This window comes from Rattus rattus, chromosome 6 (genome assembly GCF_011064425.1).
Source record: "Rattus rattus isolate New Zealand chromosome 6, Rrattus_CSIRO_v1, whole genome shotgun sequence".
Taxonomy (NCBI): domain Eukaryota; kingdom Metazoa; phylum Chordata; class Mammalia; order Rodentia; family Muridae; genus Rattus; species Rattus rattus.
In genome coordinates this window covers 81,712,827-81,784,915 of record NC_046159.1, presented here as the reverse complement: position 1 = coordinate 81,784,915, position 72,089 = coordinate 81,712,827, and the positions used below count along the sequence as shown (strand labels likewise).

At 39.6% G+C, this 72,089-nt stretch overlaps 1 pseudogene; it reads right to left on the bottom strand.

Moving 5' to 3' along the window:
* Positions 1-18,391: 18,391 nt before the first annotated feature.
* On the bottom strand, positions 18,392-48,327 carry LOC116904359 (annotated as a pseudogene).
* Positions 48,328-72,089: the final 23,762 nt, after the last annotated feature.

Below are 72,089 nucleotides of genomic sequence, written 5' to 3'. Positions count from 1 at the left end.
AGATCTATACATTTATGTTTTTACACATGTGTAAGCATGCTTGTGGATGCCCTAGGTTGGTATTGGGATTCAACCTTGATCACTTTTCCACCTTATTCTTTGAGGCCGAGCTTCTCAAGCAAACCAACAGCTCTAGGATATGACCAGGCCGGCCAGCGTGCTCTGGGGGCTCCTCTGTTACTAGAATTATAAACAAGACAGTCACACCCAACCAGCATCCTGTGGGTTTTGAGAAGCCAACTCTGATCCTCACTCTTGCCCATTAAACTCTTAACTATTAGGCCATCTCCCCAGTCCTCCATGCTTTCTTGAACTAGGGTTCAAGAAAAACAGGATGTTTAGCAATGAAGGTACAGAAGCAGATGTGCAGGTATAAACTTTTTGTAACCAAATTATATTGTGTTCAACCTCTCCTCTAGCCCACCACTCAGTAATAGTTCTTTGGGGGCTAGCTTGATCTTCTTTGGCAGTAGTGCAGTCCCGTAACAAACAACAGATATGACTCAACATCTGTAGACCTGTCCTCTAGGCCAGCAGACAGTACACATGAACTGGCAGCTACAGTCCAGTGCTTTTGGCAGGCAGACAACAGGCACAAACCTGCAGCTGTAGTTCAATCCTGAAGAAACAGCCAGGCTCACCAACCTGCCTGAGGTGAGGCCATGGAAACCGGAAGCTGCTGCAGGAACCTCACATGCAGTTCTTGGGAGAGTTTCTCTCAATGGCAGTGTTACCAGAAGTTGAGTTCAACAACCCTAAGGAGAACAAATCAGTATATATATGTTGTAAATGAAAAATAGTGAAACAGAGCAAACCAAATACCGTAGGTTATATTTATACTCCGTCATCCCAGGTCCTTTCCCACGTTTGCTAAATCAAAGCATCCTTTTATCTGTGTCTGCTTCAGGAAAAGTCATTCACATGTCTGCTCCAGCAAAACATCCTTTCACCAGTGTGCCCCCAGCCAAACATCGTGTGACATAACTGACTTTCCAGAGAAAGTAGAAGTCTCCACTTCCTAGACACATAATGGAAAAGTAGAGGTCTTCAGCGGGAGTGGCAAAGCCCAAAGTGAAAGTGAGGCGTCCCCAGGATTTTAACCAATATTCAAGAAAGAGAAAGTCAGTGTTTAGGATACAAGTAAAAGAGGCACTGCTCCTCACCATCAACTACAGGAAAACTTCCGTGAGAGGTTTAGGAGAATCTCCAGGGAGACCAAACCAGGATTCTCAACTTTAGCACTGAAATTTTCAGAAGGAAAGTTAGCACCATTGGGAATTGTATTAAAGATCTTTTAGTACAGGTTTAATGAAGAGGGTTAGGAGAAGAGGGTGCCTCTGCAGAAAGTAAGATGGGCAGAGGAAAAACCTGAGTGTGTGACATCCATCATGGGTGTGTGCTTTCCAAGAGAATATGCATCTGTGAGACTTTGGTGGAACTTGTGGGCATGATCTCAGGACTGGGGGGTCCTTATCACAGTGATCAGCATCTGGCAAGATTACAGTTAATAAAGGAAGAGTCCACCCCACAGGGATGGAAAGGAAGTGTAAAATTACTGGAAAGAAGGTCAATTTCTTTTGAGAGTCTCACCCAATGTCTGGGGAAAGGAATGAACACTGCATTTGGGAAGGAGCTTTGAGGAAATCTAAGTGCACTATCGCATTAAGGAGACAATTATTCCACCAATCTTCTTTGTGTGTCTTCTCTGAATCACTTTCCCGTGGAATTTCCTAACAAGGTGATTCACAGACAATGTGGAATAATTCTTAAAGAAGGAGACAATAGATGTAATGTTCTAATCTTTGTGGCAGAGCAAAACATCCTGTCTCTACCTAGGGCCAAAGGTGGAACTCAGATTTCATTTTTTTTTTACCATAAAGATGTAGCTTTCTCTTAATAGATCTCAACAAAGCCCAGACACCAACCACCCTTCTACATGATACATTAATCCTAAGGAGAGGTGGTTGGGATATTTTTCTTCTAAGTGTTACTAGGGAAGTGGGAGATGGGAACCACAGCAGACTATGAGGATGAAACTCATCCTCATAGACTTCAAGGCTACTAATCCTTTTCTGGCTACCTGAAAGTAAGACATGGAGATCCACTCCTGTTCCTAAACAGGTAAGTACTAATCTATATGATGGAATAGACTCTGAGATGCTTGATTCCAAAGAATATGCATACACAGGAGGTCTCACTGACTTCAGAAACACGTCAGGTAGGAAGGTGTCATGTCAGTAGCAATGAAGCTAACAATGGTTATTTTTAGAATAACATTTTGAGAATGATATTCTATTCATATTTGAAAAAGAATTTCTGAATATATTCTTATGAGTAAAAATAATGAGAACATTTTTTATACTGCCATCATTTCTCATGAATTAATTTTGATGGTCACTGTATCTCCATTAACTATCTATTAACCTATTAAATACATGTTATCTCTTGCCTTCCTCATTCTGCCCATGAGAAATAGAGGCACATTGAAGCTGAGAGTTTTTTTCAGTATAGCAAAGATGAATGTCTGGACAGAGGATAAACTTTGTACTTTAAATTTCAGTAAGTACTAGCCGGTTGACCTTTAAATATTTCTACCAACCGCAGTCCATTGATATATAAAACGGACCCACATACCCTCATCAAAGCTTACAACTTTTCAAACGAAAACAGTAGTTTCATTTAATAGATGGTAGGTTGTTTCTCTGCCAGTGAAATGAGCCAGTTCAAGCAAGATTAAATATATCAATGGGAGGTTTATTGGAAAGCTATTCTTGGGGCAAGTTCACTAGCCCCAAGGACTGAGAGAAGGGGAATCATCATAGGGAAAGGCAGGAGAAGGGGGAAGGAAAAAAGAGAAAGGGCACCGCATACAAAGAGAGTGAAGAGAAGGAGAGGGAGAGTGGGAGGGAGAGGGAAGGGGAGGAGGAAGGAGACTGAGGTGGTTCTGGATTATATAGGGCGGAGCCTCTGGGGGAAAAAAGCCCACCCTGGGCTGGAAAGTTGGGAGCAGGGTATGCCATAGGGACTGGGGGATGCTTGCTGGGAGAACATGGAGGTCTGGTCAGCTTTGATACGTAAAATATGCACTTCACTCCCTTGTCCCAGGATCTAAAACCAAATGTCACAGCATTTTGTTGATTATAAGTCAATAAGGGATGCTGTAATTGTCTATGGCTACTTCCTGCTGACATTGGGGTGCCATTTTTGGGGGGTTGTGGGCAAAAAACTGGAAATTTGGGAAGAACTGGTTGTTCCACTGCTGTCCACAATCTTTGGGCCATCTGGCGGCTTAGAAATTGCAGGCCCAGTAGAATCCTCTGTGACTGTAGACAGGAGCACCTGTGGGTAGCAGTTTTGGAGTTTTCTGCACACAAGTTCTGAGGGATCACCTGGATTTTAGGGGCAGAAGATAAAGTTAAGGGGCTTAGGGGGAAAAACTTTTTCTTGATTGTACATTTGAAACTTTTAGGCCCAGGGATCTTGGGAGTTGGAGGAGCAGTGGGAGTGGGACGTTCAGAACCAAGGAAATAAAGCCCACTCTCAGAATTAGGTAGGTGGGGAGAGAAACAGGCTGTTTGTTATCTTGAGATAATAATTATCTTGAGTCAATTTTAACCAATGAGAGGTGGATTTGAGTTGATTCCTTGAAGCTTATATCTTTTTAAGTTTACAAAAAGATTAAACCCTTTATAACTTTTATTTATCAACTTCAAAACACCTTCCCAGACCCTTAAACACCTTCCCAGAAGCCTTCATATCCTTAGACCTCATGTAAACTTTTCCTATCCAATTATTGACCGTGAGATACAGGTAGTTGATCACTGGGTTCAAACCCCTCAGAGACCTGAGAAGGATGTATTGTAATCTAAATAGCCTATGTGTCAATTAAAATGACAGACATACCCATTACACAGTCTCCCCACTAGGTTTCTGTGATGGTGATGGCTTCATTGGGGACATTGGTCCCAGGGCAGAATCAATCTTTGGCTGTCCAGCCCAGAAAATTTGAGAGGTCTTCCTGTAGAGGAGAAACTTGGGAGGCTGACCTTGCTTTGTCTTAAGCAACACCAGGCATGTCTGGTGCGCACTTTATCCACAGCTCAGGCTGGGCCTCAGCAGCTGATGAGGCAGTACAGCAGTATTTTTCAGTGACAATTGTACCATAGTCCAGGTGGACTCTTTTCTTGTTGAATCTGTATCTTCTTAGAGATCTTGGGGGTGTCACTGTCAGGCTTCGGGAGTCTCCATCATTTTAAGCATCTTAAGTTTAAGATTTTAAATGCCATGTTCAGCAGGTTTCAGGACCAGTACCCACTAAGCATATCTGGGTTAGACAATCTGCCTTTTCCCATGACAAGTCCCCTGACCTCAATTCCTCAATCTCAAGTCAGTGAACTTGCTGGGAGTAGCTTTCCAATAAAACCCGGCTGATTTCACTGGCTGAGAAATAACCTATCGAGAAACACTTGAAATTTTTCATATGTATCAAAAATTAAAAACATACATCAATACCAGGAATACACATGAATGTTTATATAGCACTTTTATTGGTGGTAGCTCAAAACAATATGTCACTCATGTGTCAAAAAGAGAAGTAGAAAACTATGCATTCATATAGTGGACAAATACCAATTAATGCAAGGACATTATGGCACCTATCCATGATGAAAAAAATGATGTAGAAAACTGCAAACTATCACCAATTCTGCAAGTGGGATTTGTGCACATGGAGGCCCAGGCACACTCAGAGCAGATGGAGGTTATAGGGAAGAGTGTAGGCTAGAGGCTGGACCCAGAAGGCTTCAAGGACCTCTCTCTGACTGCCTATCAATCAGTGGTTTTTATGACCGTTCAGAAGGCAAATTTTTTCTGTAGTCCCTGACTAAAATATTTACCATAGTGCAAATAGAGAGTAAATATACTTTTTCTGTCTACTGGGACTGTCTGTATCTGTGCCAGTAGTGCGATCTTCTGGATTGCAAAGTAAGGACCCAGTTGAGCCATGAGTTTTCTAATTAAATAACTGACATGTATCATTAGCTGGGTTTGAGGTATTTGAAATTTTAATGGTTAACACTAATCTTTGTAGACCTATGTGTGGAATATAAAGTAAGATAACAATGTCACCTAGAGCTAAGAGGTAATACAGCAACCCTAAGTTGTTTGAACTTGCTTGCTTGGGTTTGGAAAGTTGACAAATATTATTTAAGCAACTTTCTGCCATGGTAAAAGTATTCAAACAGTAGAAGAACCCAGCACAAGGTGGAGGGGAGACCTCTTTTGAAGGGATTTTGGGGATCCTGCTTAAAGTTTAATAATAAAGACTCGGAGATATCTACATAGATATCTGTTGGTCTTTTGCCTGGGGCAGTCTGTCAGCTGGCCTCTAACTTAATCTGACTTCTCTGCCTCTGTATCTCTCCATGTGGTTAGCATTGCCTCTCCCCAGCTCAGTCCTATCTTCTTTGTCCCTTTGCCTAAGTCTCTCTCTCCCTGACAGCCACAGCACTGGCTGCCACCAGGTCTTCATTATGCAAAAGGCTACATTCCTTACTCAACTAGTTGGTTTTGGGGTTCACCTTCAGGACAGCAGCTTGCCTTACTTTCAAATGCAGGTGACAAATTGACATTTACATTCCCTGATAGCTCATGCTACTGGCTCCAGTTAATAATTCAAAACACAAGCACACACTTTCACACACTATGAGGGTTGAGTTCTTCTAAGGAGACAGTGGGCTTCTTCCTTCTCCAGCCATGTAGATTCACTCACAGAGAACTCCTCATGCCATTCTGCTCAGCAAGCTCCAGAGAATTTTCCAGATTCTGACTTCTGACACCATTATTTCATCTGTGCTTAATAGATAATATGATGGAGATTAAAAACCATCTATAACAATCTAAAAACAAATACCATGTGAGTCAGTACAAACGTGTATTGAGTTGGTACTCCCAGAGTCGGGAAACTGTTCACCCCAGTCCACTTCCCTCATGTTCCAGAAGAACAAAAGTTAATCTTCTTAAGGACTCCTCTTTCTGTTGTGTCTTTGACCAAATTTATAGTCCAGGGAGTTGAGATTTCATAATCAAAAGCCCTTTTTAGGACTGTAAAGATGGCCTTTCACTAAAGAGCACCTTTTGCTCTTGCAGGGGATCTGGTTCAGTTCCTAAAAGCCACACAATTACCCATATAATCCCTTTCCTAGGTGATCTGGTGTCCTCTTCTGAGGGGTCCTGAATGCACTCTGACACACACACACACAGACACACACACACACACACACACACACACACACACACACATACTTAATTAGTTAATCAAACAAATAAGTGTTTATAACAACCATATGTGCCTAAATATACTTTTTCTCCCACCAATCCAAAGGAGAAACATCTCATTTCCAAAGAATGAGCTTCTTTTATTTGGACATTAACAAATGATTCAAAAATGGCATGCAGACTTTTTTTTTGGTTGGCTATTTAATTTTCTTGGTATTGTGTTGATTATTTTTTCAAAAAATACTAGTCCAGAGAATTCTAATTTGTAATTGTAAATATTCAGTTAAATTATACAAATATATATTTATGTCTTATATACCTCATTTATAAAAATGTCCTTTTATTATACATACATATTAAAATGTATATTTCCTATCATTTATATAACAAATTATCACTCATTTATTATCAATTATTATGAAACTAGTTAAATTATATATGAATATGCAATGTACAAGCTTTTTCATACACTGTCAGCTGAGTGTGAACATAGTAGGAGGCTCCCTTGGCTCCTACAATGAAAACTACTGTTTTATTAGTGTGTCCTTCCTCATGCTAGAAAAATAGTCAGTAGTGTCCTGTCACCATCAAAGCCAATTTCAAATGTAGCAAAACTGTCATCAATCAAAAGCATTTACCTCCCATCTGTTATCATGGGGTACACATGAGACACATTAAAGTGAAATATAGGCCTGCTATGCTGGCATGTGCTATTTAGTCATGTGGCTCTCCTGGGCTTCACACACCGGCTGCATCAGTCCTGGAAAGGTTATTAAGCACCATTCCTCAGTGCCTTTACCACAGCTTATTGAGAATTCTCCATGAACCCTCCTACAATCCAACACGGTAGATTTGCATTCATTTATCTAGGTCGGCATGCCAACTGAATACAAAACTCTGGAAAAAGTCCAAATGTAGGAGGCTTTATGATTTGCATATGAATCCTTTCATAAGTTGTGAAAGCCCAGGTATTTACTTGGGAAATGTTTTGTTGGTGGTAGTTGCAATAGTTTTGTTGCGTTTTAATTTTTGTTTCATATTTGATTTTCCGAGACAGGGCCACAATCCATCTGAGGCTTGCCTCAAACTTGTTACCTCCTACCTCACCCTCCGATGTACAAGAATTATAGGTGTGTGTCACTAAACGGAAACATAAAGCCAAGGTTTGCATAAAACATTTTCCAGATACCAATTGTCTTAGTTTCAGCTGTCCTGAGGAAACACTATTGTCTTCACGGCTTACACAGCATCTATTTCTCCAATTCTAGAAGGTTAGAAGGTGCCTGTACACTTTGGTGCCTGCTAAGAGATGTTCCTTGACCTTCTGAATTCTTTTTAGGATATCTTTCCATGGAAAAGATGTAGATTAAAAAACTTTCTCTTGGGCTGGAGAGATGGCTCAGAGGTTAAGAGCACTGACTGTTCTTCCAGAGGTCCTGAGTTCAAATCCCAGCAACCACATGGTGACTTACAACCATCTGTAATGGGATCTGATGCCCTCTTCTGGTGTGGAAGTGTATATGCAGGCAGAACTCTACACATAATAAATAAATAAATCTTAAAAAAAAAAAAAAAAAAAAAACTTTCTCTTAGAAAGGCTCAGCCCAGCAAGGTGTGATGGTATACACAAGTGAGGATAGCACTTGGGAGACTGACGCAGATGATCTCAAGTTCAAGGCCAGCCTGGGTTGCATAATGAGTTCCAGACCAGTCACACATACACGATGAGACCCTTGTCACACTCTCTCTTGTCATTCTCTCCTAATGAGGGCCATTCTCTCTAATGGAGGCCCCATATGTATGGGCTCCTCTAAATCTAGTTACGTCTTGAAGACTTTACCTCCAATCACATTCTTTTGGAATGAAGTTTGAATACACAAAGTTCTGAGGGGAGCAAGCATGTCATTCACAGGATCAGGTTTCTACTGCAGCAGTAGTAAGAATGGTGCTCTAAAACCCTGTTCTCCTTCGTTGTGAACTGTTTGCATAGACTACACACTGTGTATAACAGAATTCCTCAGTACTTGGATTGACACAGTCCTATGCTGCTTCCACTGAATGTAAGTGACATGGTCTAGGGGTTGGAGTATTTTCACAGTGCAAATTTAATTGTGTTACTGCCATTTCTTTTTGGAGATTTAAAGTAGATTTAAAATATACATCAACTTCACTCAACAGTGAAAAATAAAACACATCATACTATATAACCCAGGAAAATGTGACTTTTGGGGCCTGTTCAACTTTGTTTACTGTTGGAATTTAGAATACCAACAATGACAAATAATTCTTAACTTTTTCTGGTTTTATAATTTATTTTGCGTGTATCCCTCCTGTTAACTTCATTAGAATCAACATCTTAATTGCACACAACATGTATAAAGATCACTGCTTGCCTATTTTGTTATCTATATGAAAATGAAAAACAGTTGGCAGAAAATACATATAGGGAAACATTTCTATTAACTAGCCATCTCTAATGTGATCTGATATATCTAGTGTGAGCTAGATGCATAATTTATGAGAAAAATATTAAACATAGACAAAGCATTTCACATTAATTATACGTGTGTCAAAATCATGTGGCTTTCTTGTCCTAATCTCTTCAATCTATTGCTATAAACCAAGTTTCATGGCTTGTCAGAATATTCTTGCTACAGTGAAAAATGTCTCACAAAGACTTCTATATTGTCTACTGTCCAACTATCTGCTATATCTATTTCTCTGTAGATTTACTATTTAAGTGTTTATAAGCCTTTACTCCTGCTGATGAGCAGTTAAATAGTATGGAAATTATTCTGTAGAAGAAATTCTAAAACCCTCCAGAGATCTCATGCCTTTTTAATGTGACTTTCATTGCCCTTTTCTAAGTCTTGCTATTAAATGCTTAAATCATGATTCTGATTCATAAACTCTAATTCTATTTCCTTTAAATAGTTGGAATACTAATGGATCATTGTTGAATTTTTCCTTGTCTCGGGTTCTCTGCTAAGAGCAAATAGCAACTCTGCTCCACACAACAAAAGTAAGAAGGGTAACTATTGTGTATCTGTATAACTGTGGTTCTTTTTCTTCCCTTGTGATGCACTCTAAGCACATGTGGATGAGAAAGAAAAGCATCATGAACAACATACCCATGTTTACTAAGGGCACCGTAGACATCTAAGGACAAGCTGGCCTTCCGAATTTAAGAGACACAATGTAAATATCTCTTGCTATTTAAAAACTTATTCCATAGTTGGGTCTAAACAGCAATGTGATGTGACCATCATGCCACAGAGCATTACAGATGGTACAGGGGCATGTCAATGAAGTTCTTCATTTTATGGCTAAGGGGAAGACATTGAAATCTCCAACTACACACATAGAAAAGGAAGAGAGTGAGAATAAAGAATAAATATCACAAACCATGAATAAAACGTTTCCTAGGAAAGTTCAATTTATTCACTGCAATGTAAACATGTTTGCATTCACAATGCCTACACCTCCTGATTGTTCTTAATCTATATATGATGTATACATTTCAGCTATTGTGTCGTCCCCTTTAATAGGGATTCAAGGTTGTTGTTTCCTGCTTTCATTTTGCATTCTAACAGTTTCTGTATCTTGCAGCTGGGACCTTATTGTAGTCTTGCAGTTTTGTCACTAAAATGTATTGTGTCAGCCAATGCACACATTGCCTGATAAGTGGCCTGTGAGCAAGCTGTGCTCAAAAGGCAAAGGACTCCAAAATAACTGTTGTGTGTAGCTTTTCAACCCTGCCTAAGCTCCAGAAATGAGCCTAAACCTGCCCTAAACTTCAGCGGCTCAGATCCATCTAGTTCCTGCTAAACACCAATGACCACCCACTATAGGAGCAGCAACAGGCCACTTGATTTTTCTCTCTCCAAAGCAGGTCGAACTCTCCTCCTCTCTTGCATCTGTTTCTTATCTCCCGGAGACCCAGAAGTCCTGCCTATTCCAGCAATTGGCCCATAATTTCTTTACTGACAGATCAAGAACCAATTGGGATACAGGACCTTAGCATCAGAACCTCCCCACACCCACCTACTAATAATGACTCCTTTCCATGTAAATAATTCTGCAGATCTTAATTTTGTCAAACATCGTTGGTGTTATTGTTTTTGTTTCTGCTGTTGTTACCTGGAGATATTAAGCTTTCTTGTACCTGAACAGCAAAAGATGTTCTTGATGCTGCAATCTTAAGACTCCATTTTCCCACCATGACCAGAACATTTACAGAAGGAAAGTAGAGGCAGAGTGGGGGAAAGACAAGAGTGGCCATGGAAAGAAGAAGGAAGGAGGAGAAGAAAAGGCAGTTGTGTTAATCAGTAATCAGATTAAGATTGTGGCCAAATCTGTCCTGAGGTAGTGTGAAAAAGTGAAAATCACTGGAGTAGAAATGCCAGGACCAGTTTGCCAACTTTCCTTCAGCCAAAGGAGAGAGACTAGTGCAGGAAATCTGTGAGAGTCTGCACATATACCATAGTGCATACTGGAGCTCTTTGAAAGCTCCAAACAGCCTCAAACTTTCAGCAATCCTCCTGCTGCAACCTTTAACATACTGAGACAATGTTGTGGTGTGCCACCACACCAGCTGGCAGAGAAAGTTTTAATCACTGGACGCTCATTCCATCTGCCATTTGGCAAATCTGTAACTTTGTCTTGAAACAAGTCTAAGACATTGCCCTTTGGACTTTGGGGGATTGCTACTCTGATTGGCTCAGCGGTGCTGTCATGAAACAGGCGGAAAGTCAGAGGACTGCTTCACCTTCTATGTCACTCCATTCTCATTTATCACTTAAGAAAAAGTGGGCTATCTGTCTAACAAGAGAAAATTTGCTCTTACTATAAAGTTTCTTTTAATGGTTTCCTGCTTTAAAAAAGATTATTGGTTTATTGTTCAGTATATTCATTAGGCTCTGAAATGGAGACCCCTTAAAACAGAAAGCACAGGTGGCTGAAGCTGGAGTAATATCAGTAATAGAGCCAGCCTTGCTGTTGGATATGTGAGGGAAGCTAAGAAAGGACAACTTTCCTGTGTCTCCTGAGTGCTCATAATAAAGATAATGTTATATGATGTCTTAGCTGTCTTGGCTAACAAAAGATTACTGAGAATTGTTTTAAACCAAATCCACACTGACTTTAGCCTGAACACAAAGTACAGTTTCATAAGCCTTAATGAGGAAATAGTCCCAACATAGTCTTCTCACTTTCAAAGAAAATTCTTCGAAAAAGACACAAGGAAACAAATTTCTATCTACTGAAAAATGTATGATCTCAGTGTGCATCTGTTCTTGGAGAGGGTGCGGTGCTCATGGGAAAATGCATGACTAGGTAGATAGCTGGGGAAAGATGCCCAGAAGACAAGACACCTGATCAACCCCATTCTGTGTCAGAGGCCTGCGCTATCCTTCTCTGCCTTCAGCTAAGAGAAGCTCTTACACTTTCTTTCCTAAACAGACTGAGGGACCAGATGAGGAGCCCAGGCTACAGTAATAGCATCTCAGAATAATTTTTTAAGCATTTCAGTGGAAACACAGAAAAACAAAGGGCAATTCTCTTTCCTTTCCCACATCTTTTCTCTCATCTTGCCCTCCATATTCATCAGCTTGTGTTTCTGGGTGACTTCTGGCCTTTGCTGATTGCTTCTCAAACTGCTGGCATTTTCCAGCAATCACAGAGCTAGGAGCCATGAGGCCTAGACACACTACACTTGTAGAGTCTAAGGATCTTCCCCAGGTTTCACTGACAAGAACCTTTTGACTCCTCTCTGACTTTCTCTGACATCAAGCCTAAAAAGGGTGTAGGAAGACCCCTCTCTACTCTGCAGCTTCTCCATTCTCACAACCCTGCCCTCACCTGGAAAGGGAGGTCTAGACCTTCACTTTCTCCGTTCTGTTTCTCTGTAATCCCCACCCCACTTTCTCTTGTCCATCCTCTTCTTCTGTTTGCCTGCTCTCTCCTTTTATTCCTTCCCCTCCTTTCTTCCTTCTACCACTCTGCCCTCCCTTCTTCCTTCCGTCCTCACTCACTGTCATCTCTGTATTGTGCTGGCCTTCTATCTCTTACCTTTCTCAGTCCCACCGCTTCTTACTCACACATGTTTTCATAAGGCTTCCTTCAGAGAGTGCGCAGATTATATAACCCTGTCATACCCTCTCCCCTCTCAAGTTTGGCTCATTTGTTAGTGCCCAATACTAATCCAGAACATATGTAAAAGCAACTAGAATAGCTTTAAAAGTAGTCTCTATTGTATATAATATGGAATGTGTCTAAATTGTGTTTTGTTTATAAGAGTAAGGGACCTGTTTCCTTAATATCAGTAACTATCTAGACAAATTAAATCATTACTTGAGCAGCATTAAAAAAAATTAAAAAAAACAGCAACAGAACTTTTTTTTTTACAGATCTGGTTTTAAAAAGAAATCCAGCTAACAAAGAAGATATTTAATTTTACTAAGGTGAGGTATTTGTTATGTACAAAGATGCAAGAATGACCAAGATTTTTTAAAGGACGGGAAGAAAACTTTTAAGTAGAGTGCACAGCAATAGTGACTTCTACAAAAATGTAATGGAAAATAATACAATTACAATCAGGACATAGAAGTCAGCAGAGCAAATTCCAGTCTTAAAACCTATTTTAAAAGACCATGCTTTTGCTTCCTGTGTTTGATGCCTTTTGAATTTGCAGAGCTCATGATACTGCAAATCAGTCCATTTCAGTTGATGAAGATTCAGCATGATAAACACACAGAGTCTGCGCTGAAATCAATGTGCTGACAGAACATCTGTTACAGCTTCCCTTCTTGTTATTTTATTTTAAATTTACAACTTATGGAAATTAAAATAGCACGATTAAAAAACCACAGATTTTTGAATGAAGGATAATTTATAGACCTCTCTAAATAACAAACCTGCTTTACATATGGCTGAAATTTTAACAAGATTTCTGAACACCTATTTGTTACTTTTCCTTATTAAAAATAGTATTTAATATATTCATAGGACCTATCTGCTATAGAAAAGAAGATTTGCATAATCAGCTATTCAATGAATTATTGGTTATTCAGAAGAAAGTTCACAGACACAAAGCATACTTTAAGCAGTTTACAAGGACCACATAAAGGAAACCATTATTTCATGTTTTTTTCTAACTGAAGATTTAACTTAGAAGATAAAGATATGAATAAAGTTCTAGAGATCTGCTTACAGTTTGTACAACCAAGGCACATTACAGAGAAAGAAACATGTTACTTTAAGCAGAATTGTCCAGAAAAAATTCCATAGCTTAGATTATAACACAGAAATAACAGTTAACAATGTTATTATATGCCAATAGAATATTCCCTAGGACTGAGAAATACCTTGTCATTTCCTGTTTATAAACCAATTTAATTAAATCTGTAATTCTGGATACTTATAAAGTTAGATATACCTTTTATCTTGGGGAACAGTGGCCGACTCAAGGCTGGCACAGGAACCAAAGGAACAGGAACATGCAGCAGGTAATGTGTATTGAGTTTTGAGTCCTATATTAATTCTTTTTGTTTTTTATATGAAACAAATCCTATAGGAGTGTAAAAGGGGGAGGGAGGCTCAAACACAAAAGGTATTAAAATACTGTTGCTAGGCTGGGTGTGTAGCTCAGTGGTAGAGTGCTTGCCAACGTGATTTTAATTCCCAGTATGACAAAAGTGAACAGAAATGTCACTGCCAAAAGTTAAAAGAAATTCTTGCATAAAAATTTAACCCCTACATAGTGAGTTTCAGGAAAGTCAAAGCTACCTGAAAGCAACTCAGTTAAAAAGCATTTTATTAGAGCGGGAGATGTGGCTCAGTGATTAAGAGCACTGATTTTTCTTCCAGAGGTCCTGAGTTCAAATCCCAGCAACCACATGGTGGCTCAGAACCATCTGTAATGAGATCTGATGCCCTCTTCTGGTGTGTCTGAAGACAGCTACAGTGTACTCATATATAATAAATGAATCTTTTTTTTTTTTTAAAAAAAAGCATCTTCTCTGTTTTTCTGCCTCCTCAAGTTCTACTGTACTCGCAGTCTCTTTATGTAACATAGGAACCGCAAATGTTACAATGAAGAGATGAGGTCAGCAGACCACGCAAGCAGCAGTGCAGCCCTAAGCTGTCAATAAGAAGTCATTTTAGACCCATAGTTAGTTCAGTCTGAAGATGCTTCAGGAACGTTTCTTGATTCATTTCTCTCACTGGAGAATTTTTAGATGTCGCCCTGAAAACATCCTCTCTCTTTCTCAACAACACTTGACTGTTCTCCCAGCATTCAAGCTTAGACAAGAATATTGGCAGCTCAAGACTGTCCAAGCTCCAGAGCAAGAGCTTGTCTCATAACATAAAAATTCCCTCCTCACTCAGGCAAACTGGAAAAGAATTCATTAAACTCATTCCTAAATTAATTAAACTGTTTGAAGTAGAACATATAGTGTTTCAAACAAGACTGTTGAGTCCACCCCTGGCTCTGCCTTAACCTGCTGTGTGACCTGTGCTTATTTTTTTCATCCCAGCCAATGCTTCGTTTCCTATCAAATGAATAATAATTAAATGTGTCTAACTCAAGGCTTTGCAGGATTAAATTAATCAGTAAGCACACAGCATTTGCTTGGCACACTGACAACACTTTTCATGTATTTGGTTTGGTTTTTTTTTTTTTTTTTTGGTATTTCTGGAAAGCTTTACTTAGCAATGATGGCAACAGATATTTTAAACAATCTCAGAATGTTTATGTACATACATAATACAGTGTCTCTGAGTTTCAGGACATGGCATCTCAGAACTATAAATTCCAATGTATTATCTAATAGGATTTTTTTTCTAAAGAAATTATATTTGAAATAAAATTGTTGCCATATTCACTTGATGCAAATATAAGGAGCATAGCAGGAAGAATTTTATTTAGGATCTCTTGAGCAAGATGATATGAAACAAACTATAAGACACTAAAATAATTCTCATTTGTGTTTTTAGCAAGCTACTGAAGCTTTTTTTAAATATAAGCCTGTGGTCTGCTTAAATCACAGAGTATTAAAGTCCATCCACATGAATGTCTGCATAGTGGCTTTAGTTGAAAGTCACATATGCCAACCCACTAATAATCAATATATTTGAGAAGAGTAAAATGGAAATGGGAGTAAGTTGAAGCTACTTTAGTTGTGATACAGATGATGATTTTAACAATAGCAATAATAATTAATCATAATAAAGAGACAAAACAAGATAAATATTAATAAAGAAATTAACAAAAGATGCCATGTGCCTTTTATCCTCAGCATGTTCTTATACAAATATACACTACTTCTGAGACCTTGAAATTTAAAATCTCTATAGTAAAAACCAGATATTTACATAGGATTTCTCAGCTACTTTTGCACTTAAAAGGTATTATTAATCTTAACTAAAAGAAACTGAAGGAAAAAATATTATCATTTGAGAATTAAGAATTCTGCTTATTTTTTCATATTGAATAAATGTAGCATTTTATGTAGAATTGCAAGAATAAACAAAAACTATAACATAAATATTAGATTTCAAATATTAAAAATATATAGAAAAAATTCAATTTTTAGAAATCATGTTAATATTTTAAGATATAATATTCATCATAATTGTGACAAAATTTTAGAAAGAAATGAACTTAGTGTATTACTGAGGAAGATCCATGTCATTTCAATGCAGGTGTCTCTCAGACATAGTATGTAGACTACTCTAGCCTTGAATTTACAGAGATTTTCTTCCCTCTACCTCCTGAGTGCTGGGAATAAAGATATGTGCCACCATACCTGCCCTAATTCTTTAATTTTATCTTTGGCACCCAAGAAAACTCTAATACCCAACTCGTGTTCCTTATAAACTAATAAGATACTGTAAAATAGTGTCTCCCAGTTCCTCCTCTTAGAAAGAGGTAGAAGTTTGGAAATTACTCATCAAAATCCGTTTTTGTGTGATGAGAGGCTAGTGCAGATCCTAAGCCATCAATGGCAATGAATTCTGGGAAAGCAGAGATATAAGAAGTGACCATTCAGAGACTGCCCAACCTGGGGATCCAACATACACACACACACACACACACACACACAGAGTCAGAATGTCTAAGATCAAAAACTCAAGTGACAGCAGATGCTGGTGAGGATGTGGAGAAAGAGAAACACTCTTACATTGCTGGTGGTATTTTCAGCTAGTACAATCACTGTGGAAATCAATCTAGCAGTTCCTCAGAAAATTGGACATAGTACTTGTTGGTATCAGGAGTTAGTTTCTCCTCCAGCAGCAACAACACCTGGTCACTGTTGCCATGGTTTAAAGTCCACTAAACAGTAAGGATGTCATTCCTGGTCCCAGATACCTAGCCAACTACTCGGGGATAATAAGTACATGTATTTACCAAGCCAGCAAATTTCCAAATTTCCTAAATTACCTGGCCAGGTATGATGATGCAGACTTAAACTATAGTGCTCCCGAGGCAGAAGTGGGTAGATCTCTGTGAGTTCCCAATGAGCCTGTCCTACATAATGAGTTCTAGTTCACCAAGGGCCACAGTGAGATCCTCTATTAAAATATTAATTAATGATAAGTGACAATTGCTATTTGCATTCTAAATATTTATTCTTTAAAGGGAATTGATGATCTCACCCCTCATCAAAACATGTCTCTTTGCAATAAATGATGACCATTACAAGAAACAACTAACTGTGCTATTAGTGCTAAGCCCCAGTAGAAACTCTTAGCTCTTACAGCTAAGCCTCAGGGAAAGATCCTAAAAGAGATGGACCAAAGATTTTAGGAGTCAGAGAATCAGCAAGCCTGCTGTAGAAGTGTGTCTCCAATAAATTACAGGAAAACTTCACCTGAGATACTTTTAACAATGTGACCGAGTAAATAAGATCTGAAAAGTAACAATAACAGCATTAACAACAGCAGCAAAATAAAAGTAAATCATCAATGGGCATGCTAACATGAAAGGGGTAATCTCTCAGGGACCTGCCCTTAAAGAACTACAGACAACTAAGGAATGGTGAGAGCAGGAGAAATAGTCTTTCCCAGGGATGAGCTCCAAAACTCATTATCCAATATCAAGTTGTCAGCCTTGAAATCAAATACATCAGCCAACACTACATGAACTCAGCAGTTGTATCTACATATTTGCCTATTTATATGTATGTGTGTTTGTAAAAACAACAGTAATAATAATAATAATAATAATAATAATAATAATAATAATAATAACAATGAGCCATGAATTTGAGAGGGAGCTGGAATGATGGACATGGAAGAAGTAGGAGGGATAAAGGAGAGGAGGAGAAATGATGGAATCATATTTGAATTTTAAAATATAAACAAATAATAATCACATACAAATTCATGATACAAGTGATTAAAAAAAAAATCCTGGTCTTCTAAACAAAGGGAAATCCATCAACCTAGTCCTCTGCTAAAATTGTACTTTTTGGCTGTAAGAGGTACAAGATTTATGAAAGCTAACAGCTTTTTTAAAATGTAGCAATAGAGAGAGGCCATTTAACTACAACAGAAGTACACAGGGTGGGATGCGTTTGCGCTTTAAATGTGTGACTTACGCAGGGAATGAGGAATTTGGAGCTGCCACCGCAGATGTGCAGACATGGCAGACAGATCAATGTGTGCGAAGGTTACTTGAAAAGAACAAGTGCAGAAAGAGCCATCAGAACTGTGCTGTCTACACATAGCAAGCTAGAAAGACGCCAATGAGAAAGCTGCCCCCCTTGTACCCAGGTGGAAAAGCAATTCTTCTCACCAGTAACTGAGACTTGGTGCCATGCTGGAGACATACAGAGCATCCTTCTAAAGTAGCCCTTACCTCCCTGCATTCTCCTCCTAGTGATCCTCCTGCAATTGGCTGCAGGTCACGGAGTTCATCATTTCTTCACACGTTTATCATCCTTTGACCGAATCGGATAGAAACTTTGCTTCTTTCCCTGGTTTTTGCTCTATTAGAAGTCCCCACAGGCATTTAAAATTAGCACGTGAATGATTTCTGCTTTTTTTTAAAAAAAGTGTAAGTTCAAATTCAACCCTTGGTGTGGGCCATACTCCAATCTAACTGCTGTTCTTATACTGAGATGGGCATGACAGCCGACGTGCCAGCCCAGGACAGAGACTTCAGAAAAGCTTCAACCTGGAAAACAACCTGATCCTGGAGTTTTAGCCCACAGAACAGCATGAGTGTAAATTTCTGTTGATTAAGCATCCAGGCTGTGGTATTTTGTTTGTCAGCTGTAGCAAACTAATTAATGCTCACACGTTAAATACACGTGTGTAAAATAATTGAGTCATATCTTCTCTTATCTACGTGTCTGTTTCCTCAGTGCCGTGAATTCCCCCGCAAGAGATGGTATCGCTTACTTATGTCAGCATAAAAAGGTTCACTATAGAGAGAGAACACATACATTTGATCTCATGGACAGCTTATAGAGGTGGCGTTATGGTTCCGCGTTTCCATGAAGCAATTTCCTTCTCTAGCTAAGAGCATTTGAAAGGGTGCTGACCACAGCATTTATACAATTGCCTTTGGTCCAACAGCCTTAATGAGAAACTGATGTCTGTGTTTTCACCTCCCCACCGTGGCGTCTGCCTCTTTGAGCGTATTGCAGCAATCATTTGCGTGTGTGCACTGGTAACAGCATGCTCTGACAATCCCACTGCTGAGCAGGCTATTACATTTGCTTTCTCATAGTCTTCCTACTCTTTATAAATAAGACGTTTTTAATTCTCAGAGAATCTCATACAAGCATACAATGTATTTTAATCATATTCATACCTCACTGCTTCTCCTTATGCCCACCCCCCCAAGTTCTATCTTCTCCTGACAACTTCAGGTCTTTTTAATTTTTTTATACCCCACTGATTACAATTTTTGTATAGGGCCATACACTGGAGCATAGTCCACCTGCCTGCCACAAGCCTCACCCTCAGTGAAAACCCACTCTTCCTCCCCAGAAGCCATCAACTTGCTAAGAGCTCCTCAGCTGTCTGTGGGGACTTGGGACACCCTGTCTGAGATTGGCTTGATCATGTATGTGCATGTCTTGCCCATGAAAGCATGGTAACTGTGTGTTCTGAAGACCAATAGTCATATCATGTCCAGAAAAAAGTATGCAATTCCAAGGAAGTGGAATAGCAACCTCTGGAGCCTCTATGCCATCTGAAAGAACATTGCTTGCTCTTAGCCACTGAGCATCTCACCAGCCCTCCTTTCATATACAGATACACTTGACCTTTAGGTAAATTTATTTTATATTCTTTGAAAACATCATTCAGCAAAGGACAATGATGTTTACAGCTGGGCCAAGTGCACATAACTCATGCATCTGAAGTTCATTCTGTCCCCTGGACAACTTTGCTGCAGACATTTCTTAAACATTACCAAACTAAAACTGAAGGCTGAATGATACATGAGGAAGAATATTTTGGTTAATTGCTCATTGACTTTTAAAAAGGAAAATACTTCTGTCTTTCGGGACTAGGAACTATACAAGAGCTTACGTGAAACAATGTGAGAATTAAGATTTTTCTTCTGGAGATTATTAAAATGAGTCTTCTCACACGTTTATAAAGTGGGATAGGTGAATGATGAAATTCATAGAAAAACATGGCTATTGAAATGTAACAAACAATAAATTTAGACAATTTAATCTTATTAAAGCAAGAGGCAGCATTTCAGCCACAAAATGCCCAATAAAAAGTATATTGTAGAGGGTGAGAAAAGAAAGTTTGTGTAAAAGAGGGCAAAAACATGGGCCAGTGGGATGGCAGATGACTCCATGGAAATATAGGATCATAACTCTGGGAAAAATAACATGTACTGACCCTGGAACTGCCCTGAATAACTTTGTTCTCTCATATTGACTTCTAGAAGACCAAGGTAGAATCAATGTTTTCTGTAGTGAGAAGCAGACCTCACTGTGACTAGATCCTTGTCACATAGAAAATTACAGTCTTCATGTACAAGCTCATGAGCTCTGAAGATGAATTTTAAACAGTTGAAATGAACAAACTCATTAGCAACTTTGGTTTCAAAAAGCTACCCTCCACCTTTGGAACTGATTGCCAAGGTGTCTCTACATCTTCAGGTACTGATCATGCCAGGTCAAAAGCTCCTTAGTGGGAAAGAGATTTCCTGATTTGTTCAATGATTTGAATTTGATCCAGTGTTTTGATACAAGGAGATAAACGCTATGAACATACAAAATCTGGTCATCGAGTAATGCTGCTACTGTGAGCATGTCAAAAACTTTAGTACAGTATCTCCAGGCATGAGCATTTCCATATTTGGTTTGGCACGCATCACAAAACCCACACACCTAAATTATCAATCCACTCTCATAATTTCCTCTTAAAAATGTAGTACAACCAGGCCATTTAGGCTTTATTGCAAGAAGATGAGTGAAGGACTCCAAACTATAGTAACCTCTGTCTACACACTAACCCATAAATGTGCAGTTCGTGTCAGGAATCTTAACTCCAGTTCTGAATACTTGCCATGAGCATAAACTGTCCTGAATGTTCCCCACACTGTTGCTGGCATTCTTGGCTAGATAGCGAGCTCTTCCAAGAGCAGATTGCAAAATCACCTGACTGCTTGAGGTGTTTCTCAGGAAGGTACCTCCTCTGGCATGCCAACTCAAGGTATGTGTCCAGATCCGGAAGTTCCAGTTTAGGAAGAATAAGCTGCAGTAGCACTAGGTAGGTATGGACTGAGAGATGCTTGCTGGGAGAACCAGGTCAGCTTTAATATGTAAAATATGCACCTTAGTCTCTTGTCCCAGGGTCTAAACCAAACACCCCAGCATTTTGTTGATTATAAATCAATAAGGGATGCCGCAATTGTCTATGACTACTTCCTGCTGACAATGGGGTGCCATTTTGGGGGTGTGGGTAAAAACCTGGAATGTTGGAAAGAGGCATTGGGGACTGAAGCCTGAACTCTCCTTTCACATTCTTAATTAACATCTGTTGCTATAGGCCAGATGGGAAAGTTACAGGCTCCCCCATACATAAAAGGTCAAATTAGAATTTTTATTATCAGGCAACAGATAACAGGCCACAGGCCCAAAGGATTCTCCACCCTAAAGCTGGGGCTTCTTAAAAATGAAAAGCACAGTGCCATCTTTGTCAAATGGAAGTCAAGGGAACCTTGAAGCATTTGTGTTACAGAAAGATCAGATTTGGTTATATATCTGGGCTGACAAAAAGTGGAGTCAGGGAACAATAGGGACAAGAGCATTATCTCATTTACTTCTGTGTTTTAAGTATTATGTATTGTTTTCAGTAGAGCCCATACATATTATATAATATATGTGTGTATATGTGTGTGTGTGCTTATGTATGTCACTGCATTGCTAATATTGTCAAGTATTTTCCCATTTTCCATTGAAACTTACAAGACTGAATGGTATAGTGATGCATATCTTTTCTCCTAGCTCTCAAGAGGCAGAGGCAGATGGCTTTCTGTGAGATCTGGGCTACATGAAGCCTGGTCTATATAGTGAATATATATCTGGTTATATATCTGAACAACCTGAACTATGTAGAAAGACCTGGTCTCCTAATATAAAACATAAAATGAAACAAAATACCACTTACAGGGTTTAATTCTAGAATAAAGGTAGCTCTGGGGTCTTTGAATCTGAAATTTGTTTTCCTTATAAAAACAAGTCACTCTGAAGTGTACTTTCATTTGTCTTTGTTGTGTTGATTATATCTCTTTGTGTTTTCATCTCTCTGAAAGTACTTAAGCCTTAAGTACTCCAACTGTCTTGTTTAAAGTAGAACTGTGACCCTCCATCATCCTGTGTAAAGTAGGATTGCGAGCTTCCGCCTACCATGTAGAAGAGTGAGGAACAATTCATATGAACTCTTTGATTCCAAATCTCTAGTGATATTTTGATGAGTTCAGAGTGGGGAGGGGGCAGGAGGAAAGGAGAGGGAGAGGGAGGGGAGGAGGGAGAGGGAGAGGGAGAGAGGGAGGGAGAGGGAGATTTCACAGGGCTTTTGCTTAAACCATTTTGGTTCTTCATTTCCTTAAATGCTTTTAACACCTGGGAATAGCATCATATTAAGCCGTCTTATAAATAAAGATAGTTTAAGAGCCTACCAAGTATGTATTATTATCAGGCTTAACCAAGAGATTCAACAAAGATTTTCCACTAATTAGAACTAGATGTCAGAGGAATATAAATCATGTCTGAGGCCAAACTCCATTCTTCCTTACGATGTTATACTGACACAAACTGGTTCATATAATTGGGAATGAATTCTAAATCTCCAATGAATTATACAAAGATTGCTTTTAGTCAATGAACCAGATGTTTTGAAATTGTTATTTAAATTCATACAGAGTCTTGACAGAAGAGAATATTGGCATGAACACAGAGCACGTAAAGAAGTTCACAGCCTTACAGATGCAAGCTAGAAGGACTGGAACACATGAGCCTCCATCACAAAACTGCTACAAATGAGGTGCCTGAAAATAATAAGCATTGGGAAGAATGTAAAGAGATTGAATTAAAAATTTTTCTCAGTGCAAAAGTAAGAGACCATTGTCTGTGAAAGATCATCCATTAGTCAGGGATGGTAGACTGAACTCAGTGACTTTCAGAAAGGTTTTTAGGGTGGTTCACACAAAGAGTGCCAAACTGTATCCAGCATGCCCTGATTGTGCTCAAGATACACTAACATTACCCTATCCTTCTCTAGCATCACTTAAAGTGACTGTGGAGTAATCAACTAAAATTGAAATGCTTTTCCCCAGTGTTTTATGATATTTTCTATGTAACATTGATGTGGTACCATTGTAGAAATTGGTCCTATGAGCCAATCAGTTGCTGTCTCCACCAAATCAGCTATGCTTGCAAGGGACCATCATTAGCATGCCTGTTACTATGGACACGCTTCTAGAAAAGAGTAGACAGGGATAGACATTGGACTCCCCAAGCTTCTAGAAGCTCTCACAGGGTCCTTCCAACTCTTTTATGCAGCGCAGTTCTTTCCTAACACGTGAACTCTGGGTCTAGCTGGTGACATGTAAGGCTCAGGAAAGTTAGCTGTGAGGGTAGAAGGCTCCATTTATACAGCAAAGGAGAGGCAATCGTCCACACCAAGGGAAGGCATTCTCATGAACTTTGAAAGAGTTTTACTCTGGTTTGGGGATGTATGCAGAGACAAGAGACATTGTCTCTCCAGGAAAGGAATTAGTTATCACAATAGGCACTAAGGAGAGTTTGAAATCATGATTGACAGCAGCAGTTTTACCAAAGCACCGTCTACTGTGGTTTCCTCTGACCATCCAAAGCAGTGTCTTCAACTATTTCCCCTTGGACTAGCACTCATGTGTGGAGCATAAATAAAATGGAAGAGGCTCTTGGGATGTGATTGCAGAAATGATTTGCCGGGGATGTAAACCCCTCTGGTCTCTACGCTCTCAACAGGGAGGATCTTGATCACAAGGAGTTAATTCTAAGTGGCTTGAGGAGAAAAGCTTTAAGGACTGGGGCGCTAATTATACCTGCGACTCTCTTCTTCCTTCCTCTCCTTCTTTCTTCCCCCTTCCTTTCTTTTCCCTTCCTCTCTTCCTTTTCCCCTGCCCTCTCTTTGTCCCCTCTTTCCTTCTTTTCTCTCTCCCTCATTTCTTTTCTTCCTTCCTCTGAACAGAGAGCAGAGTCCAACTTTAGAGCTAGAAAATAACTAGAAAACCACACTTTAAACAGGAGCCTGCACATCGCATCAATAATTTCATGTTCCAAAACTGAAGCTTCAGCATAGCAGCAACCGGGGGGGGGGTGGAACCCCTCCTTCAATATTTACCACTGCTCACAGGATTTCCCGGGCTTTGCCTTATGTTCACTATGACTTTCTTCTTCTGCTCCATGACTCTGGTCACCTAGGTCATCTGGGTTACTCTAATGTAGCCATCTGTCAGTTAGTATGTTTCTTCCCAAACTGTGATCAGTCGCATGCCACCTGTCAGGCACTATGATTAAAGCCAAGTAGACTACTTTGAGAAGCTTCTCCCAGAAACCCTGACACTGCACTTTGTACTAGGCCATAGCTCTGCAGGAATAGAAACCAACATCAAACATGAAAGGGGGGATTTAAAGCAAGGCGTGGAGGCAAACACCTTTGATCCCAGGCAGGTTTCAAGGAGCTCAAGGACAACTAAAGCTTCAGAGTAAAACCCTGAGTTTTTTTTTTTGTTTGTTTTGTTTTGTTTTAAAGTAGGGTAAATGGGAGGGGGTGTTACTAGATTAAGCAAAGGATTAAAACTTTAAGAATTGGAAGCATTGGAAGATTAGTTGGTTTTTTTTTTTTCTAATTAAGACAGAAAAGAAACTGATTTTAAAAATTGCCTTCAGAATTAGGGGAAAAAAAGCATTAAAAAGACTGCACTACATGATACAAACTGAGATAAGAGTCCAAACATTTTAAAGTGTAAAACATATAGTGTGCAGCAACCTTGGTCAAATAATCTGGAAGAATAGAAGATTTGACACCCAGTCAGTTGAAAATAAGCAAGGAATGACACTCTCTTCTCTCTCTCTCTCTCTCTCTCTCTCTCTCTCTCTCTCTCTCTCTCTCACACACACACACACACACACACACACATAAATGATAAGGTTAATTGCTCTAACTTATACTTTCTGTCTGAAGAAATTTCAGTCACAGCCTTAGTCATTGGACAGAATGAAGGAAACAGATTTGCTATTTCTACAACAGTTAAAAACACCAAAAGAACATATTTTATCAAATATTAGCATGTATAAAAACAAAATGAGAAAGACCTGTTTTTTTTCTTCTAGCCAGTGAAAACATGTTAGTTTGTATTTATTATATCTCAAATGTATCTTCTGAGACACATCTGTCTTGTCCCACGATATGCTTAGCAGTGTATGAAAGCTTGTAAGCCTTGAATATAACCAAAAGGCCATGTCTTTGAAGACTCCTTTCCAGAGATATGAGCTGGACTTCAGACACAGGATGGAAGGGCCCAGAGGTTTACTTCTACAATGCTCTGAGTGTTGATGAAGGATCGTTCCCAGAGTGGACAAAGGAGTCATTCCATCAGCACCCAGAGCTACTTGGGAAAAGAGGGTGGAGATTGAGGATGACCTTGAACAAACAGTTTTTTATTATACTTGGTTCATCTTTCCTATCTCAGCAACGGATGAGTTTGAAAGTGTAATCTTCTCCTAAATTTGTTAGTACTCCATCACTTAAATACTTTAAATCTACTATTCTGTGACAGCAAGTATAACCTGATGTGTCATTATCCTTGAAATTTATTCATTCTGCAGCTATGAATAAAAATATTTGCTTAAATTAGTGGAAGTTCTCAGTTTCATCTATCCATTTGATCTCAAGCCTATACCAATTCTCCAAAATTGAACTATTTATACAAAATACATGTGTAAAGTATACCTAGTGATACTCATCAGCAAAGGCTCTGGAGGTAAGGGAGGTAAACATGAAGTAGTATCAATAGGCTGCTTGATCCATGGGCTTTCCCATATAAAGAGAATTCCTGAAAAAAAAAAAAGTTGTGTCTTCAAAGACTGATTTGAACTGTAACGAGGTGGAGAGTTTGGGATGGTGCTGGTTCAGAGTACAATAAATTACCTTATTCTAACCTACTTTTTTAGCTCCTGACTAGCCACAACTTGACCTCCTTGGAGTTGGAACTAACGTTATATGACTCATTATTAAAAATATTTTGAAACCTACCATCTTGTTAGACTTCTAACACCAACTCAGAAGCCAACAAAATCATCAGATAACATCTGAACCCTAGGGAGAGATTCCTCTGCTTTGCTGTAACCTACCTCTGATGTTCTCAGCATAATAGTTTTTAAATGTTTGATGTATGACTTTATTCTGCCATTACACAACTAGCTTCATGTTTCCTGGGCCAAGGTCACTCAATTTAGCTCCAGAATAATCTGTCTTTTATTGTCTTTGAGGAGAGAGTTGCATCTTCTGCATCAACAGTTAGTATACCATGATTGTGAGTGTGTGTGTGTGTGTGTGTGTGTGTGTGTGTGTGTGTGTGTTTTCAAGAATTCCTCCACTTTACACAGGAAGAATTGCCTGAATGAAAATGAGTTATCTGCATGGACGTATTGAATCCAGGTCCATCTTACTTTAGGTGGGTTGTGGGTATTCTTTCCTGATTCCAGACTTCTCTCTGTTTTGGTCAACAGTCTATTTGTTTGTTCTTTGCTAGCTCATCAAGAATCTTAATTTTATAAATATATTTTGAATATGTTTTCAAATTATTTGATTTAAGATATCTAATTTGCTTGCTTACTTGCTTTGAAAAGATTCTGTTCTCAAACTTTGTGTTTGGTTTGCTCTCAAGTTTCTAAATTGTGACTTTAGAATATTTTTAGTATTTTTTTTTTTTTGGTTCTTTTTTTCGGAGCTGGGGACTGAACCTGGGGCCTTGCGCTTCTAGGCAAGTGCTCTACCACTGAGCTAAATCCCAACCTATTTTCTTCACTTCTAGACCTCTGGAAGCAGTTTGGTTTCTGTTGTTGTTTGTCTTGGTTTTCTTTGCCTTTGAAACACTTTCATTTTTACCATTTGGCCATTGTCTCCTGACTCATAGTGTCCTGAGACATAGTCACTCAAATTCATCCTTACAATAGATTGTCCCTTACTCCTTTTTATGGGATCTGACACATCATTCTGCAATGTCCATCCTTCATACACAGTCCTGCTCACTTCTATTCTCTTCTTTTTCTTCTCCCCTCCAACTAGAATTCAGTCCCTTGAGTTATTTTTCTTTTCTTTCCTACCAATAGCGCTGATATATGCTTTAATATAGTACAATCTAAAGCCCTTAGTCAACAAGAACCATTAAACTGCTGTGGAAATTACTGATCTATCCTTCTGTGCAAAAGGTACACATTTAACTAGTTCATTCTTTGCAGTGAACACTGTATCAAGACACCAATATCCAGGAAGATTGTGTGTCACCCTCCCAGGGTCATTATAACTTTCCTACTTACCTTCAAGTGTCAGCCTTCTTCAGCACTGGTTCAAGAAGAGAGTTCTCTTAACAATAATGCTAAAGGTCATGCTGCCATTCAGTGGGCAGTTCCCATCTCATGAATGTTTGAAGACTAAGGTTCTTTACTATAATTCAGAAGTTCTGTTGCTCCATCTAGGCCGATAGTTGCCTATGAAATCAGGAGTTGATAGTCTTGTGGCTATGTTAGAGCTGAGCTCTTATATCTACAGAATCTGCCTGTATCTATGGACTAAATCTTGTGTTATACCCAAACCCATCTATTAACATTCTTTTTTTTAAAAAAAAAACATTTATTTATTATGTATACATCATACAGCTTTCAATCTGCATGTATGCACCTACAGGCCAGAAGAGGGCACCAGACCTGATTATAGATGGTTGTGAGCCACCATGTGGTTGCTGGGAATTGAACTCAGGACCTCTGGAAGAGCAGACAGTGCTCTTAACCACTGAACCATCTCTCTAGCCCTGTATTAACATTTCTACAGAAAGAAAAGGCTCTCACTAAATGAATAAGAGACATAGTTTGTTCTGGAGCAAAATATGAATGGCCATGGTATGGAAACACAGATTTACGTGTCCTAAAATACAGTGCTACGATGTGGAAGAAGTTTCATGTTATCGTTATAACAGAACAAAGAAAGTTATAAATCAAAGCATTTAAAAAGTATATATTGGTAGAAACATTCCCTGTGGGGGGGATGCCACCCTATCTCATCTACGGGCCTCAGAGACCATCTGATAGTATTCTTGGTCCTTCTATTTGTGGATAATAGACTTTTGCCAAGTTAATAGCCTTCAAATGTTTTTTTTTTTTTTTTTTATCTGTTTATCAGGTTTAGCACAGAGGTGGGCATAAAAAATGGCTCTTTGAGGGACTAAAGAGAGACTAAGAAAAATGGTAAATAGGTTCTAAGACCTATAACATTAGAAAATCTCCACAGTCATTGACATTTTAATAAGTCACCCTTTGTAGGCACAGCTCTTTTCCGGAAACTCTTCTATAGGCAGAAAGTGCTTCTGGTTGGTGATTTTTCTCAACTCTCTGCTTTCATTATAAAGGATGCTGGAGAATTGCTTCACCAGGTGAAGACAGTAAAACATTGCCATCAGTGGATCAGGAAGCAGCTCTTCTCAGACCTAGCAAATGACCTTGGACTTCTAGCTTCCAGAGCTATGGAAAATAAAGTTCGGTTGTTTGTAACCGATGGTGTAGGATGTTCTGTTTCAGTTGCCCAAATGAACTGAAATACTCACTCAGGTCTTTTCTATTTGATTATTAATCTAGAAACTTAGGCTGCTTGCTATTAAAATTAAACAGCAGTTTGTTCATTTTAAATTAAATATAATAAGCAACATAAAGTAATGGTACTTGAAAGGTAAGTGGGAAAGATGACTAATGCAGAGACACCTCAAAAAATTCACATAAGAGTTGTGTGGAAGCCGGATGGTGGCGGCCCACAACTTTAATGCCAGCACCAAGGAGGCAGATTCAGGAAGACCTCTGTGAGTTCTGGTATAGCCTGGTCTAGAGAACTAGTTCTAGGAGAGTCAAGACTACACAAAGAAACTGTCTCAAAAAAAAAAAAAGTATGGAGAAAAGTAACCAATCTGTGGGAGACGAGGCCCATGCGAGGCATTCCTCCACATTGAGGGAGTCTAGTATGTAAGAGTTTATTTAGGGGCACAGGAAGGGGGATTGAGAAGGGAGGAGAGACAGAGAAAGAGAGGTTGACTGAGGAGGACAGAAAGGGAGTGAGAAGGAGGGAAGGGGAGGAAGGGAGAGAGAGAGAGAGAGAGAGAGAGAGAGAGAGAGAGAGAGAGAGAGAGAGAGAGAGAGGGGCTGGGAACACTTGGAGATGGGGGAGGGGAAGGAGAGAGAAGGAAAGGCAGGTCAGAAAGAGCAGGGAAGAGAGGTCAGTCTTTTTACAGTAAGCCAGGCCTACCTGGCTGTTGCTAAGTAACTGTTGGGCGGAGTCTAGAAGGAATCCTAACACAAAGGATCTTAATACTTGAGAATGGAATGTTATTTGGAATAGATATGCAGTCTCCACCTAGACTGGAAACTTGTTCCTGCAACTGAAGAATACAAAATTGTTGAGAAAGAGGGTTTTCCAAGTAGAAAAACATTTCTAGAATATCTGTGCAGAATAGAATTTAAATTCATTGTTGAGTGTCTAGTAGAGGAGAAGTTTATTTTGTTACATTGTGTTATGGTCTAGAAGTTTTGATGGGGTGTGCTATCTCTGCCAGCTATTGAATTAAAAGGTGAGAAAAATCTTGAGCTTGACAGGTAGCAGCATTGAGCACAGCAGACAGAAGTTTAAAGCAGCAGACAGCAGCAGCTGAAGAAGGTGAGGAAACACATGCATACAACAAGCACATGGACAAAAATACCAAGCACTGAAGAGACTTAAGGAAACAAACAAACAAACAAACAAACAAAGAGTCCGGCCTCATTTAGAGCACTGCACTGGGTTTTTCTTTTAAATCTCTGAAAGATCTGACTCCCAAAGTTTAGTCAGTTTGAAGAAAGTTCTGCAGGTTGATTGACACACAATTGCTGTGTATGCATATCCTAATCAGGCCTGGAACTTGTTGAACTAGTCCACAACAGGAAGTGGTTGGTGGTAGGGAGCTAGTTATAGGAGACTCCAGTTTCTTTCTTTCTTTCTTTCTTTCTTTCTTTCTTTCTTTCTTTCTTTCTTTCTTTCTTTCTTTCTTTCTTTCTTTTTTTCAAATTGGCTATGTTTCTTTATTTGCATTTCAAAAGTTATTCCCTTTTTCGGTCCGGTTTCCTGTCCATAAGCCCCCATCCCCTCCCACTCCCCTTCTTTTATAAGGGTGTTCCCCTCCCCATCCAGCACCCCCTTACTGACCCTCCCACTGACATTTCTTGCACTGGGGATCCAACCTTGGAAGGACCAAAGGCTTCTCCTTCCGCTGGTGCCCACCAAAGCCATCCTCTGCCACATATGCAGTTGGAGTCCTGGATCAGTTCATGTATAGTCTTTGGGTAGTGGTTTAGTTCCTGGAAGCTCTGGTTGGTTGGCATTGTTGTTCTTATGGGGTTGCAAACCCCTTCAGCTCTTTCAATCCTTTCTCTAATTCCTCCCACAGGGGTTCCCTTCTCAGTTCAGTGGTTTGCTGCTAGCATTCACCTATTTGACATGCTCTGGGTGTGTCTCTCAGAGAGCTCTATATCTGGTTCCTGTCAGCATGCACTTACCTTTTTTTGGCAGCTGTATATATATGGGCCACATGTGGGACAGGCTCTGAATGGCCATTCCTCAGTCTCTGCTTTGAAAGTTGCCTCAATATCCCCTCTTATGGATATTTTTGTTCCTATTTTAAGAAGGAATGAAGTATCCACATTTTCTTGAGCTTCCTGTGATCTGTGGATTGCATCTTGGGTAATTTGAGCTTTTAGGCTAATATCCATTTATCAATGAGTGCATAGCATGTGTGTTTTTCTGTGATTGGGTTACCTCACTCGGGATAATATTATCTAGATCAATCCAATTGCCTATTAATTTCATGAAGGCATTGTTTATGATAGCTGAGTAGTACTCCATTGTGTAGATGTACCACATTTTTTGAATCCATTCTTCTGTTGAAGGGCATCTGGGTTCTTTCCAGCTTCTGGCTATTATAAATAAGGCTGCTATGAACATAGTGGAGCATGTGTCTTTGTTGTATGTTGGAGCATCTTTTGGGTATATGCCCAGAAGAAGTATAGCTGGGTCCTCAGATAGTGGAATGTCCAGTTTTCTGAGGAACCTCCAGACTGATTCCAGAGTGGTTGTATCAGTTTGCAATCCCGCCAACAATGACGGAGTGCTCCTCTTTCTCCACATCCTCACCAGCATCTGCTGTCGCCTGCAATTTTTATCTGAGCCATTCTGATTGGTGTGAGGTGGAATCTCAAGATTGTTTTGATTTGCATTTCTCTGATGACTAAGGATGTTGAACATTTCTTTAGGTGCATCTCAGTTATTCAATATTCCTCAGTTGAGAATTCTTTGCTTAGCTCTGTACACCATTTTTGTAATAGGATTATTCGGCTCTCTGTAGTCTAACTTCTTGAATTCTTTGTATATTTTGGATATAAGACCTCTATCAGTTGTAGAATCGGTAAAGATCTTTTCCCAGTCTGTTGGTTGCTGTTTTTGTCCTAATGACAGTGCCCATTGCCTTACAGAAGCTTTGCAATTTTATGAGATCCCATTTGTCAATTCTTGATCTTAGAGCAAAAGCCATTGGTGTTTTGTTCAGGAAATTTTCTCCAGTGCCCATGTGTTTGAGATTCTTCCCCATTTTTTCTTCTATTACTTTGAGTGTATCTGGTTTGATGTGGAGGTCCTTGATCCACGTGGACGTAAGCTTTGTACAGGGCAATAAGAATGGATTGATTTGCATTCTTCATCATGATGACCTCCAGTTGAACCAGCACCATTTGTTGAAAATGTTATCTTTTTTCTATTGGTTTTAGTACCTTTATCAAAAATCAAATGACCATAAGTGTGTCGGTTCATTTCTGGGTCTGAAATTCTATTCCACTGATCTCTCTGCCTGTATCTGTACCAATACCACACAGTTTTTGTCACTATTGCTCTGTAATACTGCTTGAGGTCAGGGATGGTGATTCCCCTAGAAGTTCTTTTATTGTTAAGTATAGTTTTTGCTATCCTGGGATTTTTGTTATTTCAAATGAATTTGTATATCACTCTTACTATCTCTGAAGAATTGACTTGGAATTTTAATGGGGATTGCACTGAATCTGTAGATTGCTTTTGGCAAAATTACTATTTTTACTATATTAATCCTGCCAATCCATGAGTAAGGGAGATCTTTCCTTCTTCTGAGAACTTCTTCAATTTCTTTTTTCAGAGACCTGAAGTTCTTATCATACAGATCTTTCACTTCCTTGGTTAAAGTCACACCGAGGTATTTTATATTATTTGGGACAATTGTGAAGGGTGTTATTTCCCTGATTTATTTCTCAGTCTGTTTATCCTTTGAGTAGAGGATAACTACTGATTTGTTTGAGTAAATCTTGTACCCAGACACTTTGCTGAAGTTGTTTATCAGGTTTAGTAGTTCTCTGGTGGAACTTTTAGAGTCATTTAAGTATACTATCATATCATCTGTAAATAGTGATATTTTGACTTTTTCCTTTCCAATCTGTTTCCCTTTGACCTCCTTTCATTGTCTGATTACTCTGGCTAAGACTTTGAAAACTATATTGAATAAGTAGGGAGAGTGGGCAGCCTTGTCTAGTCCCTGATTTTAGTGGGATTGCTTCAAGTTTCTCTCCATTTAGTTTGATGTAAGCTACTGGTTTGCTGTATTTAGGTATGGGCCTTAAATTCCTGATTTTCCAGGTCTTTTATCATGAAAGGGTATTGGATTCTGTCAAATGCTTTCCCAGCATCTGATGAAATGATCATGTGGTTTTTATCTTTGAGTTTGTTTAAATAGTGGATTAGGTTGATGGATTTCCCTATATTGAACCATCCCTGTATAGCTGGAATGAAGCCTACTTGATGATGACGGATGATCGTTTTGATGTATTCTTGGATTCGGTTTGCAAGAATTTTATTCAGTATTTTTGTATCGAGATTCATAAGGGAAATTGATCTGAAGTTTTCTTTCTTTGTTGGGTCTTTGCGTGGTGTAGGTATAAGAGTAATTGTGGCTTCATAGAAGAAATTCGGTAGTGCTCCGTCTGTTTCTATTTTGTGGAATAGTTTGGACAGTATTGGTATGAAGTCTTCTATGAAGGTCTGATAGAATTCTGCACTAAACCCATCTGGTCCTGGGCTCTTTTTGGTCGAGAGACTTTTAATAACTGCTTCTATTTCTTTAGAAGTCATGAGGTTCCTCAGATGGTTTATCTCCTCTTGATCTAACTTTGGTACCTGATATTTGTCTAGAAAATTGTCCATTTCCACCAGATTTTCCAATTTTGTTGACTATAGGCTTTCATAGTTGGATCTGATGATTTTTTGAATTTCCTCGGATTCTGCTGTTATGTCTCCCTTTTCATTTCTGATTTTGTTAATTTGGTCACACTCTCTGTGTCCTCTCGTTAGTCTGGCTAAAGGTTTATCTATCTCGTTGATTTTCACAAAGAACCAGCTCCTGGTTTTTTCGATTCTTTGTATCGTCCTTTTTGTTTCTACTTGGTTGATTTCAGCCCTGGGTTTAATTATTTTCTGCCTTCAACAACTCCAGAGTTTATTTGGTTCTTTTTGTTCCAGAGCTTTTACGTGTGCTGTTAAGCTGCTGACATATGCTCTCTCCTGTCCCTTTTGGCAGGCACTCAGAGCTATGAGTTTCCCTCTTAGCACTGCTATCATTGTGTCCCATAAGTTTGGGTATATTGTATCTTCATTTTCATTAAATTCTAAGAAGTCTTTTATTTCTTTCTTTATTTCCTCCTTGAGCAAGTTATCATTGAGTAGTGCGTCGTTCAACTTCCATGTATATGTAGGCATTTTGTCATTATTTTTGTTATTGAAGACCAGCCTTAGTCTGTGGTGATGTGATAAGGATGCATGCGATTATTTCTATATCCTTGTATCTATTGAGGCCTTTTTTGTGACCCACTATATGGTCAATTTTGGAGAAGGTACCATGGGGTGCTCAGAAGAAGGTATATTTTTTTGTTTTAGGATGAAATGTTCTATAAATATCTGTTAAAACCAATTGGTTCATAACTTCTGTTAGTTTCTTTGTGTCTCTGTTTAGTTTCTGTTTCGATGATCTGTCCATTGATGAGACTGGGGTGCTAAAGGCTCCCACTATTATTGTGTGAACAGCAATGTGTGCTTTGAGCTTTAGTAAGCTTTCTTTTATGAATACAGGTGCCCTTGCATTTGGAGCATATATATTCAGGATTGAGAGTTCATCATTTTGGATTTTTCCTTCGATGAATATGAAGTGTCCTTCCTTATCTTTTTCAATAGGTTTTGGTTGAAAGTCAATTTTATTCAATATTAGAATGGCTACTCCAGCTTCTTTGCAGGGTTCATTTGCTTGGAGATTTTTTCCCAGCCTTTTAATCTGAGAAAGTGTCTGCTTTCTTCATTGAATTGTGTTTCCTTTATGCAGCAAAACGCTGAGTATTGTTTATGTATCCAATCTGTTAGTCTATGTCTTTTTATGGGGGAATTGAGTTCATTGATGTTGAGAGATATTAAGGAATAGTGATTGTTGCTTCCTGTTATTTTCATATGTAGAAGTGAAGTTATGTTTGTGTCTATCCCTTCTTTTGGTTTCATTGCAAAGAAATTACTTTCTTGCTTTTTCTATGGTGTTGTTTTCCTCCTTGTGTTCGAGTTTTTCATCTATTATCCTTTGTAGAGCTGAATCTGTAGAAAGATATTGTGTAAATTTGTTTTCTCACAGATTATCTTGGTTTCTCCATATATGTTTATTGAGAGTTTTGCTGGATATAGTAGCCTGGGCTGGCATTTGTGTTCTCTTGGGGTCTGTATGACATCTGTCCAGGATCTTCTGGCTTCTGAAGTCTCTGGTGAGAAGTCTGGTATAATTCTTTAGGTCTGCCTTTATAATTCACTTGACCTTTTTCCCTTACTGCTTTTAATATTCTTTCTTTGTTTTGTGCATTTGGTGTTTTAACTATTAAGTGACAGGAGGAATTTCTCTTCTGTTCCAATCTATTTGGAGTTCTGTAGTCTTCTTGTACGTTTATGGCAATGTATCCTGTGGTCTCAGGATGGTCCACATTTCTGGGTGTTCAGCTCTCTCCCCCAAGGGATAAGCGACTCTAGTTTCTTTTAGAAACTATAGGAGACAAATTTTACTTCATTGGTTACAAGTCCCATAATTTCGCATTTCCTGTTTACTGACTAGGGAAAAGAAGATAAATGCCTGCTTATAAAGGTTAGGAACACTCTAACAGACTACTTGAAAAATGATTCCCAGAGGACACTGGCCTTGAAAGAATTTCTTCTGTTTTTTTTTTTTTTTTTTTTTCATAGCTGGTTCACATCTGGCATTTGGTCAATCGCTCATTAAATATTAATTAGTATTATTTATTACAATGCTTTTACCATTTTAATGAAGAAATCAAAGGCAAGGGGATCTTCTAGATTCTGTGAGGTTCTCACACTGATTAAGGATTACATTGTCTACTCACTTCATTCCTTCTTCCCTTTTGATTTAAGCTTGAGATGCAGACAGTGAATGTAGTATGAAACATAGAAACTGTGCTTCTTAGCATCAAATTTTCTCCTAATTACAGACATGGATAATTTCTATTAGTGTGTAAAAAAAGTTTGCATGACTTAACAATTCTTAGTCCATAATTTTAAGTTTCTAAAGATAAATGTTTTCAATTAATATAACCCGAGAGTAAGTGGTTTTTACGAGTGACAGATTAAGAATGTTTGTTAACATATAAGTGTTGCATACAGGTGGGAGATCCAGGGAATGAATAATTTTGCAAGAGGCAGTTTTAAATTCCAGTTTGTTTGGCATCTTCAAGAATAAGTTTGTAGAGGCTCAGAAGACAAAGAGAAGAGATTTTGAATTTATAGAGCTGCAGCTTGATAGAAAATGAGTAACTGACAGATGTTGGTCTTAAATAGTTTGTTAATGCAGTTTCCTGGGGACATTTCCAGGCCCATAGGGGTATAAAGTCTCTTGACTGGTGACTGTACATTAGGGGAAATGTATATGCATGTCTTTGTGAATTCCTGTCCTATTTAGAGGAAAAGAAACAAACAGAGAGCTCCACTGAATCTTCTTTTCTTTTTTGGGTAACTATTCTTGGTTTGTCACAGAGGGAGATGAGTAGGAGCATGTATAAAAAGGATGCTACAGATTAGATTCATAGGATGTCTTGTTTATGTAATGCTGTCTGGTAATCTCTTTTAAAAATTATCATTTTACAGATGTTCATTGTTGAAGTCGTACATGTGTACAATATATACTGATAGCAGCCAGTATATACTCTTTTTCTTCCTATTCCCAGCCAACCTCTTCCCTATTCTTACAAAGTCCATAGCCCACTTTCATGTGTGGTTTTTTTGTGTGTGTGTGTGCTTTTGGACCCACTTGGTTTAACCAGGACCACTGGGTGTCAGTGGGAAGCTATCTCCTGCAGCAGGAGCATCTCACTCATCGCTGCATCACTAAAGATAAAGACCTTCCCCTCCAACAGGTCTCAACTGCCATTCTGTCCCCTGGATGAGAATCATTAGCCCTACGCCTGTCTATGACTGAATGTGTACTAGCTCAATCTTGAACAAGCCCTTTGCAGTCAATGGAGCTACTATAAATTTATAGATGCCATGATTAGGTTGTGCCCACAAGGTAGCATTGCATGGTCTTCCTCCGCATCATTCAGCTCTTCCATTCGCTCTGCTGATCTTGCATGAGGTTCCCAGTGATGTGGGAAGAGGGGGAATGACATGAACCCCCTTCTTTAGTGCTAAGCACTCAATAAGCACTTATTTTCAGCACCTTGTCCAACATAAGTGCAGAGACTGCTCACTGCAAAGGAAGCTTCTTTGATCAGGCTAAGGATAGCATTAGTCGCCAGTCTCTGGGTATAAGCATACATTTCTAGCAGGCAGTTTTGTCATATCTGTTTACCAAAACAACAGTAATAGGTGTCAGGTCCTAAAGAAAGCCAGGACAAATGGCTAACTGTGGTGCCTATTAACATATAGTAGCATACTGAAGTGCAGGATGGCCCCTAGCCTCTCCTAGCAGTTCAGTTACCTGTGGCTCCTCCCTCTTTTTCTCACCTCTAGCCCAACTCTAAGCTTCTCCAGCCCTGGCTCCCTTACCTTCCCCCAGCTTCTCTTTGCTATATACAGTTGTCAGTCCAGTCTTGTATTCTCTTGGCTCCTCTTTTGGCTCACTCTTGATTTCTTTGCTTCTTTTGGTTTTCATGGTCCATTTGCTCCTTGTTCCCCCAACCCTCATCCTTCTTCTTTTTCAGTCTGGACGTATCTGGATGACTCTTTGGCTGTATTTTCCCTCCTATCCACAATAAAAACTTTCTCCTCAACCACACTCTGGAGTGCTCATGTCCTCATTTTCATCCAATACGTTCAATTCTGTGCCTTTGACCAAGTCCACAGTACTGCCTGCTATAGAGCGGGTCTGAGATCTGATCAGAAATCAGTTGGTTACCCCCAGAAGAGTTGTGCCACAATTACACAAGAAAACATCTCCTGTTTAGAAAGTTGCTCTTGAAACCTGCAAGACTAAAGCTGAGGAAGGCCATTGCTGAACTTTCTCCCCAAATTGCTTGCATAGCAACTTCCAGGACTGAATCAATGATAATGGTCATAGCCTAAACAGTCATGGGGAGCTCTGGGGACCTTCTGGTGAACAATTCCTAGGAAAGTGTCTCACAAATAGCACTGGATTCTTTTTAATAATCTATGACTTCTGGGATTGTTACTAAATTCTTTATTTTCAATTATGACTTAAATTCATTTATAAAATAGTAGATTTGTATATGACATCTTCATATGTCCTCATTATTTGTTAGTTCCCCCCCGCCCTGTGCCTCATCTTATCCCATCCTATTCCCGTTTATACACTAATACCTCTAATATTCTCTCCCCTTATTTTCATAGCATATGTATTCTACCATCTCTACTTCATGTAAGATCTATCTGTGTCTTCCCCATCATGTCATGGCCCCTCATGTCTTCTCAAGTATCTGTAGGCATTACAATTAAAAGAAACATATCTAAAGATCCATACAACAGAGCGAATATGTGGTATCTCTCTTTCTGGGCCTGGATTACCTTGCTTGGTGTAATTTATCCAATTTCATCCATTTACTTGCAAATTTTATAATTTCATTTTTTTTACAGCTGAATAAATTTTTTTGTGTTTATATACCACATTTTCATTGTCTATTCAACAGCTAAGGGATATGTCAGCTGATTCCACTTCCTGGCTCATGTGACTAGAGTAGCAATGAGAACGGGTAGGCAAGCATCTCTGTAGTTAGACTAGAATGCTTGGGCTTATTCTCAGAATAAAATAGCTAGGTCATATGTTAACTCTATTTTTACATTTTAGAGTAACATATGCCTACCAACAGTGTCTAAGTTCCTCCTTCCCCATATCTATGCATAACAATTGTAGTTTGTATTTCTGAAAATGGGGATTCTGACTGTGGTAAGGTGGGATCATAAAGTAGTTTTAATTGAATGGGATGGTTCCGATGGTTCTCTAATTGGTTCTTGATTTGTCAGTAAAGAAACCTGAGACCAATCATCAGGTGGGACTTCCAGATCCCAGGAGGAAATGGCAGACACAAGAAAGGAGAGAAGAGTTTCTGCCATTCTTTGGAGGGAGACGAACACAGCAACCATGTGAGGTCTTGTGGTGAGCTGGGGCCTGGTTACTACTACAGGTGGGTGGTCAGAGATGTTTGCCACTGAAGTTTAGGGCAGGTAGAGAGACGGAGAGAATAAATTGGTAAAGGCAGACTTTTGTAGGCTGGAGATATCAGAGCCCAGCAATTGTGCCAAAAAGGCAAAATCTAAAAGAACAAACAGTGTATATGTCTTTTATCCATGGATTCCAGGGAAGCTGAGAAGGGGCTGGTAGCACAGTCACTTCCCATAGCTAAAGGAGGATAGAACAAAAGGGAAGCTGAGTGGGTCCCAGAGCAAAGGCATTATTGTAAAACTACATACAACACTTAATCTGCATTTGTTGATGGCTAAAGATACTAATTATTTTTAAAAATATTTACTAGCTACTTGTATTTATTCTTTTGAGAAGTCTGTATAGTTATATCTTAGTGATATATGCTGTCTCAGTTAGGGTTTCATTGCTGTGAAGAGAAACCATGACCTAGGCAACTGTTATAAAGGACAATATTTAATTAAGGCTGGCTTACAGGTTCAAAGGTTCAGTCACATCAAGGTAGGAGCTTGGAAGCACCAAGGCAGAAATGGGGCTGGAAGAGCTGAGAGTTCTGCAAATTCATCTAAAGGCAGAGTAGAAAAGACTGACTTCCAGGCAGTTAGGATGAGGGTCTTAAAGCCCATGCCCTCAAAGTCACACTTCCTCCAATAAGGCCACTTACTCCAATGAGCCCACACCTCCAAATTGTGCCATTCCCTGGGCCAAGCATATTCAAACCACAACACATATTTTCTTATTAAGATTGCTTTCATTACATATATAAATATATATATGTAATTTCATTCCATTCTAAGGGTTTTATAAAATGTCCTTACTGATTTCTTAAGTGACCTATTTATCACTAAGTAATATATTCTTTAGTTTCTATGAGTTTGTAGACTTTTAGTCATTTTTCTTTCTATTATCTAGCATTATTTCATTGTGGTCAGATAGGACACAAGATACTATTTCCTACTTTTGAGACTTGTTTTATGTCCTAATATGTATTATGTTCTGGAGAAAGTTCTGTAGGCAACTAAGTAGAATGTATATTCTTATTGATTGGATGGAATGTTATATAGATGTGTGTTCTAAAGTTATTTAATGTCAATGTTTCTCTGTTTAACTTTTGTCTGGTTGATCTGTCTACTGGGGAGAGTAGGAGTAATTGAAATCACCTACTATTGCTGTGCTGAAGTTAATTTGTGGCTTTTTTTTTTTAAACTGGATATTTTCTTTATTTACATTTTAAATGTTATCCCCTTTCCCAGTTTCCCCTCTGAAAACCCTTTACCCCATCACCCTTTCCCCTGTTTCTATGAGGGTACTCCCCCTCCCACCCATTCCCTCCCACCTCCCTGCCCTGGCATTCCCCTACACTAGGTCATCAAGCCTTTACAGGACCAATGACTTCCCTTCCCATTGGTGCCCAACAAGGCCATTCTCTGCTACATATGCAGCTGGAGCCATGGGTCCCTCCATGAATACTCTTTGGTTGGTGGCTCATTCCCTGGGAGCTCTGGGGAGTCAAGAATGCGTTATTTCTTGATGCCTTGGGTGAGAATCCTTTTTCTCACCTCTTGTAGCTTTAGGGGCTACCTGCTTTCTTTGGCTTCACTCCCTTCCTCCATTTCAATTTGTGGCTTTTTAAAACTAGTAGTATTTGTTTTATGAAATTGGGTGTTGTTTTATTTGATGCATAAATGTTTAGAATTGTAATATAATTTCTCTCTTTCTAAAAAATATAGTATCTCTTACTGTATTGTTACTTTAATGAGAATGAACTGGACTTTCTTATCTTCCTGAGAGGTTTTGGGTTGAAGTCTATTTTGCCAGATATTCCAAGAATTATATCTGATTGTTTCCAATCCCATTAGTTTGGAATACTGGTTCCATCCTGTTATCCTGAAATGATGTTTATCTTTAATAATGAGATGTGTTTATTGAAGGAAGCAAAAAGGTGGCTCCTTTTTATTAATCCAGCTTGTTAATCTGTGTCTTTTTATAGAAGAGTTGAGACCATTAATATTTGGAGTTATTGAAAGATACTCCGTTCATCTTGTCACCTTTATGGTTTTTTCTTAGACCTGTTCTGTTTGCTGTCCTGGTGTTGCTTACATCTCCTGCGAGTTTTTAGGTGTGGCTGTCATTCTCCTCAGTTCTCTTGGTCCATTTGCCCCTTCCTACTCTCACAGAGAAAACTTTTAAGTTATACAGTATATTTCTATAGTTTCTACACTTATCACCAATAAGGTCTCTATCATCAGGTCCTTCCACATGTACCTGACTGGTAACCCAAACCCTCTCCTAGCTCATAAAGCAGCCTTTTCATAGAGATACCCCAGTGGGACTCAATATCCACCTTCTTACCACAGCCTTCGATTTCATGATGTCCTCATACTGCCATGGATGTCAGATGTCACATACAAGGATTGCCCGTGACTGCCGTTAGGTAGGGAATCCGCACAAAAATACAGAAGGTTCTTCTCCTCTCTAGCATCTTATCCTATCATTTAGATGTAAACATCTCCTGTTTATCTAAATCCCTTAACCTACATTGTTATTTCTACCCTTGAAAGGGGCCAGCCCTAACTGACTGTCCTTTGGTATGAGAAAACTGAACCCTCCATTAAAACATTAAACTTTCAGGCTACATTTCTCCTCCTTCTGCCCATTTATTCAGACATAACTTTTTTTTCCTGTGGCACTTCAAGCCTACCTCTGCCCTCCCACTACTTTGGAGTGGTGAGACATGAGTTCTAAAGATTTTTTCTATCCCCTTTGAAGAAGGTGTAGCTTTATTGGAGCAGGTGTTTAACTGGGACTTAGCTTTGAAATTTTAAAACTCTCTCTCTCTCTCTCTCTCTCTCTCTCTCTCTCTCTCTCTCTCTCTCTCTCTGTGTGTGTGTGTGTATGTGTGTGTGTATGTGTATGTGTGTGTGCAAAATTACAACCTAACCCTCTGAAGGTGTAAGTAAGTCACCAATTAAATGCTTTCTTTTGCATGAGTTGCCTTGTCTCTTCCCAGCAATAGAATAGTAACTAAGACACCCCCAATGTAGTCACAGCAACAATAAGTATTACTGTCCATTACTCTTAATTACACACACACACACACACACACACACACACACACACACACACACAGAGAGAGAGAGAGAGAGAGAGAGAGAGAGAGAGAGAGAGAGAAATTCATACAATTGTCTTGTAGACTTAGGGATAATGGCAGTCATTGACAAGAATAACTTAAATTTATAAGGGTTTAGGCACATCAGTAATTGCCTTAATTAGAGTTTCTATTGCTGTGAAAATATATCATGTCCAAGGTAACTCTTATAAAGGGAAACATTTAATTGGGACTGGCTTACAATTTCAGAGGTTTAGTCCATTATCATCATAGAAGAAGCATTGTTGTATGTATGTGGACATGGTGCTGGAGAAGGAGCCGAGAGTTTTGTATATATTGGTCTGAAGGCAGAAGAAAGAGACTGTGTGCCACATTGGGCGTAGCTTAAGAATAGGAGACATCTACGTATGTGCCAACAGTGGCAACTTCCTCCAACGGGATCACATATCCTAATAGTGTCACTCCTCATGGCCCAGTATTCAAACACGTGAATCTATGGGAAGCATTCCTTTTGAAACCACCACAGTAATATCCTGTCATTCCTGCTTGTCTCAAGGCATACAAAAAAGTCTTGGTGAAATTTCTCAAACCCAGACAAGAATCCAGCATCACGAAGACTTCTTGGCAGCAGTCACACTGCAAATTAGTAGATTTCCTGACAGCTGAAACAAGTACCTTTGTCTCTGGGGAATGTATGCTGCTTTTATGTAAATCAGTTTGGCCTGGTCTGAAATACAGAAGAAAAAAAAAAAAGAAGAAAGAAAGAAAAAGAAAAAGAGTTTGCTGCTCATGCTTCAAAAATGAGATAAAATAACATCAAAATCATAGGATCATTCTGAGGCAATATGATTCATACTCATGGTTACCACCTTAATGATGATTGTTGTTTTTATATCAACTTGGGCCAGTCTCAAGTCTATCTCCTGAACTTATTTCCAAATCATTGCCCAACAAACTACATGGACTGGTGTAGGAATCCTCCCATTCATGGATATGAATATAGACTGAGCTAAGGACGACCATTTGACTACCTGACATAAGATGGGAAACCTAAATTTCATTTAGGAACCTGGAAAAAGAAACTAAAACAGAGATCAGGGAGAAATGTTACTCACTGGCTTGTTCCCCATGGCTTGTTGAACTTTCTCTCGTGTACAACCCAGGACACCAACCCATGAGTGGCATCACCAATAGTGAAATGGGTCCTTCATACAAACCATCAATGAAGAAAATATTTATAGACAGGTCTGATGAAGTTAATTTCACAACTGAGGCTCCTATTTCCCCAGTGACAATAATTTGTGTCAAGCTGACTAAAAACCAGTATAGGCATCTCATGTTTTTAAGCCATAGAAAATATTTTCAAAGAAAAATGCTGAGAGGTTGCTAAAGAATGACTTAAACTGACCTTCAACATTCAGTTACTTGAAATGTAGCAGTCCCCAAGGGTCTGTGGCACAGTAGGTGCTAAATAGGACTTACAGTCAATAAATGTGTCTTAAAGAAGGTTTTATGAATTGGAATACTTATAGTCAACGTTGGCATGTCTTTTTCCAGAGACACTGTTAGCATGTAGTTCATTAAGACTTCCTGAAGTTTTGCATACATGTGCCTTTGCCATATGATTCTTTTCAAAGAACTCTACAGAGACCTGCTAGCCATGTCTGAGGGTTGTACTAGTTCTGGTCCCACTCTGATGTCACTTCAGGAAAGAGTGGGCATTTCCTTTTTGTCAGTGTGTTCAGCAGCTTTGTGTTACACCTGATGGAACTCTATCTATGATAGGTCTTTTTCATGCAGGACTAAGGAAGCCAGGAGAGAAACTCAGGTAGACACCCTCCTGCAATGCAGAGGCTTTTGAAAAAGACCTGAGTATAGGGGAAATACAAGGTTATGTATCCAAAGATGCTTCCTAGGAAGGGAGATAACCAGAAGGCAAGAAGCGGGAAAGATGTTTAAAGAATTGTTTTTGTTTTGTTTGTGTCTTAGTTAGGGTTCTAATGCTGTAAAGAGACACCATGACTATGGAAACTCTAATAAAGGAAAATATTTCATTGGGGCTGGCTTAAAGTCCAGAGGTTTAATCCATTATTGTCATGGCAGGAAACATGGTATCACAAAGGCAGACACAGTAATAGAAAGTAACTGAGAGTTCTACATCTAGATGCAGAGGCATCAGGAAGAGAAATCCACTAGGTCTAACTTAAGCTTCAGAAACCTCAAAGCCCATTCCCCAATGGCACAATTCCTCCAACAAAGCTACAACTACTCCAACAAGGCCAAACCTCCTGACCTTAGATCTATGAAGGACATTTTCATTCAGAACGCCACAGCTTGACTGACAGAATAGAAAGTGTAAAGAGAAGGAAAAGCACTGACTGCCATGAATGATCCATCTGAGGAGATCAGGATTTCAGAGAATAACAGGAGCCCCATTCATTCAGATTTTACATTTACCGTGTATGTTGACAGGTCCTGCAGGAAGTTCTCATCTAGTCCTGTGAGCTGAGCAATTCCTTGGAATGCAGAATGGCACAGTATGATTTCCTCCATCTTGCAGCTCTTGCTTGACAAACTGTTGGTCAGAACCAACCTTATACTTGTTTAAATTATTATATATATTATTATTTTTATTATTATTGCTACTATATTAATTATTATTGTGTGTGTGGTCACAACAGAGCACATGTACAGGAGTCAGAGAAAATTTTTGTACAGTTGTTGTCTCCTTCCTCCTTTGATGCAGTAATTTGTTGATACACTCTAAACTCCCCAGTAGGTAAGTGCACACTCCTCACTACTTGCCCAAATGTTTTCGACTCAAGAATTTCACACATAGACACACACACACACACACACACACACACACACACACACAGAGAGAGAGAGAGAGAGAGAGAGAGAGAGAGAGAGAGAGAGAGAGATAGCCTTATTTTTAATATACACTAAGTAGCTCAATGGTTAGGCCACTCTCTAACACCTCGTGCTAACACACCCTCCCTCCAATATTTCTGAGTTAGTCTTTACTAAATCTATATTTCATCTTTGTTGCCCTGGACTCGGCTAGGCAGCCCTCCTTAGGCCACTTTCTGCTTGTGCCTACATGTTGGCTGTCTCTCCTTCCTACACCTTTCTAGTGTGGTCCATCTCCTATGCCCTCATCATAGCATCATGGCAGAATTCTCTCTTTCTCTTTCCTAGGTTCCTTCCCAGGAAATCCTAAAAGTCCCACCTCTGTCTCCCTTCCCAGCCATTGCCCAGTGGTAACTTTATTGACCAGTCAAAAACTAACTGGGGACAGGCTTCATTTAGTCCTATGTATGGGACACTGCAAACAGGTGTTTGGGTCACATGATTAGTATGAGAACACAAGCCTATTCACTCCTTTATATGGATAAGGGACTCAAACTCAGATTGTCAGACAAGCTCTTATCCATTGAGTACTATTGGTAGCATTCTGTCTAAGCTTCAACCCCAGTTACCAGGCAACAGCCAGGTATGCCTAACACTAAAAATGGGGGCTGCTTGCCCCCTCCTCACTCTCTTGTTCTTACTTCCACTCTCACTTTTCCCCTTTTCCCCTTTGTCCTTTCTCTCCGTATTCCCCTCCTTTCTTCCCTTCGCGTGCTCATGGCTGGACTCTACTCTTCTCCTCTCTCTCTCATCCCTCTCCCTTGTCTCGTCCTTACATTAAACCTTTCCACGTGGAACCATGTTGGCCTGGTGTGATTTGTCCGGATATGAGCTGAGAGATTTCTACCCCAACATTGGTGGCCCGTCCAGGGAGACTTGATCTCCTTCTGACTGTGCCTGACCTGGTGCCCTGACACTGTGCAGTGGCCACAGGGGTAGCTGACAGCAGAGAAGACAACAGCCCTTTCCTTCCCACTGTGTGCCTCTGCCACTGCAGTGCCACCTGAATTCGATCGCCGCTGCATAACCCAGTCTGCCTCTGCCTCCACATCTGCCGAGCCTTCTAGGCCTCCTCTGTGCCATTTGACCACCACCACTTGCTATGGGATTCACGACTTCCGCCATGTGAGTTGCTGCTGCAGCTGGCACATACAGACCTCTGGGTAAGCCACTGTCCTCCATGGTTCACCACATGGTGCCACTCTTGCCACGCGGGTCCCTTAGACAGGCTCTTACCAACGATACGTTTTTCACTTTTCTTGCTACCAGACCGCAGCTAAAATTCCCACATAAACACCGGCAGATTGGTAGGTTTATTCCTCCAGTTGGAAAGGAGGACCCCCGATTTCCCAGATAGAGCCTGGCCAGCCTTTATGGGATAAAGGGGCCTCCTAGCTGAAATATGAGATAAGAGGGTGGAGATTCCCCCGAAGGACATTCCTTGCTTCCCTCCCCCTCCAGGATCTCACAGCTGATTAGAAATTTCCAGGCCTGGGTAGGAACACTTTCTAGAGGATCCAGGACCTGCCGTGTATGGCCTCCAGGAATCTAAGTGTCGACTCAGACTCCTGGCCTGACAGAGTGCTGTTATTGAATTACCCACTGGGACACCAGTACAGATAATTCAATAACTTTCCCTAATAGGAAATTCAATATCTCTGAATGTACCGCCAGACTCCCCATTGGGATGTTTCCTGGAAAATTTCAAAACTCTAAAAATAATGATCACCTGAGGACATCAAAACTGATACACCTTTGCAATAATGTCTGGACTCAGTGCTCACTAGACAATGGTTCAAAATGGCCACATAATGGCTAGATTCCTCAATTTTATGGGATCTTCATACTCACTGCCAGTGGTCTAGTAAATGGAAAGAGATCCTTTATGTTCAAGCTTTTATCTACCTTCACTCCAACCTCTCTCTGTGTTCCACTTCCTGTGACATCCCACTGAGATAACCTGTGGCCTAGGTACTGGCTAGTCGGTCCAGCAGGTCTGCCCCATCACCATGATGCCCTGCTTGTAGCTGCCGGTCAAGGAGAGCACCCTCTTCAAGCACATGCTGGTGAGTGGTGGCCTACTCCACCTCTGTGTGCTTTCTTTGCCTCAGAGCTTGACTTTCCATGATGTACATATGGTCCTTACTAATTATTTACTTCCTGAGGAACGCTGGTGACTTTGGTAGCAGGTGAGAATATATGCAGACGAGATCCATCAAACAGATGGAACATATCCAGTTGGATCTGAGGCAGTACCTGACCAAGATCCCCGATGGAATTATAATTCCACAGTGATATTTTAGCCAGAGATAAATTCATAACCTGCCTCCTGGCTGGTCTTTGCAGGGCAGCCTTAAAACCAGTGAATTTTGAAAAACTGCAAGAGGTCATTTAGGAAAATCAGGAAAGCCCATCCCAATTTTTAGAACGACTTACAAAGGCTTTATTACAATACACTAATCTGGACCCTGAAAACCCAGAAGGTAAACAACTTCTGATGGCCAATCTCCTTTCCCAGAGCTACCCCAACATAAAAGACAAACTTAAAACACTAGAGAGGGAGCCCCTAACTCCAGAAGGCAGAAGTTTTGGCACTGGCCTTTAAAGTGTACCATGGAAGGGATTGAAGGACCAGGAAAAAATTCAGACCCCCTAGCAAACAGAGTAGAGCCAAAAATGTAGGTTAGCCAGTTCAGTGACTCTGTTCCAGGAACTTGACTGACCATGGAACTGCACTTACACCAGCAGGTTCAGCAGCTCTCTCCCAAGAACTAGTTGACCCTAAAGTTAGATTAAAATCTTAAAGAACAATCTTGAGAAACAGGAAGCTTCTCCTTGTGATTTTTCACTGGTATTCTCGACATTTTCCAATGACACCATCCATACCCCCTTGGGTTGTGGCTTCTTCCTTTAAATACCCCTTCTCTCAGCTACTCGGGTCAAACTCCTCTACCCCTGCGTGGAATAAGAGTCTCAACCCCAGTGCACTGGTTCCTATCAATAAACCTTATGTGATTACAGCAAGGACGGTCTTGGGGGGTTGTGTCATCCCGAGACTTGAGTGAGGGTCTCCCCACTCTGGGGGACTTTCATTATGAGAAGGCTCAAAGACAAAAATACTGTATGCTGGCCAAAGCTGTCCAACCAGCCCCAGCCACTGCCCTGGACTTCTGGTGTTCTAAGGCTAAGAGACCACCAGGTTCCTGCTACAGATATGGTCAACAAGGTCACTTGGTGAGGGCTTGACTTAACTTTGGCAAGGAAGAGGGCCATGTCCTTGGTGCCATCAGGAGGGACATTGGGCTGTCGATTGCCCTTATGTTTCACAGGACAGGGGGACATAACTCTTGGATAACTTTCCAGCTGATCTTCTAGGCTTAGCTATGGATGACTGAAGTGGCCCAAGATCCCTGGACCTGACCACTGCCATCACCAGCAGGGAGTCCCAGGTAATCATCATGGTGTACGGGCGGCCCATCTCCTTCCTCTTGGACACTGGGGCCATTTACTCCATCTTAACGGAGTTTTGGGGATCCACTACTTTATCCCATTCCCTTATTGTCAGGGTAGGAGGGAAACCTTATCTACCACTTAGTTACATTTTTAGGGGTGTAACTCTCACCCATTCCTTTTTAATAATGCCAACATGCCTAGTTCCCTTATTGGGATGGGATCTTCTAGCTAAAGTTGAGATTCTCTATTTCTTTTGCTCCCCCTATTTGCCTAAACCAGCAGCCCCTCTGCTCCTCCTTCTAGACAGCCAACCTACTAACACAGACATGTTGCCCCTTTACCAGCTTCTCAGGTAGACCCCTGAGTCTGGGAAGTTCAGAACCCCTCTGCTGCTAAGCAAACAGTCTTTCCAAATAGGATCTGGAAACTGCTTTCTCTATCTTTTGGCATGGCAAACTGTTTTAAGACCTCCCGAACATGTTCTGTAGAAATGCTAGGCTCCCTAGACTGCAATTGAACCACAACCCTTGATACCTCATCTCTGCCAAAGCATGTCAATTCTTTGTGGAACTCAGGTATATCATAATCTACTTTCTAGTTGGTCAGGAGTTTTTATGTTGGTGTTGGTATTCCTTTTCCCTGAACTAGGAGTAATCCAGGGAAATGAGCCCCTGACAATCCCAGTTGGAAGGGAGGACCCCCAATTTCCCAAGTAGGGCCTGGGCAGCCTTTATGGGAAAAGGGGGCTTCTTAGCTAACATTGCAAATAAGACTTTGACCCGTGGGCGAGTATTCCCTCAAAAGTGACTCTCCATCTCCTCCCCCTTCTGGGCTCTTGCAGCTGTAGAAACTCCCAGGCCTGGGTAGAGACGCTTTCTGGTGAGTCCAAGACTCACTGTACATGACCTCCAGAGGGTCTGAGTGATGACTTAGACATCTAGCCTCACAGAAATTTTGGGTGTTGAGATTATTCTTAGGATGCTGTTATGAATAATTCAATACCTCCCCCCATGGGTAACTCATTGTCTTCTAACTTGATTTCTCTTAGCTATGAGGTACACGCGAGATGACAGTACAACCCTCGATCTAGCTAGTGAACTTTCTCAGATAGAAAGCCGACTGAGTTCTTAAACTTCTAAAGATTTTCAGTATATTACTCAATCTTATAGCTTGATTTCCACAATTAGTTAAATGCTCATTTCCTCTTCTTGCTAAACTCAATACTAAATGATTCAACTGTAATCACAAATTCTTGTTCCTTCTGCTCCACAAAAAGCTTATCTTAAAGAATGTTCACATTGCTAACTCATGGTGTTATCTCTTTTGTAAACTTATAAGCTATAGGAAACCCACTCAGACCTACCTCTCATGGACCAAATAGACTCCACCCTAAAGTACATCTGCCTAAAGTTCCCACTTACTACTTATTCCAAAGGGTGGGATTCCTCTGGCTTTCAAATGTACATCGAAGATAAATTTTTCTTTTCTCCCAAATGCACTTAATCTTATCTCTACCTTTAATAAATATGTATGTGTGTTTTAGTATCTTGTCAAGTCCAGGCACTTACTACACCCATGATAGCTCCAAAGAAGCGACTAACAGATGTTCAATCTTCTCTCACAGACACAGACACTTCTATTGGATTTGTTCCTTTTGACCTATCCTCAGATGGTCTCACAGACCCTGGACAACAAGAAAACAACCAAGTCTCCTAGGACTGGATAAATATCCCATACCCACTTTTCTAGGTTCCCTGGAGATGCTTGCACCAACACAAGCATGAAGCAGTCAGAGATCACAATGCCCCTATTCCTGCTCCACCAATGCCTCTAATTTTTCTTTTTTAATTAAACTAAAATGGGGGAATATTAGCTTTCTGTCTAAGCTGCATCCCCACAGTTACCTGGCAAAAGCCAGGTATGCCTGACACTATAAAAGGGGCTACTTGCCCCCTCCTCACTCTCTTGCTTTTGCTCTCCCTCTTCTTCTCTTCCCCTTTGTGCCTTCTCTCCCCATTCCTCTCCCCCCTTACCTCCACATGCTCATGGCTGGCCTCTACTCCTTTTCTCTTCTCCTCTTCTTCTCTCTCTCATTCCTCTCCCTTGTCTTGTCCTTACATTAAACCTTCCTACGTGGAACCCTGTTGGCCAAGTGTGGTTTGTCCAGATGCAAGCCAAGAGATTTCTACCCCAGGAACTATCACCAGCCTCTTCTTCTGCCTTGACACTTTCCAGCTTATAGGCAGGCCCAGGTGGACCAAATGATGCCTGTGCTGCTTTTAAAGGGAGAAACAAAAATAAAATCCCTCTATGAGGTCTGTGGCTTCATTCTCTGCTTGAAATCACAGGTTCAGCTTCAATCTGTAACTGTACAATGGAAATAGGGTCACTAGCTAATATTTGTACCAACTGATGTCAAGTATTGAGAAAAGCTTCTTGGATATCCTTTCAGTTTTCTTCATAATTTATTGCTAAAACGACAGATGTTAAATTTGTTCACTCTCTTTCCTGATGCACATTTGGATTTTGTTCAGCAAGGAATAAGAATATTCTATCTTTTATATGTTTACAATTTGAAGATTATTTATTACAGATTTTTAAAGTTACACAGGATCCATACCCTAAACTGACTATGGTATGGTAGAGATTAGCAACCTTATAGATTGCACGATATCTGATGAAAGACAAGGCCTATAATTTAGGTCGTTTGCAATTCAACTATGCAGCCTCATGTCTAAGATCTTATCAAATCCATGTCTCTGGGTTTCATTCTTCACACAGATGCTCTGGATACCTTTTTATTAAATCAGGTCAAATGAAACTTTTGGCCAAGAAATGTTTGTGAACCCCACAAAGGCCACTGAGCAGCTGATTCTGGTGCAGTCGTATTAGGGTCTCTTTATTTAAGTTCAAGGTTGGGTTACAGGAGAATGGGAGGGGGGCCTCAACACAGTTTTAGGCAAACATTTATAGAGGCAGGAAAAGGGTATCTAGCCTGGTACACATCTGATTGGAGGGGGTGGTATTATAGCCTTTAACATAATTTGCTGGTGCTGAGAGCCAAACTTAACTTCTGTTTTCCTTTTGATTGGTGGTTGTAAGGAAGTGAAATGTCAGGGACAGGACTGTAACCTGGAGATGCAGATATGGTGGGGAATAACTTATAGACTGGTGCTAGATGCAAGTATTGTTAGGGGTTATCTGAAAATTGGTGCTAGGTACTGGCCTGTTAGTTAACTTGAGTTCAACCTTAGGTCAGGTTCTGTAAGATGAAGTCTGAACCCAAAAGATTTGGTCTCTCAAAACTAAAGGTTATTATTTTTAGTTCTATTCCTCTTTCCTGATGATCTAGCCCCCAAATGAAATGAATTTAAAGTATCAAACGACTAATAGACGCTCAGAGTGGGATCGCATCGGCTCTGGTGCATTATGCAGCCACAGGGTTTCGACTGTTCTGGAACTCCCACGTATTTGTTGCGAGTATTTTATTAAGAAGGAAATAAGGCCGGATGGGGAAGGCCTGCAGTAATGCCTACAGGTAATGTTCCAGTGGCTCCCAGATTCCAAAGCCTGATGTGACCACCATCATCTCCCTTCCTTCCTTCCTTCCTTCCTTCCTTCCTTCCTTCCTTCCTTCCTTCCCTCCTTCTTTCTTTCCTTCCTTCTTTTCTTTCTTTTGAAACAAGGTCTCAGTATGTAGCTCAGAATAGGGTGGCTTTGAACTCAAAGAGATCCTTCTGTCTCTTTCTTCCGAGCCCTGGAATTAAAGGCATGTGCCACCAAAGCAATCAAACAAACAAACAAAAAAGAACCACAACAAAAAGGTAATACAATTACATGCATAGCGTTCCTTAAGTGCCTTTATGCTTTGAATGATATGCAAATCTGAGGTTTTGGTCTCATTAGCCTTGGTTGCAAAGGAAACTGTGCTTTCCTGGCACAGTAGAGTGAATAAAGAATGTAAGACTGGCTGGTCGTGTGCAAACCATCACGGGTGGCAGAGTCTCGAATATCATTTACGCAGCACTAGTGTCAACAGAGCAAGTACCACACAAAACAAAACAAAGAATGAAATTTCTTCTTCTGTCCTCCTCCCTTCCTTCTCCATCTCTCCTATCCTCTCTCACTCTCTGACTCGTTTAATCTCTCTCTTTTCCTTCCACCACTCTGTTATTTATGTGTCACCATCCAATGGAAAATTCAAAAGAAAAGTAAAATCCCTTTGCTTGTATCTCCCTGATTGTCTTAATGGACTTGTTAATGGAGTTTCCCAACATGTTTAGTGCTGAATACATTAATGAAAATCACAACAGACATCTCCCGTTAGCCTAAAACACAGCCACTTAATCCTCTGAAGCGGCATCTACAATCTTCCAGTTTAGAGCCCTCTACTAACATTTAGGAGGAAATCTTAAGATCTCCTGATTGTTTAATTCCTATTGTAAAATAAAAAGCTCAGTTTAAATGGCTTAGCATTTGCATTTACTTGCACTCAGCTAAAAAAAGAAAAAGAGAAAAGAAAAGAAAAAACTGCTTCCTGTTTGTAAAAGTGCTCCTTGACATGTAAATCACAGCAAAGGACAATGTGACATGTGTGGAATCAAATGGAAAAACAGCAGTAAAAATAAGACCACGTCTCCTCCATCCAGCAATTTGTCTTCCTATAGCATGAGTAAAGCTAAAGTCAGATACAATTAAATGAACTAAAGCTCTCACAGTGACTTTTGAACCACTTGAATTAACAAAATCAATCCTTATAAATTAAGCTATCAGTGACCTACAGTACAATTAGTTTCCATCATCCGAAACGCTGTGGAGGGAGCAGTGTGGGTTAGGCTGAGCCCGCAGTCTAAATGCTACTGCCTGGCCCTTCCTGCATAGCTGTGTAAAACTCCATCTGGCACACGAGACAGCACATTATGAAACATGGTATCTTTTCTATTCTTCAATTTCGGCTGACATCTGGTGGTCCAGGGGAGCAGAGGAGTAATGCTTCCTGCGGAAGCCAAAGTGTGAGTGCTGCGTTTTTCAGGTTTTCCTTTGTCTTTCTGAAGTGCTTGAAATTGCCACCAAACCAGTTAATTGCATGGAAATTCATAGTGAATGGCAATTTAAACAGCAGAATAATACGGGTGAAGAAAGTGACCCTCACGTGATAAATTATATACATGTAAGTACACTGAACTCTGTGTTGACTAGAAAGCGTCAATAGAAAGCCCCCATATATAGGCCAATTAGACCCACTCCAAAAGGGGACTATTTAATGGCACCACACTGGGGATCAGAATGGGAAATTGCTAGGCATAAGATTTCTTTCTTTTCTTCTCCTTGCCAGGTTATTTAGAGAAGGAAAATGAAGGGAATAGGGGGTGGGATGCAAGACCTACTGCACACCCAGAGAAATTGGTTTAAACAGGCGTAAGAAATATCAAGGAGCATTTATCTTGTTTTCCCTTTTGGGAAGAAGGGGGCACTACCATTTAGCAGCAGTCCAGATGGCAATGCACAATAGCAGAACAAACTGACAGCCTTGTGCCTGTAATATTAAGAAAAAAAAATAACCTCCAAATATCTCCAATTAATTTACTATGGCGTGTTCCACTAATCACCAAATCATGGAAGAAGAGAAAACCCCCTCATCAGCCTCATGATTGTGGAGTGGCTTGTACAATTTATCGGGGCAGTAAATGAAAACACACCCCTGTAGGCTTGACAAAGCCAGCTTGTGCATGCCATCCTGTAGTGTTCTGATGATGAACGATGTCAAAGTGATATTTGTGCATTCAGACTGATTTTTTTTTCTCATATCATTTGATTGTAAATCGCAGGGGAAATAAATGCACCATGTGGGCTTTTTGCTGTGTGACCATAATCATGCACTATTGTGGATGGACAGATTAGGAGCAAAGCTCTCTGTTATGAAAAACAATCACAAAATAAAATGAAAGGAACAAAGACGTGAAGAAAAGCTTTAATGGAGCCAGGAACGTGTACACTGAACACTTGCATTGGCTTCTGCTTCCACTTAACCTTATGACTCAGAAAAGGCTATTTTAAAGAAGTACCAATTACCCCATGCTTTTGATGCCTGGCCAGGTCCTGCAGGAGGCAGGCTTGAGTAGAGGATGTTTAGTCTCTTAAAGGTCACTGGAAAGTTCAAAAGGAAATTGCTTTCAATTGGAACAAAACACATCTAGGCTGATGTGGGATGGTGACAGGAAAAGGTTTGTGTCCACCCTTTTGCCATCTTGAATGAGAAGATGGCACTTCTTTATAAGACAGACACCCTAAGGAAGCAGTAGTGGCATGTGTATCTTGGTCATAATTAACTCTAATTGAATGTAAGACCTGCTCCACCAAGGGGGAGTCATGCCTGGAATGGGAAACATACCACTTAATAAGGCTTGCGGAACCACGACTTTTTAAAATCAGCATAGTCCCTGATACATTCTAAATATTTGTCTTTACACCTACAGATGTAATTTTCATCCTTCATCAAGGAAACTTCTCCTTGCAATGGACACCATTACAGAAATTCATAACTAATAAAGATGCAGAGCTGTATAGCCCAGATTCAACTGATGTATATGAAACAAAATTCATGCACCTAAGACTGAATGATCATTGCAGAAGAGGTAAGCAGAAAGATTGTAAGAGTTAGAGGAACAGTAAATTTGCTGTGAGATTGTTTCCTAGAAATGTCGGAAACTATGCCCCTAAGTTCTCCCTAACATGACTGCCTAAGCATGAGTTGAACAAGGCCAGCAATTATAGGCATGTCAAAGTACACAGAGGAAAGATAACAAGGCCTCAAAGTACTACAGGCAACTGAAAAATCCTGAAAGCATGAGAAATCATCCTTCCTAGGGCAGGGCACTACAAATGGACAGCCAAACACCAAATGGTCAGCTTTGAAAACATATATACATGTAGTATTATACAGGCTAAAGAGGTTGTATTTATGTATCAAAGACTCTCTTAGCTGGGTGATAGTGGCTCAAGCCTTTAGTCCCAGCACTTGGGAGGCAAAAGCAAGTAGATCTTCGAGTTTTAGGCTAGTGTGGTCTACAGAGTGACAGGAAAGCCAGGGCTGTTATACAGAGAAACCCTGTCTCAAAAAACAAATAAAAATAAAACAAAAATAAAATCTCTCTCTACCCGTGTGTGTGTGTGTGTGTGTGTGTGTGTGTGTGTGTGTGTGTGTGTGTGTGTGTGTAAATAATTAAAGGAAGAAAGGGCAACAAATTTGAAAGAAAGCAAAGAGACCGTCTATAGGAGGGTTGGCAAGAAAAAAGGGAAGAGAGAAAAGATACAATTATTATATTATATTTTAAAATAAATAAATTTTTAAAAATCAATGGATACAATTTTACTACATTTACATGCTAACAAGAAAAAAATGGTATACATTCCAGAAAAGCATGTGGCACACACTCATGAGAGGTTTCTTGAAAAACCTCACTACATAAGGAATGTCGGAGAGCAAGCTCAGCTTATGGAAACTTACAGTTGTTTATATCCTGCTTTATAGTGAAAAAGTAAAAGCTTCCTCATTAAATAACACTCATAGCAAAGATGTTACTTGTACCAGTTCTTTCAGTGTTGTATTCAATAATAGCCAATGCACTAAGACAGGAACAAAGAAAGGAAATAAAAAGAGTACATATTCAGAAGAAAAAATAAAACTGCCTTACTTTCCAGATGACACAATCATCAGTGTAGAAAAACCTGAAAAATAGACACAGTCTCTTCAGGGCTGAGGCAATGACAAGAAGGCTGACAGATATGTTAGCACACTGAGCACTTTCCTGTGGTGGTCAGGAAATATCTGAGGCAAGTTGAGGCTAACAACTCATTTTGTCTTATGACTTTGCCATCCTTGGTTGCATTGTGTCTATGTCCTAAGTGGTAATCGTGAGAGCATAGAGAAGAGTGCTTTCCATGGAAGCAGAACACATATAAGAGACAAGAGTAGAAGAGGAAACAGATCCCCAGGTGCCTATCCATAGCCAGTAACCCACTACCTCTATTAGTTGTACCTCCAAAAATTTCAAGAACCTCCAAAAAAGTACCACCAATTGGAATCTAAGTTTCTGACACATGGGCTTCATTGGAGACACTGAGAAGACAACCAAATCAACAACTTTAATATACAAAAGTCAATTATTTTCTTATATAAGAACAATTAGCCTTTGGTTTCCACCTGCACCCAAAGCTGACCCTGTGACACAGCTCTTTGTACCGAGATTCTGTGGGGAGAGAGCTGGATTCTCAGAAGTGTGGACAATCTGAGAACATAGGTGAGACCAACACTTCAGCTCACATTCCTGGCCCAAGAGGAACCTGCCTGGAGCACTCTGGACACAGGAATCAAGGAGCAGTCTGGGACAGGATCCTTGCAGTTTCTGCCTGTGCCCAGAGCTGACCCTTGAAATAGCAATCTGTACTTAGATCCCGAGGGGAGAGAGCTGGATACTCAGAAGTACAGACATACAAGCTTACAGAAGGGTCAGCCACTGTCAGAGGCAGCAACACCAGCTAAAATCAGAGATAAGCAGATGGTGAGAGACAAGGTCAAAAACTGAAGCAACAGAAACCAAGGCCACCTGGCATCATCAGAACCCAGTTCCCCACCACAGCAAGCCCTGGATAAACCAACACTGGAAAAGCAAGACTTTGATTTAAAAGCACAATGCATGATGATGTTAGAAAATTTTAAGAAGGACATAAATACTCCCTTAAAGAAATACACTGCAGCAGAGGCAAATAAGTAGAGGTCCTTAAAGAAGAAACACAAAAATCCCTTAAAGAATTACAGGAAAACACAAACAGGTGACAGAATAGAACAAAAACATCAAGGATCTAAAAATGGGAATAGAAACAATAAAGAATACACAAAGAGAGACAACCCTGGACATAAAAAAAGAACCTAGGAAAGAGATCAAGAGTCATAGAGTCAAGCATCACCAACAAAATACAAGAGATAGATGAGTAAAATCTCAAGGACAGACGATACCATAGAAAACATTGACACAACCATCAAAGAAAATGCAAAACACAAAAAGCTCCTAACAAAACATCCAGGAAATCCAGGACACAGTGAGAAGATCAAACCTCAGGACAGTAGGTATAGAAGAGAGTGAAGATTCCCAACTTGAAGGGCTACTAAATATCTTTAACAAAATTGTAGAAGAAAATTTCCCTAACCTAAAGAAAGATATGCCTCTAAACATACAAGAAGCCTACAGAACTACAAATAGATTGGACCAGAAAAAACATGTTTCCCATCACATGATAGTCAAAGCACCAAATGCACAAAACAAGGAAAGAATATTAAAAGCAGTAAGGGGAAAAAGGTCAAGTGACTTATAAAGGCAGACCTATAAGAATTATACCAGACTTCTCACCAGAAACTATGAAAGCCAGAAGATCCTGGACAGATGTCAGACAGACCCTAAACGAACACAAATGCCAGCCCAGCCTACTATATCCAGGAAAACTCTCAATTAACATAAATGGAGAAACCAAGATATCCCATGACAAAACCAAATTTTACACAATATCTTTCCACAAAACCAGTATTACAATAGATGGAAAACTCCAACACAAAGAGGGAAACTTCACCCTAGACAAAGCAAGAAAGTAATCTAATTTCAACTAACCCAAAAGAAGATAACCACACAAATGTCTCTCAATGTTAATGAACTCAATTCCCTAATAAAAAGAAATGGACTAACAGACTGGATACATAAACAGTATCCAGAATTTTATGCATAAAGGAAACACACCTCAGGGACAAAGGCAAACATTTTCTCAGAGTAAAAGACTGGGAACAAATTTCCAAGCAAATGAACCCTGCAAAGAAGCTGGAGTAGCCATTCTAATATTGAATAAAATTAACTTTCAGCCAAAAGCTATCAAAAAAGATAAGGAAGGATACTTCATATTCAAAAGACAAAGACAAACTCTCAGTCCTGAATATCTATGCTCCAAAAGCAAGGGCACCTATATACATAAAAGAAACCTTACTAAAGCTCAAAGCACACATTGCTCTTCATACAATAGTAGTAGGAGACTTTAATACCCCAATCTCATCAATGGACAGATCATGGAAACAGAAACTAAACAGAGACACAGAGAAACTAACAGAAGTTATGAACCAAATAGATTTAACAGATATCTGTAGAACATTTCATCCCAAAACAGAAGAATATTCCTTCTTCTGAGCACATCATGGTACCTTGAACATTGTAACATGGTACCATGGAACATTGATAACATCCTGTAAATACACAGAGCAGAACCTTAACATTACCTGCCATGGCTTCTCCCCTCTCTCTCCTCTGTCTCTCCTCTCGGTCCTAGTCTCCTCCTCTTCCTTCAAACTTCTCTCCCGCCCATCCTTCCTTCTCCTCCAATGACAAGCCTCCTTCTATCCTGTACCTGCCCCTCACCTGTACTTTACAAATTCAATGGAGAGGTGGTTCTGGTGAAGTCACCTGAGTTCTGAGTCCTTGACTAGGCAGCTGTCCTTGGGGCAGTGGAATTAGCATCAAAATACAGATAACTTCAGGGCAAACCACAACAATGCATCCTATCAGATCACCTTGGACTAAAGCCCTTCTTCAATAACAACAAAAATGCCAGAAAGCCCACATCCACACGGAAGTTGAACAACACTCTACTCAATGATAACTTGGTCAAGGAAGAAATAAAGAAAGAAATTAAAGACTTTTTAGAATTTAATGGAAATGAAGATACAACATACCCAAACACAATGATAGCAGCGCTAAGAGGAAAACTAGTTGCTCTGAGTGCCTCCAAACAGAAACTAGAGAGAACATACACTAACAGCATGACTGCAAACTTCAATGATTAGAACGAAAAGAAGCAAATATATCCAAGAGGAGTACACAGCAGGAAATAATCAAATTCAGGGCTGAAATCAGCCAAGTAGAAACAAAAAGAAGTATGCAAAGAGTCAACAAAACCCGGCCTTGTTCTTTGAGAAAATCAAGAAGATAGAAAAAGCCTTGGCAGACTAACCTGAGGGCACAGAGATAGAATCCAAATTAGGAAAATCAGAGCTGAAAACGGAAACATAGCAACAGAACTAAGGAAATTCAAAAAATCATCAAATCCTACTACAAAAACCTATATTCAACAAAGCTGGAAATCTGGATGAAATGGACAAGTTTTTAGATAGATATCAGATAACAAAATTAAATCAGGAACAGATAGACCATTTGAACAACCCTATAACTCCTAAAGAAATAGAAGTAGTTATTAAAGACTTCCCAACTGGGGTTGGGGATTTAGCTCTGGCCCTGAGTTCGGTCCTCAGCTCCCAAAAAGAAAAAAAGCCTCCCAATGAACAAAAGCCCAGGACCAGATGTGTTTAGTGGAGAATTAGTCAGACCTTCATAGAAGACCTCATACCAATACTGTCCAAACTATTCCACAAAGTAGAAACAGATGGAGCACTACCCAATTGCTTCTTTGAAGCCACAATTATGCTTATATCTAAACCACACAAAGACCAACAAAGAAAGAGAACTTCAGACCAATTTTCCTTATGAATATCGATGCCAAAATACTCAATAAAATTCTGGCAAACCGAATCCAAAAACACATCAAAATAATCATCCATCGTGATCAAGTTGGCTTAATCCCAGGGATGCAGGGATGCAGGGATGGTTCAATATATGGAAATCCATCAAAGTAATATACTATGTAAACAATCTCAAAGAAGAAAAACCACATGATCATCTCATTAGATGCTGAGAAAGCATTTGACAATATTCAACCCCCGTTCATGTAAAAGTCTTGGAAAGATCAGGAATTCAAGGCCCATACCTAAACATAGTAAAAGCCATATACAGCAAACTAGTAGCCAATATCAAACTAAATGGAAAGAAACTTGAAGCAATCCCACTAAAATTAGGGACTAGACAAAGTTCCCCACTCTCTCCCTACCTACGAAATATAGTACTTAAAGTCCTAGCCAGAACAATCAGACAACAAAAGGAGGTGAAAAGGATATAAATTGGAAAGAAGAAGTCAAAGTTTCACTATTTATAGATGATATGGCAGTATATTTAAGTGACCCCAAAAATTCCACCAGAGAACTCCTTAACCTAATAAAACACTTCAACAAAGTTGCTAGATATAAAATTAACTCAAACAAATCAGTAGCTTTCCTCTACTCAAAGGATTAAACAGGTTCAACATATATAGGAATATTTGTTTCTTTTTTTTCTCCATTTTTATTAACTTGGGTATTTCTTATTTACATTTCAATTGTTATTCCCTTTCCCAGTTTCCAGGCCAAGAAAGAAATTAGGGAAATGATACCCTTCACAATAGTCACAAATAATATAACATACATTGGTATGACTCTAACCAAGCAAGTGAAAGATCTGTATGATAAGAACTTCAAGTTTCTGAAGAAATTGAAGATCTCAGAAGATGGAAGGATCTCCCATGCTCATGGATTGGCAGGGTTAGTATTGTAAAAATGGCCATTTTGCCAAAAGCAATCCACAGATTCAATGCAATCCCCATCAAAGTTCCAACTCAATTCTTCATGGATTTAGAAAGAGCGATTTGCAAATTCATTTGAAATAACAAAAAACCCAGGATAACGAAAACTATCCTCAACAATAAAAGAACTTCTGGGGGAATCACCATCCTTGACCTCAACTTGTATTACCAAGCAACAGTGATAATAACTGCATAGTATTGGTACAGAGACAGGCAGGTAGATCCATGGAATGGAATTGAAGACCCAGAAATGTACCCACACACTTATGGTCACTTGATCTTTGACAAAGGAACTAAAACTCTCCAGTGGAAAGAAGATAGCATTTTCAACAAATGGTGCTGGTTCACCTGGAGGTCAGCATGTAGAAGAATGCAAATCGATCCATTCTTATTGCCTTCTAAAACTCAAGTCAAGCAGACCAATGCAGCCAGCCATTGAACTGAGAACAGGTTCTCTATTGGAGTTGTTAAAGGATTGAAGGAGCTGAAGGGGTTTGCAACCCTATAAGAACAATACCAACCAACCAGAGCTCCAAGTGATTAAACTACCATCCAAAGAATGCACATGGACAGACCTGTGGATCCAGATGCATATGTAGCAGAGGATGGCCTTGTTGGGGCCAAAAGGAGGAGAAACCCTTGGTCCTGCCAAGGCTGGCTCCCCAGTGTAGGGAAATGTCAGGGCAGGGTAGTGAGAAGGGGTGGGTGGATAGGTGGGGTAACACCCTCATAGAAGAAGGGGGAGGGGAAATGGGATAGGGGATTTATGGATGCGAAACCCAAAAGGGTATAACATTTGAAATATAAATTAATAAAAAAGAATCATTTTTTTAAAAAAGAATAATTAATGAGTAGAATTTACAATTAAAAATTTTCTATATAGTTCAACCCATCCTCCCAAAGGAAAAACTTAAGTAAAAATCTAGGCATTGTCAGCATTTCAAACCTGAGTGTGAGGTACTGTAGCTACTGGTGATGAAGCCCCACTAACATAGAAACATCACCTGAAAGCCACAATTGAATACACCAGCAGTCATGTCACTCTTGATACTGTGCAGAGGTGTATCTGAAATGCTTGTAATTTCCACTCAATTTCACTGTCAAACTAATGCTGATTTTAAAATGAACATTTAAAAACCTCTTTTTAAAAATGTATTCTATTTAGTTGTGTGCAGGTGTGGGGGATGGATTAGGGAATAATTTAGGGATCTCTCCTTCAACACATTAGATTTAGAGGCAAGTGCTTTTACCTTCACTGAACCATCTCTCAGTCCCCTGAAGTTTTAATAATAATGAAAAACTTAGTTTATTCATTTCCCACCTCAGCTTTCTGGACATGCCATGATCTAGTGTGTGTTCTCCTTCACACAGATCCAGTTACAAAGGTCAGTTGGAGAACCTACTATTGTGCTAGTGAGGATTGAGACACAGAGGAGTGGCTTTCCTACCATTCCTGGTCCATCTACACTTTTGTATGTACTTCCTCTGGCGAGATGACCTAACTAATCTCACTGCCCTAAAAGATACTCTTGGAGAGCAATTCTATAATAGATTTTGATTGTTGTTGTTTGTGAGGACTCAATCAAACCCCTATTACATGTTAGTCCAATTCTCCCACTGATCTATACTAACAAGTTCTCCTAGGTTAATAAAGCTTTATAAATATACCTTTATAAACAGGTAGTCACAAATAACATTGGGTTCAATATATATAGGAATATTTGTTTCTTTTTTTTCTCCATCTTTATTAACTTGGGTATTTCTTATTTACATTTCAATTTTTATTCCCTTTCCCAGTTTCCGGGCCAACATCCCCCTAACCCATCTCCCTCCCCTTCTATATGGGTGTTGCCCTCTCCATCCTTCCCCATTACTGCCCTACCCCCAACAATCACGTTCACTGGGGGTTTAGTCTTGTCAGGACCAAGGGCTTTCCCTTCCACTGGTGCTCTTACTAGGCTATTCATTGCTACCTTTGAGGTTGGAGCCCAGGGTTAGTCCATGTATAGTCTTTGGGTAGTGGCTTAGTCCCTGGAAGCTCTGGTTGGTTGACATTGTTGTTCATATGGGGTCTCAAGTCCCTTCAAGCTCTTTCAGTCCTTCCTCTGATTCCTTCAACGGGAGTCCCGTTCTCAGTTCAGTGGTTTGCTGCTGGCATTCGCCTATGTATTTACCTTATTCCAGCTGTGTCTCTCAGGAGAAATCTACATCCGGTTTCTGTCAGCCTGCACTTCTTTGCTTCATTCATCTTACCTAGTTTGGTGGCTGTATATGGATGGGCCACATGTGGGGCAGGCTCTGAATGGGTGTTCCTTCAGTCTCTGTTTTAATCTTTGCCTCTCTCTTCCCTGCCAAGGGTATTCTTGTTCCCCTTTTAAAGAAGGAGTGAAGCATTCACATTTTGGTCATCCTTCTTGAATTTCATGTGTTCTGTGCATCTAGGGTAATTCAAGCATTTGGGCTAATATCCACTTATCAATGAGTGCATACCATGTGTGTTTTTCTGTGATTGGGTTACCTCACTCAGGATGATATTTTCAGGTTCCATCCATTTGCCTATGAATTTCATAAAGTCATTCTTTTTGATACCTGAATAATATTCCATTGTATAGATGTACCACATTTTCTGTATCCATTCCTCTGTTGAAGGGCATCTGGTTTCTTTCCAGCTTCTGGCTATTATAAATAAGGCTGCTATGAGAATATTTGTTTCTTAATACTTTTAACATGCTGCAATTAAAAGTTGGACTCTATTCTCTTATTAAATCTAGCAACAAGTTCATACATGGTATTAAATAGGAATTCTCTTTCTGAATGACTACAACATGAAACTGACACTCATACTATTCAAAATGAAAATTATTTGTCAAATTATTTTTGTTTTGTTTTGATCTTCAAACGATGTATTTTCAGTTACATATACCCACAAAAGTATTAGTAAGTTCCAGTTTATTGACCTTAAATGTCAGTAAAAATTGTTTTAAAAAGGGCGTTGAGAGAGTATGCTTTCATATAAAGATATTGCCTGCGTATCTGAACATTGCCTCTATTGCTCCAATTGTTATTATCCTGTAGAACTTGCCCATATCACTAATAACTACCCTATTTAGGATTTCTATGTAAAAGGACATGGCCACATTTCCCTCTGCTCTCTTGTAGGATCTGTGATGTCTTGGGGGTTGATGTGTAGGCAATCCCAGGTATTGCCAACCTTCATCAGATTTTCTCACCAGTGTATTGTTGCTCTTCCAGTCTTTACAATTGCCCTTGGGTAAGTCAATGTCAGTTCACTCTACAGGTTAACTTGAGAAATGAATCAATTATTGTTACTTGGATTTTATCTTGCTAATTGCCAGCCTCAGCATGGAGAGGGATTCTGAGAGAAGGGGTGTCTAGGAGTTCAACTTGAAGTCAAATCATGGATCCAAACTGACGACCGGTATTCTGCTGGCTCTTCTAAGAGATCTCTCTGTCCATGTCCTACTTGCTGTGTGTGTCAGTTCTCCAAGCAGTTCTCTCTGCTTGAAAAATTCTCTGCATAGCTCATCTTTTACAGGTCCAATCTTTCATTTTACATTGTCAACCCAGTCATTTCCTCCAGGTTTCCTTTTGATTATCTTATGAATCAGCATCCCGGCATCCCTTTGATTCTTAAGAGACAGCAAGCATACATTTATTTTTCTTAACATTACAAAATAATTCAAAGATCTATTTGCCTGTCTCTATTAAGCACATATGGTAAAACTAGCTGGGTGAGACGCTGCCCTGAAATTACCATTTCTACCACATCACTCTGTCCTAGGCTGACCTTGAACTCAGGATTCTGTCTGCCTTTGTATCTTTCTGACAAGCTGGTTCGTGGTGTAGCTAGCTGCCTTTGTTCCTTTAGATTCATGAGACCCCTCATAATTCATATTGCATCTTTATATTTTCGCATAGTTGAGAAATTATATATTTTTGAACTCATGTATTTAGAGCTCTTTCCCATAGCCTTAAGAGCTGTCCTGAAGGTCCCAGCGTTTACTACTTTGCTGAGATATTAGCCACACCTTCACCTCCTGGACTTGTGCTGTCTCAGATTATCATGGAGTCATTAACACTGACAGAGAGTACACTCCTGGGAGGAATGTGAAAATATGTACATTATTACCCAAACAAGCGTTAAGCCCACAGCAGCCATCGACGCTCATGGAGGCTCACATCGGGGCCCTGCTCCAGAAGCAGGACCCATGCCACTCTGTCCCTATCAGGACCACTCTGGGCTCGGTACTAATAACACAGGCCTACCATTTAAAATCAACTTAATATTTTTTCATTGCTATCTTTCTGAGATGATCAATAAAGATTCAGAGTAGTTATCTCTCTCACACTTATATTTAATTGTAGAATGAGTAAAAATTAAAGCCTTTATGGGTGATTAACTCAATCAGACAATAAAAGCTCTTCTTTGCTTTGCTTATTATAGATCTCTTTATTATAGATCTTATAACATCTCTTTAAAGTAAGAATTTATAGTCATTTAACTCGAAATTACTATGAGATCTTAAGGGAAGAAGAATTTCATCTTCTATTGTCATATTTCATTGAGGGTCATCATTTTACACCCTGACTTCCTTTTTCTTCTTTCCTTGGTCTTATTCATTAGCATATATTAATTGAACAAAGGGTTTCTTATGGCATTCCCATTCATGCATATGATGTGCTTTAATCATATCGTCCCTCCTCATTCTGCTTCCCTCCCATAGCTTAGCAGTTCCCATTTTGCTATTTTGTACAGTTCCTCTTCGGGAAATACTGTTTTTTTTGTTTTTGTTTTTGTTTTTGTTTTTAAAGCTTTGATGCAAGCCAGATCTTTTGGACACAAAGAAGTGTTAAAAATTGAGATGTAACAACTAGAAAATAATGAAGTTTACACCTTAGAGAAGGTGAGTGCTTAATACAGTTCAAGATACAAAGAAAAAGAAAATGGAACGGATTGTTGCAGGTGTATTGGCCAGAAGCTGGACACTCAAGACACCTGGTCTTGTGGGTCTTCGCTTCTTGATTTCCGAATTTGGTTTAAAGTAGCCAGATCTGTTTTTGTCTGTTGGCACAAACCTGCTGTGTGTGGTGCCAGGGAGAATTTTAATGAAGCTATGGTACAGGCTCCTAATAATCCACACACATGAATCAGATCTCTGGTGAATCCCCAGGTTTGAAATACTGGAGGCAGCAATCGTCACGCTCTGTGCAAGAGAAAAGGTTAGCCTCGTTCGTTATAAGTTTATAATTGATTACATTCCCAGAGAGACAACTACAATGTTACTAGAAATCTTTATTCTGTTCTTCTCTGAAGCAAAGATCCTCTTGACCTGGAAGGAAACACAACCCCAGGACTGGAAGCTTCACACCGGCGCCACCGCTATGCTCTGCTGCAGTGTGTTGGTTACTTTCCTCCTGCTACTACAGAACATTTTAGAAGCCAAGGCCTGCTTGGGCTCATGGTGAGAGGGGATACAGCACATCACAGTGTGGAAGGCATGGTTGTGGGAGTCATTCAGTCGGAGAGAGAGATGAATCCCCGCGTTCAGACAGCCTCCTATTTTCCCCCGTTTTATTCAGGCTAGGAACCCCGTTCATAAGATGGGACCAGGTATGAAGCAGTTCTCCCCACTTCAGTTAAACCTCTCTGGAAATACCGTAATCGACGTGTCCAGGTTTGCGTTTCTTTTCTGAATATGTCAGGTTGTCAATGTAAGCCATTGTTCACACTGTTATATTCTCCTGATCCTGTCTGCTCCACCACGGGATGTGTAAAGTGCTCCTCCTCAACAGACGGAGAGGGGCTTTGTGAACAAAGAAGCTGCGAAAGATGGCGAGTCTGGTCTTCTTGATGCTCAATCCACAAGGACTTCGATATTGTGAAGCAGTGTGCTTTTGGAAACAATTTCTGGGATATTTAATCTACAAAGCTTCCAGGTTCTAAAATTTATCAACACCTTTGGTAAAGCTAAGATTAACCATATTATGAAAATAGTTCTCCAATACCAAAAGTCATGGTTGTTTGTTTGATCTGTGGTTTTTGTTTGTTTGTTTTTTGTGGTTTGTATTTGTTTTACATCTATCATTTTGGTAAAGGCAATGTGTAATTATGTCATTATACCTTTACCTTGATTATTATAATTTAATTTATAATATACGTGAAGAATACTAACAGTGAGTACCACTGAAGCTCAGAAAAACAAAATCATCCGGATAACAGAAAAGTTTTTAAAGTCTGAAACTTTACTTTGTATCTTACTCCTTGACCCTAATCCTTATTGCCTGTTCTGACTCAGATCTGCCGGTTGTGTTCCTGAGGGGAATGGCCAGCTGTGCCTCTGAAGATCCCATCTTAGATATTTAGGGTAAAGTTGCAAAGTGTGGTCACATTGTCTCATTGCGAACTGGCCTTGGGCAAAATCTACAATGGTAACTAGACTTCTTTTCCTTCTGTCAAAGAAAAATGGCACTACAAAGCTGCTTTCCCCTGAGTCCCTGCTCATCATGAGACACTTCACCATACCCAACAGTCTTTATCCCCATGTAAATGACTACAACTGAAACAAGTGTTTTAGCTTTAAATCTTACCTCACAGTCATTTGAGCTATCATTTCAGTATAATCTGAAGCTTACGGAGCTGTAAGTTCTGATATAAACGGCACAAATAGCCTATAGTCTTCACTCTCCTATCAGGAAGAGGTTGGCCCTGGGCTCTCATTAGCTTTTATTCATTGTTTCAGATTTGGCCTTTGAACTTTCTTTTGTTGCATAAAGTGTGAAAATTGTTATATTTCTAATTTTATTCTCTTTGTTACTTAATCCAAAACTATCACTTCCTGGAATCTCCTTTCTTTTCACTGGTCTAACTATAGCTTGACTGGATTTGCTGCATTAATCAGAGCTTACACCTTCTTATGGACTTTTACTTATTCAACTGTTACCACATTTTTGACTGGATTTCCTCATGAAGACAAGTCTCCAGCTTGCTGACTACGTATCTGTCTGGCAGATGGCCTTAATGACTTTCTTCCTGTCAGTACTAGCACATTTCTTTTTTGGTGAAGATACTGTTTATTGCAATTTTACTTCTTGTATAAATTAAATTAAGTATGTATCTCTTCAGTATCATTTTTGATAAATTAAGTAATGAATACCCTGTTATTTGGCGAGATTCTGTCATCTATTAAAAAGGCAGCATAGTAAACGAGTTTTGTAAAGTATACTCCACTACTCTCCACTGAGAAAGTTCATGTAGCATTTACATTAACAAGGATCACTGCTTGATACCATTGAGGAAATATATTAAGTGAAATAAGCATAAGAAAATGACTTTGGAATTACGAATTCTTTTTTTTTCCTATACAAGAGGGTAGAATGTTTAATAAGTATATATCTGATTCTACGTTGTACACATAGCAATGGAGAAAAACTTCCTTGCCACTGTGCGAAGGGTCATGTAGATACTTGTGTGCAATAGTTAAAAATCAACCCACGCTGTTGCCGACTAGGCACTGGCCGGTGGTCTCGGTCTGTTCCCAGCCTGGTGCACAGCCTGAGATCGAGACCGCATGTTTTGCCACTGTCAAGGCCTCTCCCACCAACGCTCTGCATCTCAAGAGTTCTGAGATTGTTCTCTTGGTCCTGGCGGGCAGCTGGGTGTGGGTGTGCTCTTGCCAGCCCACACTCTGCTCACTACCTTTCCCCGGGAGCTCAGTCCTTGCCCAATCTTCCTGTCCCAGAGCCTGGCCCAATTCTACCTCAGCTAAGTTCTATTCCTCTGGCCCACGTGAGTCACTGCGGAATGACAAACAACAATTGTAGTTTAGAAAGTCACAACCGATGGGCGCAGATTCTATCATCTTGAATTTGTCAACTATTGTATGTCACAAATCATCTGGTGGCGGATCCTGGTAGATTCTGCCACCAGATCTAATAGTCCCTGATCTACATCTTGTCTGCTTTGCTCCAACCTCTCGGTCCAAAAGGAAGTGCCCTCCTCCAGGCTTCCCTCTTCTTCTCTCGGACCCTCCTCCATGCCCAGTGATTGGCTTATTCTCATCTTTTTTAATCAACTAATTAGGGGAGAATTCCACTACAGACACTCAGATCTAGCTCGCTTTTCTTCCCTGAGTTACCCTCCACTTCCCAGCACAGGTTGATACTTTCCCATCTTCTCCTTTGCACACACAGAGGAAATGCTCAGAACATTTAGTGTTCTAGTGATGAAACAATTCCAAGACTTTTCATGCTCTTTTGTTTTCAATTCTCTAAAACATCATGCACCAGTTAAATTGTGCCCTAACAAATGCACAAAGTTAATTACGTTTGAAGGGTAATGATGGATCGTTGTGAGCATCCTTTATATGTAGAAGAATCACTTTTTCCATATGTATACCTACCAATAACTACACGATCCATCTGAAGTTAATAATAGTTGGTCTAAATGGCTACTTTATTTCATGTACAATTATTCCTTGACTGACGATAGGATTACATCCTGTTGAATCCATTGAAAATTTTTCAATAGACCTAGCCTATATAGGACACTGTAGTTTAATAATCCAGACACTGCACACTGATGATCTCATGACGCTAAGATAATGGTGTATTATACAGATGTAGCCTGGGAAAAAAAATAAAAATCCAACTTTAAATATAGTACCAGTGAATGTGCACTGCTTCTAGACAGTCATAAAATAGAAAAGTTGTAAGACAAACATTATAAGTGAGGTCCTATTTTGGAGTGACAGTTGGATTGGCCAAATAGCATGTCAAATTTGTAACTAATGGCAGCTGATGGCCTATGTCTCCTGGCCCTTGAATTCATCTATATTTACTTAGCTATGCTTTCTCCCATTTTCTGAAAATCTTTCAATATATTAATATTTTTAGAAATATTTCATATCTACTTTCATATCAATATCATGGCCAACTTGTTATAGACTGTAACCTCAAACTATGTCTTCTGTCAAATTTATCAAAATTTGTTTCTCTCTAATAGAAAATAATTCATTTTCTCGAATTTCATTTGTTCTTGGCTTAATTCTCTATTTAATAATATTTACTTCAAATGAGTGAGCTTGATTCCTTCTTCCTGGACAGCAGTTTTCCCATATGTGACATAAGAGAGTTTAAGTGAGTTTACCCCTGCTGTGGTTTGACCTCCTATAACGCACCATTTTCTAGTTGCATTGACCTTTGGCTCCTTATAGTTGTGAATGTGCCTTATGTTGTCATATTTGAATATTTGACTATGAGATGACCAACATCAAGCCCAGGTCATTAACCTACATCAGTGTTCCTCAATGAAACACACATTAGTTTCATCTTTGTCATTTACAGTCTTGGAAAATGTTTTCAGTTTCAGAAATATTTGTTGATTTCTTCAAATTTTCTTGAGTGCTTTCATTTTATTTCATCTTATTAATTAAAACACCCTTTTGTTTTCCTAATGACTGGTGTAGGACACATTCCCATGTATTGTTATCCAGACAAATTCCAGAAATCCCTTAGAGAACACTGGCTATTGCTTTTGAAACTCTTGGGTGCTCACGGAACTAGATGATAAGAACCTGAAGTTGAAGATGTCACAGACTTTGGTTACAGGAGTTCCAGAAGTTGATATGTAGGATTCTAGGGAAGAAAATTCACCAACTAGCTTGCTCATTCTTCCTATCCCCCTCTTCTGTAGTGTTCCCTGGACCTGGCAGAGTGGCAGTAAGTAGTAGCCCATGCCTCTCTGACCTAAACTGAGAGTCACACTAGCCTATAAGTATAAATACAAATATTTAGAAGGTAGATTTATGTGTTCATTTGGGGAAGCGACAGTAGTATGTTCTGCCCTCATTAGATGACCTCCCATTCATAGGGTTTTGACTAGGCTTGTAGTACCAGTTATTTACCATTCCTCATGGAGTAAGCATCCAGTCCAATCACAAAGCAGTTGCTTGTCCAAAACATAGCAATGCCACTATTAGACCAATATACATATATTCCTTGGGAGATTGGCATTCCATCAAAAATAGTGCCCTTAAATCCATCCATACAGATGGAAAAAACCACTGCAATCACACACAGAGCGGGAGACACCTGCTCAATATTGGACCCTCAGCATCCCATCATGGATAAAAGTGTCTGCCAGGTCTATCACTACCTAAGGAGCTAACTGACTGTTGGCCACTGATTGTGGCAGGAGTGGGTATCATTTTCTTCATTGGTGTAGCCACTGAGAGGCTAGGTAGAAAGAAGGAATTGCAAATAAATGAAGGAGGATGGCAGGAGACAGTGAAAAGATTGTATGTAGCCATAATACATGTATACATGGAAGAAGTTTTAAAAATTAAATTTCTTGTTTCTCTAAATGAATTAGGATATAAAAATTTATTTCCTAAGATGCTACAAATATAGATTAAATAAGTTCAGTATAAAATACCATTCTAATGATCCTAGGAACACTAAAACTTGTCTAGAATTTAATATTCAGAGAGAAATGTAATATAATTATTGTCAAAAGCTTGGATAATATAAAGCAATCTAGCTCAGAACTGTACCAGAATGAACCAAGCTATGTATTTAAGCTTCATTGTTTTTTCAATAAATTGAAACAAGAATGCAAAGAACCACCTATGGCATTGTTCTTTTCTGGTAACCTCATTTAGCTTTACAGTAAACCACAATAGTACATTTATGGGAGGTCCTTTCAGGATATTTAATTAATTACCCCAAGCCTGTTCGCATGTTCTATAAATGTCTGTATACGAGGTTGGGTCCCACCTTCAGAATTGTGTTTCTTTTGTCTCCAAAACCAGCCACAGAGCTCTGCTTTGCCAGCAGAGGGCACACACCCCTGCTACTTTTAATCTGTGACTAGGGATGAGAGAAGTAGAGCCTTTGCTGCTCCAGAGCCCGCACCTCACTTTAACAAAGTCCAACTGACAAAGAAACACTGCCACGTCCAATTTTTTCAGGTCAAAATTAGAAAGACAATTATACTGCTGGTACTGAACAAAAAAAAAATTCAATATAGACTTTTGCTCCACAAATTTAGCTGTGAATTTTATCCTTCATTTTATTCTATGCTTTATTCTGGTCATTTCACTTTGGAGTTCAGTTCTGGAGCTGTAGCAGAGAAATGGTGACCTAAAATGTATTTGTTTATCAGTCTATAAAATTAAAGTACTAATCTCTTTTTAGTTAATATTAAAAAAATGTACAGGATTCCAAAGCTGGTTGGAAATCAACTGAAAGATT